This window comes from Mustela lutreola, chromosome 10 (genome assembly GCF_030435805.1).
Source record: "Mustela lutreola isolate mMusLut2 chromosome 10, mMusLut2.pri, whole genome shotgun sequence".
Taxonomy (NCBI): domain Eukaryota; kingdom Metazoa; phylum Chordata; class Mammalia; order Carnivora; family Mustelidae; genus Mustela; species Mustela lutreola.
This window is the reverse complement of record NC_081299.1, coordinates 98,684,654-98,756,051: the sequence shown is the minus strand read 5'-3', so window position 1 is coordinate 98,756,051 and position 71,398 is coordinate 98,684,654. Positions and strand designations below refer to the sequence as shown.

The 71,398-nt window shown below is 48.9% G+C and overlaps 1 protein-coding gene and 1 long non-coding RNA gene across 2 annotated transcripts in view; both read left to right on the top strand.

The window, feature by feature from the left end:
• The first annotated feature begins 16,750 nt into the window (after positions 1-16,750).
• Positions 16,751-66,670, top strand: NGF (nerve growth factor). Its single transcript, XM_059137597.1, has 3 exons — positions 16,751-16,817; positions 58,697-58,821; positions 65,502-66,670. The coding sequence occupies exon 3, from the start codon at positions 65,514-65,516 to the stop codon at positions 66,237-66,239; it is 726 nt and encodes a 241-aa protein (XP_058993580.1). The 5' UTR covers positions 16,751-16,817; positions 58,697-58,821; positions 65,502-65,513; the 3' UTR covers positions 66,240-66,670.
• A 3,579-nt stretch (positions 66,671-70,249) lies between these two features.
• Positions 70,250-71,398, top strand: part of LOC131809783 (uncharacterized) — a 14,354-nt gene continuing 13,205 nt past the window's right edge. Inside the window, exon 1 of the long non-coding RNA XR_009345294.1 lies at positions 70,250-70,540. This is a non-coding gene — a long non-coding RNA (uncharacterized LOC131809783). The remainder of the gene's footprint in view (positions 70,541-71,398) is intronic.

The window sequence follows — 71,398 nt, the reverse complement described above, 5'->3', positions numbered from 1 at the left end:
TTCCAAAATCCACAGACCCCAGAGCAGTGCCTATAGGAGAAGTTTAATTTTTTTTCCCCCAGCAGTCTTTCTGCATATGAGTCCATCCTTGTAGGACTAAATCTCTTTAAATGAACTTCCCCCAGACTATGTTCCTCCCAAGACAACAAATTCCATAAACAAATGGCCCTCCAGTGACTTGACAGCAGAAAGACTCCAGGAACCAATGCTCCCTGAGCCAAGAAACAAAATTCTGTTTCAATACTGTTTCCACTGGATCCAAGGTCAGGCCCCCATGCAGCTCGATGGCACCAATTTGCAGGGCACTCCAGCAAGTTCAACAGAGTTCACAGACAACATCCACCCCATGCTGCGGGGCCATAAGGACAGATGTGAAAGTAGGCATAGATTGTGTGGGGATTATTCTGATTTGTCATTTGGAAATTTTACTTGCCCTGTTGATAAAAGCTGATATTTAATCAGTACTAGAACATAAATTGTGTTTATTCGGAGTTTTCTCTTGAATAGGCTGGGAACTCAGAGACTTCCTTCGGCCAGAGGCATATGTGGCAATCTCTTAAGAACACTGTCTTCCAGCTGAAATGCTCCGGGATATATGAACATGATCTTGACATAAACATCTGAAAGTAGGGCAACAACGCAAGAGGGCATATTTTCGGCCACTGTATAATAAGTCTCCTTTTCAAGCATAAAAGGAAGAGAGCCACATTGCAAAGGACTTATTTCCATCATCTCTGCTGCTCTCCCAGGAGGGAGGCAAGAACACCTTTCCTGGAAGGATCAGGCAACTCTCTTCCTAGCAGGGTTTCAGGGGGTACCTCCCTCACCCCAAGGAACATCTCCCCCCAGGTGCTGGCTGAAGCGAAAGCTCATTCTGTAAAGGTCACATTACTTGGTTCCTCAAGTTCAAAGGCAACTTTTCTGGGAAATGCTGGCTTAAATCCACTACCATGGACCTTAGTGATGCAGAGGCTTTGCTGAGAAGCTGAGTTGATGGTATCTTTCATTCATTTTGGGAACTACTTCATTTAATCTTCCAAGCAACTTGATGGGCAGGCATATGCTCATCATGAGGAAACTCACATTTTAGAACAGTAAGGTGGGGCTCCAGGTGGCTCAGCTGTTTAGGCATCTGCCTTCAGCTTAGGTGGTAATCCCAGGGTCCTGGGATTGAGCCCCGCATTGGACTCCCTGCTCTGTGGGAAGCCTGCTACTCCCTCTCCCTCTGGCCGACCCAACCCTGGCTCATGCTCTTTCTTTCCCTCAAATAAATAAATAAAATCTTACAAAAACAAACAAACAAACAAACAAAAACACCAGTAAGGAACTTGCCTGGGTCACACAGGGTTTCAAGAAGCAAAGGGATTGGGAAGCAGATTAGAATAGTATGGGGATAGGTAGGTTTCACCTGCTTCTCAGTTGTTCCCAGGGCTGAGCCCCCAAATAAGCACAGCACTGTGTCCTGCCCCTGCCCCACCACCCCCCACACCCCAGAGAGAGAGCAGGGCCAGAACAGGCAGGGGTGGGGCGAGAGCAGGTACCCAGCCAAAGAGGAAGTAAGCTACAAGCCATGGGCCCATCTGAGCAAACACATCTGGCCTCATTTTCCCCTACCAGGTTCCCAGGTGGAAAAGAAAGGATCCAAGTGATTCTCCCTTCTTCTCTCCCATCAACCACGAACATGTTCCCATCTCACCAACCTTTTACATACCTGGGGCCTGAAGTTTGAGATTTGCAGACAGGAAAAACATTCCCCACAGGCCTTGCACAGAATCCGATGTGGAGGGGGGAGAGGCAAACAGAATCAAGACCAGGACTCAGCATTATGGCATGTGACCCCTGCGCACCCCCCCCCCCCCTTTGCAAACACTGTCTCTTGTAATGCATTTAACAACATGAACCATCCCGGCGGGTCCTCACTGCCAGGAATTTTCTCTCCGTATCTGCACTTTGCTCTGTAACCCTAGGCGTGTTCCATCATGGAAAGCTCTGGTGCTCCCTGTGTGGGGCGAATCAAGCAACTGCTGGCTGCCCTGAGCTCCCTCAGGCAGCCACCCACCTGGGAAAGCCCGATCTGCCGGCCTGGGATGTGCTACCCCAGCCCATGAATCCAGATGCTCCTTATTAAGACACTTCAGGTTTGTGATGTTAAATTAATTTGTCAAATTATAAATGAAAAAACAGGTTCTGATAGCTCTCTTTGCAATTTCCCACAGTTGAGGAGATCAAAATTCTTGCAGCTACTGAAGAGGGAAACCTGCCTTCCACCCAGTGGGTTTCCGAATCTGTTGGCTCATTCATTTGGCTAGCCAGTGTTGAGCCCCTCCTGTGTGCCTGGCCCAGGGACAGCTGCTGGGCTTTCAGAGATCCCCCCAAGGGACACCCTGGAAACAAATCATGACAGCGTTAAGAGGCTAATTTGCAATATGAACAGGCATACCTGACACCAGGGGAGCAGAGGGCAGAGTTCAAGGCCACAGCTGAGGCTGACCCAGTAAAGTGTTGGCCATTACAGAGCAGGCTCAGGTTTCCTCCACACTCTGGGATCCAGGTTTATACTGATTCCAAGTGTACCAGGACGCCTCCCAATATAGCGAATCCATCTAAGGACGTCCCAGGGAGCCTGTAGAGGCAGATGCTGCAGGGCCCATGAGCCTGTGTGGTCTGGTCTGATGGAGAAGACGGTCCCCCACAGTCGTCTTCATGCTGAGGCCCAGGAGCGCTGAGGGTATTGCAGGGGAAAGAGTAGACTGAGCGCTGGCCGGCTTGCCCAACGTGCCAGACGTTCAAGCAGTCGGTCACTCGTTAATGCAAAAAATATGCTGTGCCTATGGTTGCCAGATGCCGCTCTGGGGCCAGAGCTGAAAAAGGATACCACTCCCTGCCCTATGGAGCTGACAGCCTATGGCAGCGAATCAGACAAGAGATGGGAAGAGCAAGGACTATTTCTGTGTGCCAGTTCTTGGTGCTCTTACCCATTCCACCTTCACCACCACCCCGTAAGGTGGGCACTATTATTAGCCCTGACATACACAAAAGGAAACTGAGACACAGAGAGGTCAAGTATCCTCCCCAAGGTCACTAGCTGGGATATAGAGGCGTCATGGATTAGAACCTGAGTAATATAGAGATCATGCTCACAGTAATTACTCTCTGCCAGGAAACAAATGTCAGGTACATGTTGTATTAGGAGATGATAAATTCAGGAGAAAACGCTAGGAACAGGGAAGCAGGATAGGAAATGCTGGGGTGTATGTGTGGGAGAATGTGACTTGTGTTTTTAATTATAGTGGTCAGGAAAATCCTCAGTGTGAAGGAGCACCTGAGCCCTAAAGACTTGAATGAATTGAGGAAGTGAGCTCCACAAGCTTCTGGTGGGAGAGCATTCCAAGGAGCAGATAGCGAGTGCAAAGGCCCTGAGAGAGAGTGAAAGTTCTGCGCCCAATTTCAATGGGAGGGTAGGGAAGCTCCATACCACCAAGCAGTTCTGGCACCTGCTAGGTGTCCTACAAGTCAGCTCAATTTGCTATTGAGCTGGGACCCCACCGGCTAAGGGCTCAGTCCTTTAAGACTGCCTGTCCCCTCTCCCCTGACGTCAAATGCCCATTGCCAATCCAAGTTGTCACTTGTGGGTCTGACCCATCAGCTATAGATCAGAGGTTCCAACGACCCTCTCTTTGGGTTTGATTCTTTTGCTAGAATCTGTCAGAGACACATTTTACCTATGGGATTGCCAGTTTATGACAAAATCATCTAAGTCAGGAACAGCCAGATGGAAGAGGTCATAGGGCAAGATATGTGGAAAAGGGTTAGAGCTTCCAGACCCTCTCTGAGTGCCCCACTTTCCCCTGATCTCCATGTGCTTACCCACCCAGACGCTCTGAACCCACTCCTCTGGGAAGGCTTCCTAACACAGGTATGATAGATTAAATACTCAGCCACTGGTGATTGATTCAAGATTGATTCAACCTACAGCCCCTCTCCCTGCCCCTGAGGTCAGGGGGTGGAGCTGAAAGTTCCACCCCTCTACTCTGTTTGCTTCACCTGGCAGGCACCAATGAATCTAGGTGGGGTCCAAAAGGCACTCATTAACATAACAAGAGATACCTTTATAGATCTCCTCACAGGAAATTCCAAGGGTTTGAGGAGCTCTGTGCCAGGAGCTGGTCCAAGACCAAATATACATTTCTTCTTGTAACTCACAGTATCTCCAGGAGCCTGCCTGGAGTGTGAAGCCGCTGAAGTGGAGGGAGAGGGAAAGTAGGATAAGGTGAGACAGAGAAGTAATAGAGTCGGAAGTCACACCTGCAGGGGCCTGGATGGTGTGAGGAGGACTTGGGATATTTTCCAAGTGAGATGGGGAGCTGTGGCAGCCATTGTGCTGCTGACAAATTATTTATTTCCCTTCCGGTCACAGGAGAGGGACCTTTCCGCCCTTCGAGAATGGACGAGAGTGTGACTTGCTCCAACAAAATGGGGGAGTAGGGGTGATGTGGTCACTTTCAGGTAGAAGCTTTAGTGGAGAAGTAAGCTCGATTGGGTTAAGCCACTGAGGTTTTGGTGTTGTTTCTTACCTCCGTATCATCTGGCCCAAAGGGACTCACAGAGATTCCAAGAGAGGGTTTTGACTTTTGACAGGATCATTTTGGCAGCAGCTGGACTGAAGGGAGACAGCGCTTGGAAGCAGAGAAAACAGTTAAGAGAGAAATGCTACAATCTAGGGGAGAGATAAAGATGACCATGGTCCACTGACAATCAGACAAAGAAAAGTGGTCAGATTCTAGGTAGGTTAAGTCGAATGAACCACTAGGATTTGCTAACAAACTGGATGCTGGATGGAAGAGGAGGAAGTCAACAATGCCCCCAGTGTTTTTGGTGTGGGCAACTAGAAGGATGTCAAGCTCTTCACCATCTAAGCCACCCCTCCCATGCAAAACACACACACACACACACGTTTCAAAAAAAGAACTGTTTTTCATTTGGCAGAAGCCCGAAATTTCACCATTAAATAGTCATTCCTCTTGGATAAGCATTGCCCTTTTCAGGCAGCTTATTTCAAAATGAAAGTACCTACTAGAGAGGGTGCTTAATGTGGATTGACTTATTTTAGCAACTTGCAATTCAAAGACACTCTTGAAACCATTTAATCCAAGCCTCTTGTTTCATTTGAAGAAACCAAGGTCCAGAGAGGTAAACAATCTGTGCCCAAGGTCATGCAGGAAATTAGAGTCAAGCGGAGACCCAAAGAGAAGGACTCCTGACACCCTGCCTATTGTCCCACCTGGGCAGGGAGCTCCACTGTGCTTGGGTCCTGGAGGGATGCAGGGAGGAGAGGGGAAGCCATGTAAAAGGAGCAGTCCCTTTATCATTTTGCATGGACCAGTCCTGAGCTGGACTCGGAAGCATATTCCTTCAAGGCTGCAAATCCTTCCATCACGCTAACCTTGACTTTGCTGGTCCTGAGCCAAAGAGGAAGACTGAGAATAAAATTATTAAGAGGCACTGAAAAAAAAATGCATCACGTTCAACTTTGCGTGTGAGTGTGTTGGACACTTACACGTAGCCAAACACGGAGCACATTCAAGCCCCTTCTCCCTTCAGTCTTGTTTGGTATTTTCCTGCCCTGCCAGCTTTGTGCCATTCTTCTTGCAAAGCATTCTTTGAGCTGCACCCCATGGGTCGGGCACAGCTAAAAACAGACAGTGTCAACACGCCTCTTCATATCCTAGCACACTGTCTCCTAGCACGCCGACTGGAATCGTTTGTATTATGCATTTTTATGTCATGCATTATATTTGCAAAGCGCCTGACTACAATTTTTATTAGATTTTTATTATTAGTTATACCTTTTAAAACAGCTATTTGAAACCATTAACAGTGAAACCCGTCTCTGACTTTGGCAAGCCCTGGACGACGCCATTTTTAGTGACTTTTGTCTTAGACCCACCCTGAGGTCTAGGAAAGCCAAGCCACTGGCTTAGGTAGTGAATGATCGGAAATTTCCCCTGAGTGGCAAATTTCCCTAAGAGGCAGCAAGGAGGTAGTAGCAACTTTCAGAGCCACTGGAAGCCACGGACACTTACAATGTTTACCAGCCCCGGTATTAGAAAAATGTGTAGAATAAACTAAAATCATGCTAACTTAGTTTTGTTTCTGAAGTTTAAAGGAATATTTGTGATCTATGAAAGTGCTGAAAAGTATATCAAAGCCTATAAAAATGTTAACTAAGAGTATTTCCAAGGATTTTTGCTTTCATTGGAAAGGAAACGTCCCCATAAAAAGGTATATTCTGTGCCTCATTCCTCCGTTGAGAGAGCTGCAAATACTGTACTTGATGTCCTCGGTAAACCTCCCTTTCTTCCACTGCAAACCGATCCGTCTTTCCCTACACACATGCAAGGAGTTTGGAAGGATTGCTAAAGCCACTCTTGGAACAATGTGACTTTGTACACTGCTTCTGGACACACAGCCCGTTTCATATATTAACCGCACTCTAGATGCCGTTAATGACAATGCCATGTGTGCTGTCTTCGGTTTTTACCCCCATTTATACGTTTACTCCACCCTAACAGATCCCAGCTGCTCATACTGAAGTGGCTAAGTCTCCTTATGATGAAGTTTCTCTATAATGAAGGATCCCAGACAACGGCCCATTTCTTGGCATCGTTTCACTCAGTTCAGCTTAACGACTCTTACTGAAGGCAATTCTGCCAGGTACCGTATGTACTCAGATCTGCCGGCGCAGAGAAGAAAAAAAGCCAAATATCTGATCTCAGAGTGCCCAGTATTTGAAATGACAAAATTCCAACGCAACAAAAGAATTGTGGTTATCCCTTGAACTTTATTCCGATGGGACCTAATCGAGAATTCCAAGTAGGGAGGGCAGTTTTACTCTCTAGGAATTTAGTGGGGTTTTTTTGGTTAAGATTTTATTTATTTATTTGAGAGAAAGCGCATGAGCAGGAGGAGGGGCAGAGGCAGAGAGAGAAGCAGACTCCTCTTTGATCAAGGAGCCTGACATGGGACTCGATCCCAGGCCCCTGATATCATGCATGACCTGAGCCGAAGGCAGACACTTAACCGACTGAGCCACCCAGGCACCCCTTTTCTTCATTTCTGTAGCTCCTTGGTCAGGGCTTGGATGGCTTCTGGATTCCATCTAGGGATAGGCATACTTCAGCCACTGCTGTTCCTCTGTGACAACACAAACTCAGTTCCAAGTAGGGTCTGAAAAGGCCTCCTATCCCCTTAATCACACCCATCAGGACTGACTGGATGATGCTGGCGTTGACGCTGCACGGCTGAACCAGAATTGTCTGCATCAAGGCACACACATCAGATGCACGGTTTAAACCAGCTTGTCACCCATCCTGGGAACCTGGTAGCCAAGCAGCTCCTTTCTGTCACCTCAGGCCAGCGGGACGATGTCAAACACAGGAGCTTTGCTGCTCAGAACACTTGCGCAGGCATTCTTGCCCTCGCTGCAAAATGTTTTTCTTTTTCAAAAAAAAATGAACATGTTGCTCCAACTGGCTTGGTATCTGGCTCTGGGTCCAGAACTTGAGGGTAGATGGTGAAGTCGAAATGTGTTTTTGGATTCTGTGGTTTCAAGGCGGTTACTCTTTCCAACCCAGGGTGGGCCCTCCGCAAAACCGGCAGGTTGGTGAAGTCCGCCTCTCCCCCTCCTGTCACCCTTCGCTCGCTTGATCTGAGCACAAGGAAGTGCGTCTGTGGAATCGATAATGATCCCCCCAGCAAGCACTCATCATTGCCCAGAAATATCCCGAAGTGGCTTATCCTCAGTGTCTTGTTAAACTCTCCCGAAGTTTCCATAGGCATCCCTGATGAGGATTGTCCTCTTTTGAAGAATCCCATGCTCAGAGAGGTTAATTTACTTGCCCAAGGTCACAGAGGTGGCCAGTGGCTAGGACAGGCTGGATCCAAACTTTGGATGAAGAAACCATGAAGGCCACAGGCCCAATCTCTATGCCTGTGCAGCCTTCTATCAAAAGCCAGCCGCATTTAGGGCAGTGGTCTTTACGCTGCATAATACAAGCACATGTTACTTTTTTTAAAAGACCAAGAAGAAATCTTCTTGGAAAATATATAACTCCGCTTCAACCAAGGTATTCCCAGTCTTCCTATCACATCACAGGAGGCCGGGTCTCACTTCCTCCCCTGGCTCCTTGCTGGAGACGGTACCCTTGCAAGCAGCAGGGGCATACACCTGCTTGGGGGGGGGGGGGGGCAGAGAAGCCCGTCTGTCAGGAAAATGTCTTCCCCTAATGCGCTTCCTTCTTAATTAAAATAACATTTTGAAAGTAAAATGATACAGTGTGTAGAATAAACAGTAGAACAATAGCTGTGATTAATCTGTCAGAGATTGTATAATGTGATGCTAATGGGAAGAAATAAACTCCTGCTGAAGATCAAAGTCATCTCTGCACATGGAGAACTTTTAAAATTAGAATGACGATAAATGAATCTCCATTCCTGGGGAAGGAGAAAAAAACAAAAAAAAAAAAACAAAAAAAAAAACAAACCTCTGCAGGCTTGCAGAATGAAGGAGGAAAGGCAGCCCGAGGACATTCTACTGTCCGGAGGAGGCAGGAGCCTGGAGAAGAAGGGTTCTGGTCTGCAAGCTTGCCTCCTGCCGTCCCCGTGTTCGGCAGCCTCTCCTTCTCTGACCTTGCGGTGGGCACTCCAGCCTCCCTCCGTCGCTCTGTGCTGAGCACAGCTAAACACCAGTGCCTGATAGGGACCCATCACTTTAATTTACAGGCTCAATAAATGAAGGAAGTGGAATAAGGAACCCAGATCTTTCTGTTTCTAAACACCGGCGCCCCTGCCACTGCCTCCCAAGAAGTTTGTTGGGGGAGAGATAAGGGGAACAATCAAGCAGACAGGCCTTTACAATCAAGTGCGGAGACCATGGAGGCCAGGTCCCAGGGAGCGCTGGGGCCCCTGAGGAGGACCCTACCCCAGAGGTGAGCAGTCAGGCTGTCTCCAAAGTCCCCCCCGGTGTTGAGACCTCAGTGAGGAAGCAGGGTCAGCTTGGTGAAGGGAACGCAGAACAGAGGGAGGCAGTTTTGGCCAGACTCACAGTCTGGCAGCGAGGTCCCACTGGGATGTGGATTCTCGCCCCTGCACAGGTGACCCCTGCCTCACACCTGCTCCTTCTCCAGCCTGCGCTCCACGCTGAGGAAGTGCCCCTCTAGCCTGAAAGGGCTCCCAGCAACTTCCTGCGGGCTTCCTCAGCAGGACCACAGCCAGGGAGGGTGGGGCTAAAGGTTCCCCACGCCTTCTTGACATCCCCCCCAACCCATGGCCAAGGGTTGCAGTGGAATTAAGCCTGCCAGCATGCCTAAGTGGTATAGCCTTCTTAGCTTTTACTATGTTGGCAAAAAATGATTTTAGAGACCCAAGACTGGGTTCTTTAATACTTTTCCCAAATATCCCTCAATAAGGAGTAGTACCAGGGCTGCGGGCTTGATAGGCCAACAGACTAGGTTACTTTTTCCCTTGCTGTGTGACCCCATGCGGGTTATTCAAGCTCTCTGAGCTTCAACTTATTCAGTCATATAAAATGCATTTATTGAGGACCTACCATACTCCAGATGTTATGATGGCTACTAGGAATTGAGAGCTGGCAGGATTTGAGAGTTTAGTGGGGATAGGAGGCCCCCTCTTGGGCCTGTCCCTAAAGTGGAGGGGGCGCGCAGAGCGAGGGCTATTGAAACAGATAGGAAAGAAACAGAGATTGCTGGAAGGAGTGGCCTTTTCCCCTAGGCCCAGGCTTCTGGGAGATGCCCCACAGTTATCCTTGGACCAACAAGGTAGAGGAATGAGAAGGGCATCAATGGGGAGAGAAGTCAACAGTGGAGACTTTGAGATAATGCTGGTGGTTCCCTTCAGCCTGCATGCAGTGTGCAGAGACAGCTAGCCCGAACACCTTTCCTGACCTTCACGCTTTCATGTTGCATGTATGCCCTTGACTGTTCCACAGGTCCCACAGAATCCTCAACTGAAGACCTCTGTGTCCGCCCTCCCATCTCCACCGTTGGCAGTTGGCACCACCATCTACCAGGTCAGGCAAATCGGGAACCCAGGGTCCATGCAAGAGACCTCTTCCCCTCCCTTGTCCCACCATCCACCATACCCCACGTCCTGACAGATATCCCCCCGGACTTATTTTGAACACGTCTCCTCTGTCGGCTCCGCTCCCAGTGCCCCGCTCAGGCTGCCATCCTCATTGTTCACTGGGATCAAACTTCATGTTTCAATCCCAGGAGACTGGGAGAACAAACTGGGAGGCGAGGATGAAAGACGCTGGGGCATCAGGCTGAGGACGTGGCATAAAGTATTGGAGCCATCGCCCATTTCCTCCCACCCCACGATTGTGGCGCATGCTCATGGCCTTTTCCTGTAAGCACCTAGAGGTTTTCTCTGGAGGCAGGAGTGTGCTCAAGGCGCTCCGAAGGCAGAGAGAAGGACAGAAGATTATTCTTCCCTCCCCTGAAATCACCTTCAACTATTTTTGAGATGAGGCAGAGGGATGATCACTCTGCCTGGACTCCAAGTTGCTCTCTCTATACTCCACCCCACCCTCCATAATCCAGGCCTCCGTCCTCCGTGACTACTCTGGCTCCGTACCCTGCAAGGCTGAGCTCATTGCTTCTGAACTGGCTGTAGCTTCCCGCATGCACTGTGCTGTTTCACACTTGCACACCTTCATTCATGCTGTTCCCTCTGTCTGAAATGATGCCCTTCCCTGCACTGTTCCCTGGCTCTTCCTCATGCTTCACAGCTCAGCTCCAACAAAACCTCCTTTACAAAGATTTATTAAGCCTTTGCTCTGTACCATACAGAATGCTGCAGAAGTGCCTGGAAAGGGCACCAAATCTTTCTCTAGGGGACCAGAGAAAGCACACCATCCGAAGTGGCATTTGAGATCCTAAGAGACGAGCCTCAAAGGAAGAGGGATGGGTCAGATGAAGAAGGAAGTGGGGGGCTGACTGTTTCTGAGGCCCTGGAAATGGCATAAAGGACCCAGACGTGCCAGAGCAGCTTGTTAAATGAACTAAAACCAACACAACTGGACGCGGACGGAGTGACGGCAGAGAAAAGGACAGAGCAAGACGGGAGTGGAGGGGGCATGAGGGTGCGGGATGACCCAGGGCTTCATGTCATTTTCAGGACTATGGACTCGATGCTCGTGCCATGAGAAGATCATGAAGAGTCCCTGAAGCTCCAAGCTGGTCCTATGCTGCTCCCCCGAGCTTCCATATCTTACTAGGGTAGGTCTTACTAGTGTCTATGCCTGCTTCCCCAGGATAGGACACTCATACATGGCGGGAAGCATTTCTTGACCTTTTTCCTTATCCTGAACACAGACCCTGCCCCAGAACGAACACAGATCCAGCATTCAGCGGGACCATGGAGGGGCCATTGAGCCACACACGGTGAAGCAGAGCCCACCCACCCCAGGCTCCTCCCTGCTCCAGCACCACAGAACCTTCATTGTCAACACCACACCACGTAACACGGAAGTGTAACTGAGATGCTCTGCGGGCACGATTTGGCCACAGAGGGGTCCTGACCTGGGGACATCTCTGGGGTGGCCAGTCAGGAATGACCCACACCAGTACTGATGGGCAGCATGGGGAGGACCCAGATGAAGACTCTGGGGCAGTACAGGGGCTGAGGAGCCTCAGGGGGAAGCACAGAGGGCCGGCCTCTCTGACAACCACGGAGGTCTCCAAAGACAGCACCAATGAAGACCTGAGCTTGCTGTCCACGCGGTGGCCGTGGGGTCACTAGAGGCCCTGTGGGGACAGAAAGCAGTCAGAAGTTGGAGGATCACAGCTGTTTGGGTCACAAGAGCAGCGCGCAGACTCAGATCCATTGGGAGGCTCACTCCGCTCGCTTTGCACTAAGGAGATGGTCCTGTCTCTCTGTCTGTCTCACACGCCACCCCCGTTCCAAACTAAGCTCGCCAAGATCACAATTTTCTCTCTACGGGCCTAGTGCATCATGTACGTTACACAAATATTTATGAGATGGATGGAGTTCTTTATTGGAATTTAAGTGCTACAGGGCTAGAGGCTTGGTTTGTTCACTTGCTGAACCCCCAGCACCTAGACCAGGACTGGCATCCAGCAGGTGCTCAGAAGTGAGTTACTTGAGATATCTAGTTACATAATTACAGGGAGTTAGAGTTATCATGGCTCCAAAGGGATAGACCTTTCTCCCAAAGGTCACAGGACCTTAGAGAGTAGATAGGATAGATGAGCTAAATCTTCTAGGTTCCAAGCCGCTGGCTCTCCTGGACTGCGGTGCCCCTGCTGGAGAAGAGCCGAACTACCCCGAGCCCAGCTAGATTCTCTGACCTTCTCCTGTGATGGCACCTTCGGGGCTCTGGCAGCTAAGCAGAGACCAAGGACTTTGGATGGGGATGCAGAGGGTGGGAGGCGGGATGGCTGCATGGGCCTTGCCAGTGCCTGGGCAGGTGGCCTAAAACAAGAACCTAGGTAGTACTCTGCAAACAGGAATGCTCAAGATGTTAGTGACCCAAGGAGCAATGGCGAGAGGTCAGAGCTAGGGCTGGGTGTGGAATCCTAACGTGGGGAGGACCAAGCGGGGAAGAATGTCAAGCCCCAGGTTTGAGCCATGGAGGCACATGCATTCCAAGGACAGATGGAGAAATCAGAGAGGACAACAGTAAGCCAGGACAGCACAGTCGCAGTAGCCTAGAGAGGAAGCGTTTGGTGCAGGAAATCCTCAGGGGAGCAGAGGGAGGACTGGCAAAGTCCGCTCAGCTGGGCTGAATGAAGGAGGAGGCATGGAATTTAACAGCGAGAGCTTGTTCACATCTCTCTGTGGCCAGGCCACTGGCTACGAGGAACTTAGGATGAGTGAGATACTCACCTCCTAGTTTCAGCCTCCTTTTTCACAAAGGGATTGTACCTACTGATTGAGCCCAGAAGACGCCCTGCCCAGAGCCGGAAACACAGCTCGCACTCAAGAAACACTGCGATTATTATGTCGGTGGCCGTGCTGTTATTGCAACTGGTGACCTTTAAGGAGAAAACAGCAGTTCGGTACTGGGAAGGGGAGGGGAGGGGAAGAAGATGGGAACCAGATTGCAGGAAGTTAAGGGGAGCCAAAGAAACGGTGGGTGTAGATCACTCCGCTGAGGAATTTGATAGTGGAAGGAAGTTGAGAAATCCGGCGGCTGGGCGGCAGGAGGGCCAGCAGTTTCTTTGAGAGAGAAAAGGCAAGTGAACGTTCACTAGATCAGTACCCTGTAGAGACGAAGAAACTGAAGATCCCAGATACACTAGGGGCGGGCCCTGGAAGCGGGCAGGGACCTTCCCCCCTTCCCCCAAGGGAGAAGACAGAGTCCCTGACTGTTGTCCACACACTGGCCTGCCTCTGCTCTCAAACCAGCCTCCCCACTAGGGCAGGGCTGTCAGGGCGGGGCGGGGTGGGGGCAGAGGTCTCTCCCTCGGCCTCTTTCAGGGAGGGTGGTAGAAAGCCAGAGTCAAGTTCTGGCCATGACCCTGGCCATTTGAACTTGGCGGAGCCCTCGTCCCTCCCGGGGCCCCTGTCTCCCCGTGTCAGGGAGGCGGCAGGGTAATCATCTCTGATTCCGTGGCCATGTCGTCTCAGGAAGCATTATAAAATGTTTTCTCCCCTGAAGTTTTTCTCCACTCTGATTAGAAAGAAGAAAAAAAAAAAAACCTGACTTGGAGCTGGAGCTACCACGTCCCCCAGCAACTGGGACAATATTTCTGTTCCCCACGTATTGCGAGCAAATCCGGCAATTCCATCAGTGCTGGCAGATCGCTGCCGAGCCTACTGGTGTTTTAAATAGCATGTGCACTTTGTCCTGGCTTCTGGAACGAAGCAAGGGACGGGCAGGAGCTTTATGCTCAGCTGAGTGTCGCTGTTGATGAGGCACTCGGTGGCTGCAGGCTTCCCGAAGCCTCAGAAATAACAATTGCTGCACACGCCACAATCTGTCCTCCGAGGCAGCAAATGCATCAGCTGCTGGTTATTTTGATACCCTAGATAAAAAGCTCTTTCGAGAAAATCTAGTACAGGAAAACATTCTTATCTTCTGCTTGTCCGCACCATTCTTTCCGCCCGCTGTCTCTTGAGCTGTTTTGCCTTCTTATAGTGAGTTGGGGCCTTAAAGTCCTTGTCTCAGTGACCCAGGAGAAGGCCATTGCCTTCGGGGCCCTTCATGCAAGTGGAAGAGGCAAGAGAAGGCACACCTGGCTACAGCTTCTGGGCCAAGGCCCCGCCTGATCAGTAACCTGATAGAAACCACTGCAGTGAGAATGGGTTGTCTGACAGTCACAGATGGCTCTAAGCATTTACTGAGCACCTACTGTGTGCCAAGACCTGTACCAGGACCTGGGGAGACCGTGATAAACACAGGCAGGGCCTAACAATCCAGCTCACACAAGAGCACGTGCTCTCTGATTAGGGACAGTGGCCATCTCACAGAGCCATGCACACAGCAGGTGCTCAATGAGTACTCTTTGGAGCGTTTGTTTACTTGTTTGTCATTTACGTGTTCTGATTTACTTGAGATCCTTAAAGTTCAGGGACAGAAACTGAGCTAGTCAGGGATGGAAAGAGCTCTTATTAAACCAACATGTGCCATCAGAATATAATCAACAATTTGGGGGCTGGGGCATCTAGGCTTATATTCTGCTTACATCATTTTAAATTTCCCCCTTACACACCACATGAAAGAGAACCACAAGTGCCCCAAATCCTTTTGTCCTTCTGGGTGATGCCACAAGTTTGCATACAAAAGCTCTGCATTCAACAAGCAAATTCTCTGCTATTCTAAAATTTAGAACGTCATCCCTAAATTCTCAGGCAGCTGTTAGGTAAGACTTAGGGCTGGTGCTCTCAGACAAGTTTCTACATGGCACAATTGATGAATGAATTTGTCCTATTGTCTCGAAATCCCTTTGTTAACTTGACAATGTTGAAGTTCCTCATGCATCACCCAGACTCCAATGCTACCTCCACAGAAAGGCCGTTTATAGTGTCCCCCCAGTTGTTAGCCCCCTCCCCCAAAGTATGTTCAGCCCCCAGGGTGTATATGAACAACTCAGCAGTGAAAGAGCCTTTGCTGGGAAATAATGAGCTCAACCCAAAGCTAAGGCTGACTTTCAATTCTGGGACTTTCTTCCTATATCATCCTTCTCAGCCTGCATCCATGGAGTGGACTTAGGTATCCTGGCAAAGGTGCCAACAGAAAGAAGGGAAGAACTCAGGCCGATATGTCTTAAGGGCATTGCCAGGACCTAAGCAGAGCCTGACTTTGCTCAAGTGACCTGCCCTGGGCATAAAGGGCCGCTTTGGGGCTTAGAACAGGAAGCCCCCCCCCCCCCCCCCGCCCCGTGTCTCACTAAATCCCAGTACCTAAAGGTGACCTTTGCCTGAAAAGTGCAGGCATGGTTTCATTAGAAACCTCTCTTTCTCTCTCCCCACATCTGTTCCTCCAGTGGCATCAGAAACAGGGTAGGGGGTTCAGCGTACAATTTATGCAAGGAAGGAGTGAAGGCATCGGAAGCTCTCCCCCCAGCCCCGGAGGGAGTTGGGGTGTGAATTTTCAAAGACCTATGGATCCTCCGGAACATGACACTTAATGATGCGCACTTGGTGAGAAATCTGCCTTGCTAGTTTGGGGCTGCGGTGGGAAAGGCCAGGCGGGGGATCCAGAGGAGCTCCCCTGTGAGACTTTGAATCCAGGAGCCCAAGAAATCTTGGAAAGACAGCCCAGAGATCCAACTTCACTTGAAGTCCACACTGGGAGGATAAAAAGGAATTTGTTTAGGGCCTAAGGTAGGGCACCAGGCTCTTTCTGCCTAGATCAGCTTAGAGTGACAGAACCCTTGCAAAACTGAAGAAAGCAGCAGACCCTCTAGCCAGGAAAAAGGCACACACTCAACACAGACATACAAATTCGCCTACAATTTCAGAGGGGTCAGCAGCCCCAGCAAGGAAGCTTCTGGAACCCAGACCGGTAAGTTAAAGCCCTGAGTCTAGGTCCTGCCACATATCCTATAGCCTTGTCCCCATGCCAACTCGCTCCTGCTGGGGGAGGGGGGACGGCTTTAAAAAAAAAGCTGGTTCTTGTTCTCAAAGCCCCCATCTTCCCCTGAATTGGAGGAACCCTGGCACCTGCATCTGGCCAAACTCCCCTGGGTGCTCTTTTCTCCCGGGGCGATGGGTGGCGTCCCAGGCCACAAGCTCTCCGAACTCCTCTCCCGCTGCTGTGAGCAGAGGCAGCCAAACCCTTGGGCACGGAGCGTGACGTCGGGCAGACCCCCCGGAGCTCGGCCTCAGGCGACGCTAGAGGCAAGGGTGGGGAAGTGCGAGGAGGTCGGGACAACTCCGCCCACAACCGCCTGCTGGCCCTAGGATGTTCGAAGCCCGCACCCCCGCCTGGTGCTCCAGAAAATCCCTGTCCAGGCCTTGCCCGCGAGGCCCCTCCGACCCTCGTGTGTTTCCCTTTGACCTCTGGAGGTTTGAACCTTTCCCCGGCTGTGTCGAGCCAGCCCTCTTGGGAGCGATCGACCTCTAGCACCCAGGACCCACTACAGCCCGGCACCTCCGCCCACCAGAGCAGGTGCGGGGCCCGGGCTGGGGAGGGTTGCAGTGGGGGAAGGATTTGGAGTGAGTGACTCAGGAGTCCGGGAGGAGGGGCTAAGAATTCAAGAAGCTTGTGTTTGAGCAGCTCGGCGCTCATGCACAGCAGAGAGCGCTAGGAGCCGGAGGGGAGCGCAGCGGTGAGTCAGGCTGCCCCGAGCCGAGCCCCGAGAGGGACGCAGCGCGGGCAAGGGCGCGGGCTAGCGCGGCTGGGCTCCCTGGGAGACAGTGCATGGATCCCGGTCTGGCGAGATCTCTGGGCACCCCCGAGGCTCCCGCGGGCTGAAGTGCAGCCGTGAGAGGAGCGTCCCGAATGGGTGCGGGAGCGCGGGAGCCTGGGCAGGCGGGCGAATCGCGGTGGTGCTGCTGGTGGTGGTGGTGGGCAGCGCTCTCTTTCGTCCCGGAGTTCTCTGCCTCCCGATGGCCCGCAGTCCGGGGAGGCAATCCCGGAGGCTGCAGTAGCCGCATGGCGATGCTTGGGGCTGCTAGTTCGAGGGCTGGAAGGGGACAGCGCGCAACTGAGGAAGCGCGAAAGAGCTTCGAGAGAGGGATGCGCGGGCTGCGGGCGCGCCGGGGCGAGAGGAATGGTGGTCTGCACCGCGGAGGGCCAGTGCGCCCCGCGGAGGGCCAGTGCGCCCCGCGCTTCGGCTGCTGTGTGCGCCGAGTCCGAAAAGTGCCACGCCGCCCCCAGGTACCGGGACGACCCGGTCAGGGCGCGCTAGAAGTGTTGCAGGGAACCGAGTAAGGGTCTTCGGGCTCCTCCCCGCGTTGCTGGAGGGCTGGGAGACCCGAGTGAGGGGCTTGGGACCTCCAAGGAGCCGCGCTGGGCCCAGGTCGCCAAAGCTCAGCCCTGCTACCTGGGTCACACGCCTCACCTCCAGCTGTCTACTGCGAGGTGTAGGAGAAGCTGGCGTGGAGGGGTGGTGCGAGCAGCGCCTTGGGTCCAGGCGGCAAGAACCAAGGGGAGGCAGAGAGGACCCAGGGGTCAGGAAGCGGCATCTTTGAGGCAACATAAACAAGTGGCTTAACTCTGTTTGATACAACTCTCCTTTAAAAAAAAAAAAAAAAAATCTCCGAGATTCTCGTGGAAGGTGTTTTCTGCTTGAACTTTCTCTTCCCTTGTGACTTGAGAGATTAAAAAAGATCCTGCTTGCTAGGCTGGTTTTTCCAAGTTGTTCCAGGTTGGAAGTTGTAACAGTTTGAAGGATAATTTATGGGTGTTTCATGCATTAAAGTGTATTACAGCAAAGCCTTTTGGGTGCTGTGGATATTAAGGAAAACTTAGTGCACGTTCCCAGCTGGAAACCAAAATAGTGCTCTCCTGGGTGTCTCTGCCCCATCTGTCATCCAAGGCCAATGGAAATCCTGGAGAAAAGGCACTTGATTAATTGTCCTGGCTCCATCCTCTGGCCCCACCCACTGCCAGTGCCAGCCCCCTCCTCCCCTACACGTGCGTGGCCAGCTGCATTCTGGCCAATTCAGACATAGTGGTGGAAGGCCCACCAGTGACATCTTTGCAGGGTCTTCAGACTCTAGAAGCTGTCAATTCAGCCACGGGAGGGGAACACTTCTCCCTCCCAGAGCAGAGCAGAATGGGCAGCGGCACTTGGGTCCTGCCCATACTTGTTGAACAGTGTTTACAGGTTGTTTTGTTGTTGTTGTTGTTGTTGTTGTTTGTTGGTTTTTACTGAATATCTGAAACTTTCTCCCTGTGTAGAGGAAAGGCTTCATTGGATCTGGATGGGTGCCTTCTGTGGGTCTTGTTCTGGAATAAGTCATATGTAAGTCTGGGCAACCCAAATGTCAATCCACGATGGGCAATGTTCCCAGAGGTTCAGAGGGGACTGTGGGACTGGGCAGCAGTGGTAGGGAGGAGTGTTGTGGGGTCTGCCACCGGAGCTGCTGGCCTTGACTAACAGAAGAGAGGCATGTTCCTCCTACTTGGGTTGTTGAAGGGGGCCGGGTTAAGGCCACATGCTGCCAAACTCCTCCTCTTTTTCCCAACATCTTTAAGCAAGGGCTGAAAAGGGCAGGCTTGAAGGGGAAAGTGTTAGGAGGCGCCGCAAGTAGGAAACCGAGGTCTCTGGGGCATGGGGATACATGTCTTGAGGAACTGTAGGAGCACCTGGGAGGATTCATAACCTGCTGCTAGGGCCACGCCTTCCCCGGGCGGCCATCTTACCCCTGAAGCAGCCCAGGCCTGCTAGCCTGTCGGGAAAACTGGGTCCCAATCGGGATAGTCATCCTAGTCGTGGTGACTCTTTCTGTACTCTTAGTCTTTCTCCAAAGAGTGAGGTTCTTGCCTCGTTCTGTTGCCCACCCTACCCCTCCCCCAGCCGGGGGGCCAGAGGGAGGCTTGACGCTATTCTTCCATGGAGAGATCTGTGCCATGGCCAGGAAGGGGGCCCCAGCTGCCTACATCAGCAGGGAGGGTAGGGCATGGCAGGGCAGGGCTGGAGCCTGAGGGAAGTTTCTCATCATTACTGAGATTAAATTGATGAGAAAATCTCACCTCTTTGCTTTGAAACAAGTGCTGAGCACTACTGCAGCACATTCACTGCCCTATTGGGAGGGCAGCCACATTGGGGCTGCAGAGAACTTACCCGGAGACATGCTGCTGCTCTTCCCCACTGTGCCTGGAGCAGGGGTGAGGCCCAGGCCCCCAAGCAGCCATCAGCGCAAGACCCGGTCCGGAGCCCCAGCCATTAGTCTTCTCCCAGTTAAGAAAGGAGACTGGAGAGACTGAGGGGGTCCTGATCATGCCTTGGAGAACTTTACCTATAGCAAATACTCTGCTCTCAGGGCCCAGTGGAAGGTTTGCCGAGGATTCCCTTAAAATCTCTGGGTATCTCTGAGCAAACAACGTGGGTTCCCAGAGGGTTTCTCTTTCTTTGACTGGCCCCTCTGATCTTGCAAACCATCAGCCAAATCGTTAGCTCTCAAGTTTAGCCAGTTTTGAGAAATCAGCTCAGCGATGGGCCAGTTTCACAGAACAGCATATGGTGGCATCAGGCAAATAAATGTAGATGGAAGACCCTTCCCCAACCCATTCCCAAGGACCTTTCTACCTGGCAGTAGGCAAACAGTTCATGTCCTGACTCCAAAGAATAGTAACACGGGGATGGCCCTGAGCCAGAAATGCAGCTGGAGAAGCCCAGGCACTGATCTTTTGGTTGGGTGTGCACAGGGATGGAGTTGTCCCATCCTTGGAGCCAAGGAAGCTAGACCTTCAGCCACAGTGATTGGCCAAGACCAGAATAATGACGACATGTCATAAAGAAGAGTCTCTTGTGCTTCCTGATGTTTTCATTATTCTTCAATTGGCTGCTTCACGTGTTTTTGAGGAGCCTTTATAGACTGCTGGCTTTAGACCTTGACATAGTAGGAATTGGACTGAAACATGGAGATAATCTCTTGACATTTTTCTGCTGTACTTTGGGCAAATGGTCTGTGATAGTTTCCTGAGTTGAGAGACGGAAGAGAAAAAAATGTTTGCGACTTTGAGCAACTCAGTGAACTTGTCAGGCTTTACTTTTCCAATCTATAGGATTATTGTATTGAATTAATAGTGTTTCCCAATGCTGGGGGACAATTCTTGGTTAAGTGTGACCTACTTAATGCAGGAAGTTTAATGTCCTTAGCTTGCCTACTAAGTGCCAGAGGTCATGGTGACGACCAAAAAATGCACCCTCATACATGGCTAAATGCCTATTAAAAGGATAATACTGTTCCCAGTTAAAACCCTCCTTTGGAAATTACCAAAAAGGGCCCTTTTTCTAGGCCCTACTGTGAGGGCATCAATTATTTCATCATTGAAATGGGGCTTCAGAAGTCCAGCCCTGGGCTTCCTCTCCCAGAACCAGCGTGTCAGGCTCCAGGAGGCCATTGGCAGGAACCTCACTGCTGTGGTCCTGCCAGGCATCACTCTTTGCCTTTTGTCAGTGGAGCTTGACTACAAATGACCCACGTGAAAAGAAAACCAAAGAGAGTAGGGGGAAGGGACAGGTGGTGTTAGAGCATGGCTGCTTTTCTTCTCTGCCATATGCTCTTAAAAATACAGGCAGACTGCTTGCCCCGGGTGTCCACAGCTCTGGGAGGGAATCCTTCCCTCCTTTACTAAATGGATCACATTCTGGCTCTGGGAGGTCCTTTCCCTGAACAAGAGAACGAGGAAGCAGAACTCTCTCCAGCATGGCCAGCACTTACATCAACATGGGAACATGTTGATATCAAATTAATACAACTGTGCCCAAGCTGTGAGAATAAATGGGAATCAAAAATGGGACATTTGATGGAAAAAAGCCAGCGAGCAAGACGATGCGGGAGAGGTGGTTCTTGTGACCCTGGATTTATTCTCAAGGAGAACAGCTCACGTTGTGCCTAACCCCGCCCCAAGCTCTTACCCAGGACAAAAGATGGAAGCAGTTGTTATTCCTAGTGCCAAGGGCCAAGATGAATGCTATCTTTGGAGGGGATTTTGGAAACACCTGCTTGCTACGCATCCCCAAGTAGCAGGAGAGAAAACTACTGAAGCCATTGGGCAGCAGAGTTCAGAGTTGATTCCTAATGGGTTGGGAGAGGAGACATAAGAGACTTAAGGAGATTCTCTAATGAGACTGAGAAGGGTCTGATGACACAGTCTGTCAGGTGGGACTAGCAACAGTGCTTTTTAAATTGCCCCAAGAGTTGGACCAACTCTTCACGTGTGGAGGGCTTCTCATTAGTGGTACTCTTAGTGGCAGACAGTCAGGGTTTCCTGGAGAATCGACCATGAAGCTGAGCAGAGGGAGCCGTGTCGACAGTGCCTGTGGTGGCTTCGGCAGGTGGAGAGCCCGCCAAGTGTGAGGACCTGGCTCCCGAGTCAGTGGGAGTGAACGGCGCCAGCTTCCCACAGAAGCCATTCCATGTCGAAGGCTGTTACCATCCACGACTCCCAGCCTCGTTTCCCGATAACCACAAAGTAATTGCTCTTGGGGACCGATGGGCTGATTTCCCCATCCCATTTCCTTTGGCTGAGCCTTCCAGTAGCCAGGGTTGGTGACCTTATCATGTGTCTGCCTACTGCAGCCTGTTCCTCAGTGAGCCTGAGGAGGACCAACCATCCAGTAGAAGCCATGAGAGCTCAGCCTCTCTCTTAGGTCCTGTGTCGCCTCCTCATCACAGCAGATCTGAGGCATGGCTGGAGTGACTTGCATTTCAGTCTGGTGAATTGCCATCCTGTTTGGCCCGGCGCACATCCAGCTTTGCGGCTGATGCACTGAGCTACCCCCTCATCCTTGTCAATAACCAGAAGTGGATTCCCTGAGGTGTATGGGAGTGGCCAGGAGAGACAAGATCCCTTTTGGACGATGATTTTGAAGTTGGAGCCATGCTGGGCTCTCACTGCCTAACAGGTGCTGGAGTAGGTGACTGGGGGGTGATCACACAGCAGGAGGTAATCACACAGCAGGAGGGCATCTCCTCTGTGGGTTCCTCTTCCATGATACAGGAGTAACAACAGTACCTGCCCCATCAGGCTGTCAGAAAGGTGGGTGGGTGGACGTGTCGGACACGGGACACACACCAGCACAGGCCTGGCACATAGGAAGCCCTCTGCGGGTATGAGTTGCCCTTCTCCATGTTCTCGCTTAGTATGGGGCAGCCCTCCCTTCATGCTTTCCACTTCAGCTCACGCGATCTCATCGTTACACTTTTTATATCTCTGCATATATAAAACTTTGTCGCATTGGGAGAAGAAATCTCTTGGTAGCATTAAAGGCTTCTCTAGGAATTTACCCACCTATATTTGGACCTCCTGTAACTAACACTCTCATTTTGATAGAATTTTAGCCAAACGCTTCATTTCTCAATGATCTTTGCCTCCTCGTACCCGGGGTTAAAAAAAAAAAAAAAAAAAAAAAAAAAAAAAAGACGCATGGAGAGTCTCGTGTGATTTTCTTCCAGCGGCAAACTTCTCAGACTTTCAGCGTTGTTATGCAGTGCTCTCTAAATAAGGCATTTCTTGAGAATGGCCATTTGTACTGGCAGCTTGAAGAGTGTTTTGGTTTCTTACCCCACATACCAACGCCTCCTCCTCCAACCACTTGTGTCTTTAGGATTTTATGTATCCTATCAAGTTAACAAGAGAAGAGAGAAGGAGAAGGTGGGTTTCCTATGACAGCAGAGCAGCCGTACTCCCCATACCCAGGGTCTGTGGCTGAGCAGCTAGGGCTGAACCTGCGGTTAAAGGGTGGACAGTCCCCACCCCGCTGGGGAGGTAGGTCCCCTGGTTATCAGGCCACCAGATTGATTTTCCTTCTCCCAGATTAACGTCTTTATTACTGTGCTAGTCAGGGGACTGGGCACAGGGGTGGGAGGGGGTTGTCTGTGATAAATATGAGTCATGATCCCACCCAAGGGCTTGCTCAGGAGTCAGAAATAAAATGGCTTTACAGGCTCATCAGATAATGTAAGTGGGGTGAGTCCGGAGGCCAGTGGGGACCACAGTAAACTACAGAGAGTGTGCCCCCATTGAAAGGGGACAGGCCTTCTGTTGCTCTGCAGGGTGATGGGTCCAGGGTGGCCAGATCTTTCAACTTTTCAAGAAAAGTCAAAACTTGGAGCCCAAATGTGCAATTTCTTCACTTTCAAAACATCCATGCAGACCAAAAAGAATCTGTTTGCAGGCTTGTTTATCTTGTCGTTTAGATTAACATGCTTGGGGCAGTGGAGAGCAGCATCAGAAGGGGGACAAGTGGAAGAACCGCTGATGTGGCTGTTAAGAGCCACAGGAAGGGAGAGGTTTGAATAGTGTGGTGTATTCCGGGGAGGCTTCCTGGAGGTGGCATGTCCTGCAGGTGGGCAGGGTTGGTTGCAAGAAGCCCTGACACAAAATCAGACAGACACTCACTTCAGATCCATACTCCACCTCTTCTCGGTTCTCTGCCGCATTCCTTAATGCCTGTATGCCTCAGTTTCCTCATCTGTAAAAAGGAATCCTAATGTCGATCTCGGAGGGCAGTCATGAGGTGAGAGAGGAGAATGTTGGAAAGCGCAAACTTAGCCCAGAACCTGCAATGCAGTGAATGTCCCAGAAGCCTAATGCTGGGGCTTGGGAATGGGGGTGTGGGTCGGGGGTAGTCCAGCCCAGAGGGCTTTCAGAATGCAGGGCCACAAGCATGAAGGAGAAGGGTCCCTCGCTGAGCTCTGTGGATGATTGCTTTTCAAGGTCTTGGATCTCAGTCACTTTTTCTGCCCCAGGAAAGGGACAGAAGGTATCGGTTATCTTTCTCCTCTCCTGCCCGCCTCCTCCTTCTCCCCAAGGCCTGTGGCCACGTGCCCACTTGTTCTCTGTCAGGATCCCACCCTTTTAAAAACCCGACCCGGGCCACAGCAGAAAAACACAATGCTCCTCAGGAAGAAGGAAAAGTACTCTGGGAAGCTGTATAGACACGCACGGCAAATATTCAAGGAATTCTTAGGAATAAAAAAAAAAAAATTCGTAAATCTGGATTTTTGCATGAGGCCATCACAGGAACATGTTTTCTCAATTAGCGTGCACATTGCTTGAAGTGAAGTCACTGAGTCCGCATCTCATTGGGGCTGACTCGCGCTGAGCCATCTGATCTGGACTTCTCTTTCCATGACCTAAATCTCATTCAACCAACCCTGTCACTGTCCCTAGCTGTCGAAACAGAATTGTCCCCGAAATCCTAAACCGGGGTGGAGACATGCACACTCCCCTACAAAGCAGTCTGATTGCAGATCCTAGGTGTACTCAAGAAAAACTGAGAAAGGCAGCACCACTCTTGATGGTGGATGGACGGATTGCCACAACCCCTTACGTGTTGCTTTTCCTTTGGCATTATGGCGAGATGGTGAGCATGCATTTCCCCATGAGAGCAGAGGAGTCCTTTAGGTTCTAAAAGCAGAGAAAAGAGTTTCTTTTGCAAGCATGCATCAGCTGCTTTTAAAATATTGTATTAGTTGGTGCCTGAGATCAGCGGTTATGTTTCTGGATGGTTTCCTGGACTGACTCTTTTCCAAGCAAAGGGCTTTGTCAGATATTTGTAATTTCTGAAATATTTGATTAATGATGACCCCTCCACCAGAGGGATGGTCCAGAGTACATAATTAGCAGCATGCCTCAGAAGTAAAGATACTGCCCAGCATCCAGCAAGATCAAGCAGGAAGTTGAAAAACATTTCAAGCCAACTGCCATAGAGTAGAGAAAAGGAGAATGTTTTTCAAAGATGAAGACCCATTAGGGGGCTGTGAAACCAGTCTAGTGGTACAGCTCTCTCTCTTTTAATACAAGAGACTAGAATAAAATTTTTAAAAGCCAGAACGCATTGCATGTAGCAAAGGCAAAGTATACATGAGACTTCTGTTTTAGTTGTACATATGCTTAGGCATACATGTGTGCAAACTGGATCGTGATGGGAAATGAATTTTTTCACTGTGAGTCACTGAAAAAGGTTAAAAGCTACTGGTAGGGACGATAGCATGATTTAGGAAAGGGCGTAGCTCCAAAGCCAGACAGACTTGGAGTTCAGTCTCCGCTCTGCAAGTCCCACTTGTTTGATCGCGGGTGACCTAAGTTCGCACGGCCTCCCTGTCCTTCTCCGTGAGGTCACAAGGATTCCATTCTCATAGGGCCATTGTAGATTAAACAATGTAGATTAAACAATGAATTGATTAGATTAAACGACAGTGTAGATTAAACAATGAAGACGTGTGAGGTGCCTGCCACCAAATGGACCCTCTGGAAGTGAGAGCTGCTATCAGCATCTGTCTTCTCCTTCCTCCTCTAACTCCTCCTCCTCCTTCCTTATTACTCCTCAACCTCATCAGAATTATGACTTCCCTAAATGTGATTATTCCTGAGTTTTGCTGTTTCCCTGGCAAACTGAGCAAAGAGACAGCAACAGTCGTCTCCTGTCTTCGTTCCCACCTCCTGTATCACCTTTCTCCATCTCCGACTTGCAAAGCCCTCTTCCTGTGATTTTGTTCCCCACTGGGGACCATGACATCATTGTCCGAGGGGCACAAGGCGTCCTACTCTGTCACCAGGAACCGTCAGAGGGGTATCTCTGCCTTTCCTGGCCATGTGACCAGGATAAATGCTTTGGTCCTAGTGTGGGTGCAGTAATTCTGGAAGGAGCTTCTGTTCCCACAAATCACATCCTTCCCGTTTAGTATATTTTTATAAGGGCAGCAGAGCTAAGATGCCATTAAAATGTTGACATTGTCAAAATTCTAAAGACGTTCCTGCCCAGAGCAGAGAGCCTAACATTTTCTCATGAGCTAGGCTCCAGGCGGCCCCAACGCGTGGGGTTTAACTTTCTCTCCTGGATAAATAACTTAAAGGCTCCTCCTGTGGACACCAGAGCGGCCACCGTCAGGCAAACCAAACCCTAATCTTAACTCCAGCCCTCACCCCAGCCCACGATGTGTCACTGACCCTAGACCTTCCCTTCCCAGCGGAGGGGACATGAGTGACCCGTGCCAAGATTCTTCTTTGGGGCCACAAAGGTGACATGTCCCAATTTTCTTGAGAGCCTAGCTAATGCAGCCCCTGAGGACAGGTCAGTGGTGACAAACTGCCTGCCTCTTTGTTCCTGTGGAATTGTCACCTCCCCCCTCATCTGTGCTTCTTCACGCTCCCCTGGGGCTCATTCCAACTCTCTCCTCATAAAATGCCCTCCCACTGGGCCCCATTTTCACCACTAAGATTCAGAAAGGATTATTAGTGATTTCTCCTCAAATGCTGAGTTCCTGTCCAGACCAAAGATTTAATGCTCCTTTCTGGGGCACTTAAGACATCTCTATTTGAGGTTTCAGGGGAGTGGGGCAGAAGGGGAGAAAAAGGACCTGGTTCTCAGGGATAATTTTCATCTCCATTGGCGTATTATTCCCTCCTCTCCACCACCCATTCCGCCACTCCCTATAAAATTAATGTCACCAGGTCAGTTGCACATTGTAACTAACGTTTAGAACAGAGGAACGTCCGTGTGTCAAACCCAGCTCCCTTCCCGCAGGCAGGTGGGTTTTACTGAGCCAAGCACGGGAGTTGAGGGAGGCTACAAGGAAAGCAGCCAAGAGGCTGTTTAAGTACATCACCGTTGCACCTGATTTTGTTGTTGTTTTTATTTTCAAGGAAAAAACACACACACACTGACTGACTTTTCTGTACCCACAGCCGGGGGGAGAGGGGAAGAGCGTATTTCTCCCCTTTCTGAAACTTGCAATGACAGATGGACTCAATTGTCCCAGAACATGACACACCATCAGGAATGTTTCTTAGGCATGAAATGAATTACCTTTCTTTTCATCCGGGTTCAAGAGTGTTGTGTCTGTCCTTTCCTGGGGAAAGTGTGAACACCCAGAAATGTTTTCATTTTCTTTTTTGAGGAGGTCAGACACCAAAGCCTGACTCCATGCTTCATGCCCACGTGTCAGCATCTCTGTATCTTGGAAATGAAAGAAAATATTTGGGGGGAGGGAAGGGCTTTTAAGTGTTGTTGTTTTGAATTTTTCTTAAACAGAGCGGGACATGTCAGGAAGTACAGGGCTTAATAAAGCGAAACTACATTGCAAAGATTCTTTTAAAAGATCTTTATAGTTAAGCAAAATAAGGATTCAAATTGGCAGGGTACACAGAACGTCCATCTTCTAATCATTTCACCTCCTGAAATGATTATGGACCTATTACAGGATTCTGACTGGCAAACTCATGCTTGGGAAAATTCCACAAACCTGTCTGTAGTTCTTTCTTTCAGGGGTTGGGAGAGTTGTTATATAAGGAAGAAGAAGTGGTTAAGTCAGACAGGGAGTTCTTATTTCATCTCAGTAATACCGAGATTCGGGAGACCGGGGGTTTACCCTTGGCTCGGGCTTCTCCCAAGTTCTGTAACTTGGGCAAATCCCAGAACTTCTCTGAGCCTCTCTGAGTCTTAATCTGATAAAATGAGGGTAATGATATTGCCCCTGTGAATGGGTAGAGCTGGCTGAATAAGGTTGCCAGCTGCGGGAAGCACCTTGGCCGTGGGTATAAAAGTAAGACGTGAGACTTATAAAAGGAGTGTGAGACTCCTGGTACCAGCGCTGGCTCTGCCCTTGGTTGACTGGGGGTGGGGGGCAGGGTAGACCCCTAACAGTCACTTGCCCTGCGCAAGTGATCCTAGCTCCCTCCTGCCCATACTGACTGCAGCAGCAGATGGGAAAGCATTTCCTATAAGCCTGGGCAAAAATGAGCCATTCCTGCCACAATGGGAACAGAGCCGGTGCCAGGCATGGAGTGGGCCCCTAATGTAAGAGGCCAAGGGCACTGTGGAAAAAGTGTGAAAGTGGAATCAGACTCTCCAGGGTTCCAGGCCCAGGATTGGGGCTGAAAACACATGTGATTGACAGTGACTTACCATACCTCTCCAATTTTCAGTTTCGTCTGCTGAAAATGGGACTCATAGTACTTCTTAGGAAGGATTAAACACGGTGACTTTTGCTTAGTTGTTTGCGTGGCCCCAGCCTGGTTTTGTAGGGTTGTTGGCACTGAACGCAAGTGGATATGCCTAAGGAGCGGCCCGACTGTTTGGTGACCCGGCCGTGGACAGGAGGAGGCGCTGGAGTTACCAGGCCAGATGTAACTCGTGTGCCTTCTCCCTTCTCTTTCGCCTTGGCTGGCTTTGTCTTCTGATTCCAGATGTTGGAGTGCCCTGGAGCTCAGTCCAGGCTCCTTCCCTTTCTGTGTCACTCTCTTCCTAGATACCTTATCCTCCCTAGGTGTTAAATACCACTTCTGTATGTCTGTTTCCAATGCAGACCTCTCCCCAGGCTCCTGGCTCTTGGGCGTTACTGTCATGTCCTCTTGGATATTGTAAATTTAGGTCTTACTTTAGTCTTCTCCCTTTTAGATAATGACATCATTATCCCCACAGTTGTCCAGACCCCGAATCTAGAAATCATCCTTGATTCTATCTTCCTTGTCACCTTTCACTTCCCATCCACCAGCAAGTCTCGATTTAACATAAATTCTGGATCCAGTCACTGCTCACCATCCCGCCACTGTCCAGACCATTATCCCCTGTCCTCCATATTACTAGGGGCCCCCTCATGCAGCCCCCTACCTCCACTCTTCTCCCTCCCCAGCCTTTTCGCCCAGCTAAGGTCAGAGCACCCTTTTAAAGATGCCAGTCATGGGGTGCCTGGGTGGCTCAGTTTATTAAGGATCCCACTCTTAGCTTCAGCTCAGGTCATTGTCCCTGGGTCGTAGGATGAAGCCCCACATTGGGCTCTGCACTCAGTGGGGAGTCTGCTCGAGATTCTCTCCCTCTGCCCCTCCCCTTGCTCATGCTCACTTGCTCTCTCTATAAAACAAATAAATAACATATTTTAAAAATTAAGATGTCAATCTTTATTTTATTTACTTCCCAGGCCTCAACCTTCTAGTGGGTTCCCATTAAGGACTCAAATCTATAGTCTTGCCATGACCTTATTTCAGTGGTTCTTAGCTGGGAGTGATTTCCCCCTAGGGGATATTTGGCAACTTCTAGAGACAAATTTTAATGTCACAAGTGAGGGTGGGGTTAGTGACACTGGCATCTAGTGGGTAGAGTTCCGGGATGCAGCTGAACAGCCCACCATGCACAAGATGGTCCCCCACAACAAACAATTATCTGGCTCAAAATGTCAGTAGGTTTGCAGACCTGCTAGGAGAATCCCTGACTTCTTATGAACTGGATCCCTTCTCTCTCTCCAACATCCGGTTTTACTCCTTTCCTTGCCTGCTATGTGGTAGCCACACTGACTTTCTTGTAATATCTTCAGCATGCTAGTGCTGTGGTTATTGCCTCAGGGCCTTTGCACTGGCTATTTCCTCTATTTGGATAACTTCTGCCCACAGATCTTCTTTGCATGGTTCCCTTTTCATCAATTGGTCTGCTCAGATGTCCCCTCTTGATTGCCCTAATTTATTATTTTTTAAAAGACTTTATTTATTTATTTATTTGACAAAGACAGAGAGTGCCCAACCAGGAGGAACAGCAGGCAGAGAGAGAGAAGCAGACTCCCTACTGAGCAGGGAGCCCGACGCAGGGCTCCATCCCAAGACCCTGGGATCATGACCTGAGCTGAAGGCAGATGCTTAACAGACTGAGCCACCCAGGTGCCCCTTGATGGCCCTGATTTAAGATATCTATTTTACCCTCCCACCAAACCCTGCCACCAATAGGCTATAGTCCTTTACCATGCTTTATTTATTTCACAGTACTTAATTCTAGTATTTGTTTGTTTCAGTATTAATCTGCTTCCTCCACAGGAATGTAAGAATGAGGGCAGGAACTTTGTTGTGTTGGTGAAGTGTGCATCACGTAATAGAAGCTCAGTAGGTGTTGGTTGCATGAATGAAGTTGATAAGTATGGCGCAGACATGGATTATGACAGAAGGTTAGGAAGGACATCAGTGGGATCCTGCATTTCAGGGAAGGCTTCCTGGAGGAGGCATGACATGGGCTGCACTGCAAGTCTGTGGAGTCTCCTTCAGCTAAGGGGACCCAGAGAGAGCAGGGCTCAGGAGGCTTGGCCTATTCTGGTAGATGTACAGAGGAGCTGTTGTAGACAAGAGCTGGATGTGAACTTTAATATTCAATGGGACAGAGAGCAAGACTGGAGGGCTCTGAGATGTGTGACTGAAGAGAGGAGTCAGGGAAGGGAGGTGAGTGGGAGAAAAACAGGAGCAAGGGCGCAAAATCTAAGCTCAAGTTGGTTCTGGTCGGGAGCAGACCCCAGAAGAGGGGGAGGGAAGAGTAGTCAGCTCCAGGAGAAAATCTCTGGGTCAGCTCATCCTGAAGGGCCACTGGTCATTCCTGGCGAAGGGGGGTGGGGGCTTGCGCCATCATTTGCCAGGAGCCCGGTGAGGGCCTCAGTAGGACCTAGAGCACTGGGAAGGCCAGCGAGGGGCAAAGTCAGGCATCCCACACAGCCTGGCAGAGACTGGGTCCTGAACAGACACACTGACCTGTGTTAAGTTGGTACCACATGAAGTAATGATGCAAATCGTGGTTCAAAGATAGTCTTTGATATCAGACATTGGTCCTGTTCTTCAGTTAAGGAAAGTACTTCCTGTAATGTCACAAGTACTGATGTTTAGCCCAGGGCAGGTGAAAAGGAGATGCTCCCACGTCCCCAGATCAGCCCCCTGTGCCACCTCACAAAGGATGTGGATGTCCAGTTCTTGAGGCAGGGGTGGGGAGTCGCTTCAGACCAGGGATCATTTTCTAAGGTCTCAGGATTCCAAGGTGGTAGATAATGGAGTCTCCTGTGAGAGGGGAGTGCCTGGTCCCAAATACACAGCTCTGGTTGTCCCACCATCTCCTCCAAGTGACACAGTATGGTCAGGGTCTGTGCCCTCACAGCCACCTCAGGACACTTACTCATAACTCTGGTCCTTTTCACTGCGTGGCTACTTCTGAGGATATGACTACAGGGGATTAGCTGGCTAACACCTCATTTTATTAGTCTATTAAATGTAGCTTGAATGTAATACACCTCGGATGGAGACAGCCTACCAAAAATACCGTTATGAACATTTATAAGGTCTAAAAGATGATGTCATGGTGATGAAATTCAGATGTGTCGCATTACCCTAATGTCTAATTTAGCCCTGACTCAGTCCATAGAAATATGTATTTCCCCACAGACGTGGTCTCATAGTTGCCTCGGAGGGTGAAGGTGATGAGGTTTTCTGTCACACTGCCTCGGAAGTCATGAAACAGCCGAGGGACCATCCCTTCCCTGTTCCCTCAGAGAACCTGTCTGCCAACTTGTCACTGGGCACCCCCCTTCCCTCATTAGGTCCCCTTCCTGGTGTACAGAGGTTTGATGCTTTCAGACTTCTCCATCAAAAGTGACCTCTGACCCTTCATCTTACTAAGAAATATGGGGCTGATAAGTGCTGAGACCGATGCTTATCCTAGGTGCAGATGTTTTTAGCAGCCTTCATATTCTTTCCATCAGAAGGCAGCCAACCACTCACAGACAAAAGGGCAAGCAGAAGGTTGGCTTGGGTCCTTCCTTCCTACTGATTGTGTGACTTTATTTATTTTGCTTGTATGGTTTTAAATACATGATATTAACTCCCTTTGATTCTCAGTTTCCTCAACTATAAAATTGGAATAATAATAATAATGATAATAATACATCCTTTATAAAGTAGTGGTTAAATGAGAGAATGTGTGTAACCACACAGTATTTGGCACATAAAAGCTGTTCAGACAGAAGATATATTTTTTTAAGATTTTATTTATTTATTTGAGAGAGAGGGAGACAGAGTACAAGCAGGGGTGGGGGTGGGGGGAGGAGGGGCAGAGGGAGAGGGAGAAGCAACTCCCCACTGAGCAGGGAGCCTGATGCAGGACTCAATCCCAGGACCCTGGGATCATGACCTGAGCCGAAGGCAAACTCTTTTTTTTTTTTTTTTTAATTTTTTATTTTTTATAAACATATAATATATTTTTATCCCCAGGGGTACAGGTCTGTGAATCACCAGGTTTACACACTTCACAGCACTCACCAAAGCACATACCCTCCCCAATGTCCATAACCCCACCCCCTTCTCCCAACCCCCATCCCCCCAGCAACCCTCAGTTTGTTTTGTGAGATTGAGAGTCACTTATGGTTGTCTCCCTCCCAATCCCATCTTGTTTCATTGATTCTTCTCCTACCCACTTAAGCCCCCATGTTGCATCACCACTTCCTCATATCAAGGAGATCATATGATAGTTGTCTTTCTCCGCTTGACTTATTTCACTAAGCATGATATGCTCTAGTTCCATCCATGTTGTCGCAAATGGCAAGATTTCATTTCTTTTGATGGCTGCATAGTATTCCATTGTATATATACCACATCTTCTTTATCCATTCATCTGTTGATGGACATCTAGGTTCTTTCCATAGTTTGGCTATTGTGGACATTGCTGCTATAAACATTCGGGTGCACGTGCCCCTTCGGATCACTACGTTTGTATCTTTAGTGTAAATACCTAGTAGTGCAATTGCTGGGTCATAGGGCAGTTCTATTTTCAACATTTTGAGGAACCTCCATGCTGTTTTCCAGAGTGGTTGCACCAGCTTGCATTCCCATGAAGGCAAACTCTTAACCACTGAGCAACCCAGGTGCCCCTCAAACAGTAGATATTCTCACTAAAGTATTAAAAATTTGGAAAGTTAAATTTCAGATATCAGTGACTCATGGAAATATTTTAGAGTTTAAGGACTTCATACTGTGAGAGAGAAGGGGATTGGAGTTTAAATCCCTAGACAAGGAAGACACAAGTTCAATGTCATGGTGTTACTGTGATTTACTACTCATTTGTAGCGTGAGCCTCAGTAAAGCCATCTGTAAGATGGGGCTAGAAATCCTTACAAAATGACTAACAGAGCACCTGGCACATAAGCCTCAAAGAGTTTAGCACTGTTTCTATTGTAGTCACAACCCGTTTTCCCCATACTAGTTCTCCACCCACTCTTTTCTTAGGTCCAGCTTCTACATACATGGGACCACCCTGTTCCAGAACTCTCTCCCACCTCTCTGGGTCTGTTCCTACCATGGGGCATTTGCAGCCAGCTAAAAATCACTCCCACAGATTTCTGGGATCCACTACTCACTGCCTCCATGTGGCTTTGTTATGCTGGGCACAGATGGGGAACGGCCTCTTTCCATTCCTACCAGGAACCTGGAGGTGGTCCTACCTGGCTCTCACCTATCTTTCCTAGGATGGCCACAAAAGAAAGGGAACCTTGACCCCTGAAATGAAATGACCCCTGAAATGAATGTGTTTAGCAACCAGCAAGGGGGAAAAGTGGCCTTAACTTAGCTTTGGCTGTTGGCTCTGCCAGACAGGAAAGAAATCGCAGAGACAAGCGTCTTCTGTGTTTCTTAGACTCTGGAAAGAAGTAAATTGTAAGTTGTTTCATTTATGATAAAAACTAGTAAAATATTCTGAAGATGTTTCTATCCACATGACCCAAGCAGATAGGTCAATATGGAGGGACTTTTTGTTCCACCAAAATTGGTAATGAAGACTCATTCTTACTACCAAGGGGAGATCTGTCTCAAAGTTAAGTATTCAGCAGGCATCCTTGAGCTCTCAGCTGCACTGTTCTGGGCTTTTGTGGGCAGCAGGGATGCTTACGACTGCATCCTGCCCACAGACACTTCTCAGTTCCCTTTTAATTCCAAGGAAGTCTGTAGCCTTTTGGGAAAAGAATGACAGCAAGGAATCTAATGCCACAGGGCTGGCTGTCAGATGGATTCTCCTATGACCCAGTGGCCTTGGACAGGAAGAGGAAACAGAAACATTTCATTATAAGATTTTCTTCTTCCCTTCCTTTCTCTTTCTCTCTCTCACAGACACACACAGGCATGCACACATGTGAACACATAGAGACACAAACACACATACATCACACACACAGACACACACACAAAAGTGGACCCATTGCTGTAATTTGAAAATTACACTATCCTTCTGAAGTCTTGCCATCTTTGTTATACATATATATATATATAAAATATGTCATATCAATCAATATATCAACCATATAGATCAATATAAAATATCACATATGACCCATATCACATATGTTATATATCATACATGGCATATAGGACATATGTGTTATGCATGTCATATACGGCGTGTTTGTCATGTGTCCCATATGGTGTGTGTTCCATATAGCATACATGGTATATATGACATATATGTTACAGGTCATATGTGGCATGTATAATATATGATGTATATATGAATGGGAGAAAAAGAAGGAAAGAAAACCAAAAGACTGGGCGCCTGGGTGGCTCAGTCGTTAAGCATCTGCCTTCAGCTCAGGTCATGGTCCCAGGGTCCTGGGATTGAACCCCACATCGGGCTGCCTGCTTGGCGGGAAGCCTGCTTCTCCCTCTTCCACTCCCCCTGCTGGTGTTCTCTCTCTCGCTGTATCTCTCTGTCAAATAAATAAATAAAATCTTTAAAAAAAGAAAACCAAAAGGCTGGAGGATCAGACCTCTAGAGGATGATCGCAGTGCCTAGAGCAAAGCCAAGGTCAGGCCTCAGCTCACTTCTTTCTTTCACTTGCGCCCGGTTGTTTACTAAGCACTAACTTTGTGCCATGCACTGTGCTGGGCACCAGTCATCCAAGGGGGCACAACAACTTCACGCAGCTCCCTCACGGGGCTCGTAGACTAGCCAGGAAGACAACGGCCAATATTCACCTGAGGGAGTACGAGTTTCTACGTCGGTAAGAGACTGCCATTAGAGAGGGTGTCTTAGTAGGGCAGGGCAGATTCCTGCAGGAAGGCATTTGAGGTTCGTTTGAGATCTGCCAGGCAGGCAGGGGGAGAAGGGCAGATGCTCCCAAGGTAAAGGACAGCCCTGTTTCCCCGTTTGATCAGGGTGTGGCTGGGGCTGGCCCACGACAGGCTCACACCTACTCCCCAGTAAGCTTCTCTTCTCGGCCCACACGCAGTGAAGTGGCACTGGCAGTTTCCAGTGGGAGCATTCACACCATAGAAAGCAGCAGGTGCTACAGACCGGGACTCCCCTCCCCTCGGACAGCCGATTTCCCAACACACCCTGGGCTCCATGGATTCCACCTGTTCCTACTGTTGGTAGCACAGACCCTGCCCTTTGAGCCAAATGCCTGATCCCCTTCCTGAGAAACTCCACGAAGGACCAATTCCCGGAAAGGCACTGTCAACAAGCTACTTGGGCCTTAGGGCTGTTTACTTCAGCCCCTGGGCCATCTGGATTCTCCTGGGATCCAGGATGTCCCAGCAAATTAATAGCAAGCAAGTAGCAAGCAAGAAAGAGCCCATTCTTGTGGTCTTCGTCGCACCCCTGCCATCTAATGATATTTTGTCAACCACCCACACCGGCCCAGCACTGTATGAGACACTTGGCTGGGCAGACCTCAAGTCAGGCTTTGACCCCTCAGGAATTTGGAGCCTGGCTGAGGCTGCCGGACTGACATTGTTCTTCCTTAACATAACTTGGGCTGCTCAGGGCACGAGAACCAGCGGCTGATGGGGATTAGGGGTTAGCACCGCCACTCTTCCCCCAGTCTGTTTCTGGGCACAGGAAATGCCAAGGGAGTGGGGGGGTCAGAGTTCACCATATATATGACTGAGTCAGGTTTTGGAAACAACTGATGCTGCTTCCCTTGCAGCCTACCGTCAGTTCTCTGAGGAGAACTCGCCAGAAGAAAAAGTGAGTTCTGAGTCCTTGTGAAGACCAGCAGAAAGCAAGGCTGGACGGGCATCCAGGGCACAGGATTTGCAGGGGAAAAGCACCTTTGTTTCCTGGGCACATGAGCGCTCGTGTGTGTGTGTGTGTGTGCACGTGTGTGATGTCTGCTGTGTGTACAGAATATGGGGAACAAACAGTGGCTGTGGACGGCAGTGCAGGTGCATGTGAGGAAAGCAGGCAGGGCTCTGAGATGGAGAATCCCACAGGGAGAGACCAGCCATGGGTCTGGTTGGGAGGAGAAGCCAGGCACCAGAGATGGAGAGAATCCCTTTCTGGCTGCTCCCTTCCGGTTCCGGGGCAGGAGCCAGTGGCTCCCACAGTTGGCCCCTGCTGGGAAAGCACCCCTTGTGCTATGAAGTTCGGCGTTTATTTACTACCTGGACCTCCAATCTGACTTCAAAGCTGGGTGACACCAGGAAGCCTCCCAGCCAGGATATGCTGTGAAAGCCAGACGTGAACATGCATGATTCAGGGGGTCCCATGAAGCCACCCCCTTTATCTGCCCCTAGCCCCACTCCAGCGCCACCGCTTGGGTTGATAGTGAGTCTCCAGGAGGCTTCCGTTGACAGCAAAACCAACAGCGATCAGGGCCACATTCCCAGCTACTAACACCTAGTTTCGGATTCACTTCTGGGTCCCCAGGCTGAGCGCGGAGGGTGACAGGGGACACACCGAGGGAGAGAGGCATCCCAGAGCGGGTGTGGGTGGGGGCCCAGCAGGGGTTCTGCCGGGGTGTGGGGGAGGTGCTGCTGCCCAAGCCGTTGTGTTGGTCAGTGCTGTGTGTATGGAGTAGGAAGGAGACCATGAAGGAGACAGTGGCCGGAGATCACAGAAGCAGTGGGGAAGGAGGCTGGTGCCAGGTGAGCCGCCCTCAGGAATGCAGGAAAGGGGGGGTAGACCTGAACCCCTGCCAGTCCTGTCCCCTCCGTCCCCTCCTCGTGCCTTTCCTGACACTGCCTTGGGTCCCCAGGGTGTCTCCCGGCCCTTCTGGCAATGCGCAGTCAGTCATCTGAGGGTCCGGGCCTGGGGGCTGGGAGTCAGTGAGAGAGTCCACAGCGGACCCTGACGAGCCATCAGGGGAGGGGCAGTGGGTATCTCTGGTGTGGTTGTGCAGGTTGTGTCCTGGGAGGGTGGCTAGCCGCAGGGATGAGTGGGGCCTCTGCTTACGCCGCCGTCCCCCTGGCATGAGGCTGCGTCTGCTGGAGCAAAGGGCATCTTCTGCTAATTCACACAGAGGCTCCCTACAGCCCAGCTGCACCATGATCAGGGCCTCCAGAGAGGATGGAAAGCCCAGAGAAGAGGGAAGGCAGCTGCTGTGAGGTCCCGGGAGAGGCCCCGTCAGTAGGAGGGAAGGGTGAGGACTAAGTGTTGCCCACTTCATGAAAGCTGGGCGGGCACAGGTTTATCTGTTTACTCCACCGCAAGGCATGCCGCCTGGAGATGAAGGGAGGCTCTCCTCATTAACATGGAAGTAATTAGCCTGTTGATGTTACTATGCTCAGTGTCTAAATATTGTTAAATAAAACATCTTATTGCTGATAATTATCCAGAGATCACAGAGAACACAGGGCTCTTGCCAGCAGCAGGGACACACTTGCAGTCACACAGCGAGCTCCAAGTGTTGACTCTGCTGCCACAGTCCCCTGTCTGGGGTCTCCTGCTGGCCTCTGCTGGGCAGCAGCTCCCCGACAGTCCCAGGTGAAGAGTGCCCAGATAAAGCGCAAATTATTCTCCATGGTCAGACCCTAGAGTATGTGGGTGACAAACACAGTGACATTGTTTCCTTGAGTGAGTCTTGTTTTCCATATGTGGGCGGAATTCCAGACTTGAGAATTCTGCATCCAGACTTCATAGATTTTTTTTTTTTTGGTCTGATTGAGACAACACAACTAATGATAAAGAACAATACTCGCCTGGCTTCTCAGCTCCAAAAGGCTCTGGGTCAAAACCTGACCTCTAAGGGATTGGAGCAGATCCAACAGCAACTACCATCTTCTCTCGTCAAGCCGCACCACAGGCTCCACAAGACCAGCTTTCTTTTGGCTTCTGGAGTGTGGAAATAGAGCAGATGTGCCTGCCTACTAATGTGCTGTAGGATGGAACCACTCTCCAGGCTTATTGAAATCAGATGTCCAGCCCTCAGAGCTGCCCTGCGAACAGATGGTGCCTCCAGCAAGCGCCATCACGTTGGAAAATTACAAGAGCCATGACTCCCTCTCCTCACTGCCATGTGAAACTCCGTTTTTACCAACTGGGCAAGAGAGAAAGGCCTTCTCTTCTCTGTCACACTCGGAGGGCACAAGCCTGGGTCGAAAGAAAGTACCTCTAGATAGCTAAAGTAGGTATAAAAAATTTAGATACCACAGACAGTTCTAGAAGGATGTGCTCTACATGTTGATACTAGTTACCTCTGAGTAGGAGGGATTAGAACAGAAAACAGGATGGCAAACCTGGAATTGTGCATACTTGTTTGAGAAACTTCCACTCGATCCCCAAAGACATTTCCAAGGTTTCCTGAGGTTATAAGGAAATTTTTTTAATGCAATATCCTTCAAGATAAATTTATCTTAAAATTCTAGCTACTTATTAAACCAGTTCTGTTGCTCTAAGATTTAGAAGTTTAATCTAAGTGGCATTGACTTTCTTTGAGATTTTTGAGGTTAAAATTATGTGATCTGGGTAGAACATGAAGTTGGTGTAAGTTTGTTGGTTAGCTGGTTGAGTTTTGAGGTTTGCTTTAGCAAATACACAGCACATATGCAGCCTCGGTTTCCTCCTCTGTGTACAAAGCAGACCTGGAACTACTATGAGTATTAAGTGAGGTCATCTATGTCAAGTATTTACAATCCATAGCATAGACCAGATATTTGATAAATTTTAGCTATTGTTAGCCATATATATGTAAATGAACTATATTTGTTTGAATGAAATGAATACACATAAAGATGACACCAGAGGCGCCTGGGTGGCTCCGTCATTAAGTGTCTGCCTTCAGCTCAGGTCATGATCCCAGGGTCCTGGGATGGAGCCCCACCTCGGACTCCCCACTCAGCGGGAAGCCTGCTTCTCTTTCTCCCAACCACCCCCTACCCCACTTGCATTCCCTCTCTTGCTGTCAAATAAATAAATAAAATCTCTCTCTCTTTTTTTTAAAAGCTGACACCAAGAGCTACAGAAAATAAGTGGGCAAAAGAGCAGATATTGAGTGTCTTCTTTATGAATTGGACTCACTTGAAAGAGATGTGAGTGTGAAACAAATACCCAGGGCCAGCTCAAGCCCTCCAGCCTCCGTGTAATGCTTAATCTGGTGAGGCTGGAATTTAGCCCCACAAGGAATCTTAGAGATAAGTCAGTTCAGATCATTTTACAGGTGAGGAAACTGAGCCCAGAAGTGGGATGACTTACCTGATGTCACTGAGTGAACAGAGATAAGATTGGCCCCGGAGGGACTGACTGTTATTGGTGCATCCGTCACATTGGCAGATGATTTCTCAGATCCTCTACTGTCTGATCGTAGATGATACTGACTCTCCACACCAGTGGGCCTTATACCACTAGTAAAGCACACGGCAGGCGGCCCAGCCTGGGCGTATAGTAGGTACTTGGTACATGGTTTGCTAATCCAATTCAACAATGGTTTTGACCTCTGAAGTGTCGGGTACATGCTCCGCACTGGAAGGGACAGGAAACTAAAGAAGATGGTCTCTGCTGTCAGGAAGCTTCCAGAGACTTACCAGAGAAGGCACAGCAGGGAACGAGGGGGTAATCTCAGAGAGGGGAGACTTGTTTAGTTTCCTCTACAGAAGACTGAAGGTCAGAAGTCAAGTCACATAGTAAGCCTCCCTGCACTGCTTCTCCAGGCTCCTTATCGCCGACAAGTTCCAAAGCTAGATATTTCCAAAATGTATACTTACAGCACTTGACCTCTTCCTTTAACTCCAGATTTCTATGTCAGCTGCCTACTCAGACTTTCCACTTGTGTGTCCCATAGGGATCTCATATTTAACATGTCCAAACCTAAACTTGATTCTGCCCCCGAAACCTGCCCCTTCCACAATGTTCTCCACCCAGCTGGAAGCCGAGCCATCCTTGATTCTCCTCTACCTCATAGTCCAGTAGGGAATTGATTTGCCTCTTTCCTTCCATATACGTTGCTCATGGTGTCCGCTCATCTTCCCTGCCTTGCTGTCCTAGTCCTCACCACCACCACCTCTTGCCCGGATTATGACAGCCCGCCACCTGGGCAGTCTTCTTGCTTCTGTACTTGCTCCCCACGGCGCAGGCTCAGTCAGAGTGCTCCTTTAAAAATGTATCAGCTCATGTCACTTTCCTATTCAAACCCTTCTAATGGCTTCCTTTTCCTTTAGAATAAAGTCCAAAGCCCTACCGGTACCTGTAAAGTTCTAGGAAAGTTCTGGCCATGTTTGTGTCTCAGAGCTCATCCTCTGTACTCTCCTGGGCAAACACTCTGCCCCAGCACGTTCACTGTTTTCCACCAAGCACACTCCTGCTTCAGGACCTTTTACACTGGCCATCCTCTCTACTTAGAATGTTCTTCCCACATTTCTTCATAGCTCTCTCCCATACTTCATGCAGATCTCTTTGTAAGAGAGAGAACTCATCAGAAAGACCTTACTCCAACCGAATTAGCACTTCCCTGACTTAAAATTCCCAAACCTTGCCATGCCTTGTTTTTTTCCAGCACTTATCACTGACTGACATTTTCTTGGATATTTTTTTCTTAGTTCTCTGTCTAACCTACTAGAATTTAAGCTCCCTGAGAGCAGAGCACTTTTCCACTCTGTTCACTACCGTATTGGCATATCCAGAGCAGTGTCTTGCCACATAGTAGGTGTTCATTATATGTTTGCTGCATAAGTGAACCAACAATATACCTCCATTCTGTATCTCTGTGTAGTTGTTCGTGTACTTCTCTTACTACCCCGACTACACCAGCCTCATTCCCCTCTGTGATTCCAGTAGTTCCAACCGTGGTGCACCTGCACGGAACAGGTGCTTGCTATACATTTGTTGATTTAAGTCGAACAATTGCCAACCACTAGCCACAAATTATGTGACTTCTCTCCAGTTCATGTCATCTACAAGAGGCATTTTGCCCAAAGGCTTTGTTCGTTTCCTGAGAGATGGTCCCAGCGTTTCATTAGATCTTGGGCAGCAACTCTGGGGGGAAGGCACAGCACAAATGGGGCTTTGTGTGATGGAGAAAACAGGGGGGTGCAGACACAGCACCGCTCTCTGCAGCGACCTTTGGCCAGGCCTGTGCATTGAGAGCCAAGCTCTGGGGAAAGCAGCTGAAGCAAATGGAACCAAAGGAGCTGATTAGACCTGAGCCACGAGGGTACAGTGTCGGCGTTGGAGGGGAAGGGTAAACCACACAGCCGCCGTGGCACTGCGCAGATAAACCTGGGTGAGTCAGACACACCAGGATCTGTGTTCCTGTCTTCTTCTGCTACCCTTCCACAGAAACTGACAACTCGGTTCCTGGGCTTTGAAGTTGCATCTGTCCATTCCTTTGGGGGTAAGGAACTGGGCCTTTTGGCAATGCCACCCTCAGGCTCCCGTGTCGGTGAGGCTGGGCTGAGGCCCCTTCCCAATGACCAGCGCCTTTGGGAGGCATCCAGAAACAAAATTCAGGATTATAAATTGGGATAGAACATGACACAATGTACTAGGAATGATTTTACAAATTTATCTTAAAATCAAAGCTACTTGCGAAAATGGATTTAGCTCTGCCTCAACTGTATCCTCAGGCTCAAATGTTTAAATAGAAATAATTCACAAAATGTGTCACTGTCTGCTTGTGTTTTCTCCTGGTGGGAGCAGAATGTTACTCAGCCCTCCGGTTCACCGTCAATTATTTTTAAACTGCTTTGTCTTTTAATAAAAACCCTTTGGGATCTGGAAGGCTTGTTTCGAAAGTTGATGAGAAAAGGAAAAAACAACTATACATTTGAAAGGTATATGAAAGGGACAAAAGGGAAAGCTTTCAAAAAGGTAAAGAAACTTAATATGCTACGTACTTTTGCTTTTACCTTTTTAGTGGATTGGTGCCCGTAAGTGATCCTTATAATTGGAAGCTGTGCAAGGAAACCCACCGAAATCAAAGCAAGGGCAGATTTACAGAAAAACAAGCAGCAGCTGGTCCAGATCATCTAGGGCTCTGGGGCCAGCAATCTGCTGAGAATTTATCAAGCCCAATTGAGCAGTTCAGGGCAGAAGACATTTAAAAAATAAAAGTACAAGCCCACTGGGAATATTAAGAATAGATTCATCCAAATTTTTGAAAAATGTGCATCCAGGGCTCGAGCTGTTACAACAAGCCAGAGCGGGATTCGAGAAACCAGGACTACAGAGGCCACTCGGAAAAGCCACTTAAGGGCGACGTAAAAAATATCCTGGTCTGCCCTTCGTATAGGCCTGGCTTGGAGGGACAGGACTTCCTTTCTCCTCTCTCTAGAAAATCTCCCAATGTTCGTTTTTGAGGCTCCATTGTACTGGTTATCAAAGCACTGGTCAGTTCGAGAGGCCATTCTCTTTAGATGGTGTAGCTTATTCTCAAAGTGAATTTTTTGGTATATGGATCCAAATTCATGTTACTGAATCTTCAGCAAAAAGAATGTTTCCATGATCAAGTAAGATTGAGCTCACATAAGTGTATCATTTCAGAGATTTTCAGCGCATATTGGCACACGGAACACTGATAAAGATAGCTGTTTCCAACCCAGCAATTTTGACATGCATTTGATCATAGAACCCTTGTTTGACCAAATCTCTTTGTACATTCTGGGGTGGGAAACACTGGTTTAGATATCCCTGTGACTTTAAGGCCGAGATCAAAGTCGACTTCTTATTCAGATCGTTCATTTGCTTCTTAAGTGGATATTAATTTAATGGATTCTACAGTCAGGCTCTGTCGGGACATCGAGATAGGTACAAAGAAGAAAGTGTCTAGGTTCCTGCATTCTGTTAGCTATCCATGTAATGGCAAAGATAGATGTGAGACATCAACAATTTCTTGTGATACAGTCTTCTCTGAATCAGTGCTGCTGACAGTCTATACAACACAGTTTAGGAGCGAAGTTACCCCCTGAACATTTCCTGTGCACTGGTCTTATCTTCTCCTCTATGTTGTTTATATTTGAAGGCAACGCTCATACTTTATACTTGTCTAGTATTTATGGTACCGAGCATGGAATTGGATGCAGTAGACCTACGATTCAATGAATGCTAGTTGGTTGATTAAAGACTAAACCAAATGAAAACAAACAAAAAGACTAACACAGATGATTCCTTTTAAGTTTTGCAGAGTGCCTAAGAGTCTTTGTCAAATATTTGTACAACCCTATGTGTATAAAATTGTGGAGAGCCATAAGAATATTGAATAATTCATGCCTCTAATTTTCCAGAAGCCGTCTAAATGCCATAGAAGTAAGAACATTAGTCTGTGCTACTCCTCCAAAGAGGCAAGCCACAGCAAACTAAAGCAATTTACTCCCTGCTTTTAGGCATATCTTAAGTGTTAAAATTTAGTGATTTGACCTTGTAATCGGAAAACCGCCAAGCTTCTGACTTTACATATGGGAATCCCGAGACTCAAGTGAACATTTAGCTATTCATCGTAGAATTTAACACACATTAGGGTTAGCCACAATTGGTAACACTTGGGGAGTTGTTAATTTCTTGTTGGCAATTTCACTGTAAACTCCCTTCATAAATTTTAGATTTAAACTTGGCATTGTCATCTAGATTTTATGCACATTTATTTGATTTACATATGCTGAGTGGTTCCTAATTTTATGATCAGTCAACAGACAGCACCTCGGATGCTTTATGTATTTCAGAATTGTTCAGAACCACAGAAAGTTAATTTCCTAAGTGAGCTGGGAAGTGAATTTAATGGGGAGAAGTTGCAATGACTTCTATTATGATATGACACAGCTTCTCAACCCATTTGGCCCATTTGAGTGTTTGTTGTGGTAGGTGGTCTTGGGTGCTATAGGATGTGTAGCATCATTCATGTCCTCTGCCTGCAAAATTCCAGTAGCAACCTCCCTCCGCCCCGTTATGACTCCAGAAATATCTCCATGTGTTGCCAAATGCCGCCTGGTGTGGGGTTGTGGGGTCAAAACCATCCCAGCTTGAGGACCACGGATGATAAAAGGATCCCTGGTGGTTAAAGTCAGTTCCAGATTTATTTATTTATTTTTTTAATTCTGTGGATTATCTGTTAGTATGTACCCAGAGAACGGAAGCTACCGCTCCCTGTGCTTTGGAATGAGATCATTCCTTCTTCGAGCCTGTGTGACTTAGGACAAGTTACCTAACCTCTCCGAGTCTCTGTTCCCTTGCCTGTCCGATCATTGCAAGTGAGCAGTCACCGAAAAGTCTCCAGTATAATACCTAGCAAGGGGTATTAAGTGTGCTAAATGTTAGTAGCTCCCTTCCTTTTACGGCCACTCCCCCGACTCCTCTTTCCCCAAAGCCAGGGGTGAACCCAACCCAGTGATGTGCACAACAGATAGCTTGGTGGTTTGTTTCCAATGTTTTCCTTCCATAGAACAGATAATCGGGAGCTGACACTTTATCCAAACCTTATGTGAGCCTCAGAGGCTGGAACTGCCTGAGTCAACAATAACCGAAGGAGAATCTGAGTCCTCAGCCCTATGCTTTCATGCCCAGGAACTGCCAAATAGAGGGAGTGCATCCATACACATTGGAACATTCGTGTGCTTCTTATTCTCTGTTCAACGTGATAAAACTATAACTTGAGTAAAGAAAGAGGCTGCTCACAGATTGAGCGTGTCCCGGACGCCTACCTCCCCAAAGACATCGAATGAGCCTGACTGGGGTGCTGACTGGGCTGCTGCGGAGTGGAGAAGCCCAGACGAGGCACTACGGGGGTAACACTGACATGGGAGCATGTCTGGTATCGCCCAGCACCCGCGGGGTTTACAGAAAGAACAGATGGAAAGGTTTATGGACTTTATTTTCACTATAAAGGCATTATAACACTACAAACATTTGCAATATCGGGGGGAAGAGAAGGAAATCACCCAAAGTTCTCACACTCAGTACAACTGTTTTCATTTTGTGTATTTACTTCCAGGCCTGGTCTGTCCACACATGATTTCCCTTGGCTGCCGTGATTTCATGTATCGTCTTCTCTAATTTGTCTCCCAACCCGCCCTGCCACCCAGTTCAGACTAGATACCCAAGCGTCCCCTGCTCTGTTCTTATTGTCTTCACAGTTTTCCTATTTAATGACTACAGAGAAATTCTTCAAAAAGGTTTTCCATGATGTCACTAATTAACCAGTCCATTATTGAAGAACACTTGGCTTCTGATTTTGCGGTTATAAATCACTGAGGAAAAAAAAGTCACGAATATAGCTTTTTCCCTTTTAGAATCCCTTTCTTAGGATCAAGTCTCCAAAGTGGGGTTTCATAGGTAAAAATCCATGAACACTTCTGCAGTTTTAAATATAATATTGTCAAAGTTTTGCGATAACTTCGTTCTGATGATCAAAGCGATCAGCGACTCACTGCAAAATATTTAGAAAATATTGGAAAGTATCAAAAATAAAAATCATGCATAATCCCTTTAACCCAACCGCTGCTCACATGTGTTGGATTTCCTTCTAGTGGTTTTTCCCATGTCTGTCTTTAATATGTGCATCTATTTAAAATTAGTTTTATTATGACAACAAGAGTGGGATTTCTAAAGGAGCAGTTACACATGTTACTAGCCTCAACTAAGACAGATGAGTAATTCAAGTGTATATCAGAGGGGTCTTGTCTGAGTGTGAAGGTGGCTCTGGGGCTACCCTCATTGTTTCGGTATACCTGAAGCCTCCTCCCCATCGCCCACCTTCTGTTAAAGGCCATCTCTCTGCCCTCCCTGCCCAGGACCCTGCTCTAGCATTCGGCATTCTAATCAGAGCCTGGCTGCACTCATGCCAGGGCGTATTCTAAAATCAGCGTGCGAGAGGTCTGTGAAGTGTTGCCAGATAGACCTTCAAAAACCCCTAAGGAAGGTGCCTGGGTGGCTCGGTTGGTTGGGTGACTGCCTTTAGCTCAGGTCATGATCTCAGAGTCCTGGCATCCAGCCCCATGTTGGTCTCCCGGCTCAGTGGGAAGTCTGCTCCTTCCTCTCACCCCCCGGCTCATGCTCGCTCTCTCTCTCTCTCTCTCTCTCTCTCTCAGATAAATAAATGAAATCTTTTTTTTTTTTTAACCCTAAGGAAGACCCCACATTGGAGAATAACATAATGCCCCCAATAAGTCCAACCAGCTGGTTTTCCTCCAGGGTGAGAACAGATCTCTTTCTCTGGTTGGATCTCAAAGGGGCCATCCATTTAAACATGCAAATCCCTGAGAGTACATTCACACACGGGCTCCGAGAATGAGAGGTCAGTGGGAGCTAATGCTGAGGGAAGGACAGTCTCCATCACGTGTGCTCATCTGGTGGAGTGATGTAAAGAATCAGCCTCACTATTAAATCGTTATCCATTCTCTGTCTTTTCCTTCCTCCTCCTTGTTTTCAGTCGCACTGTAATAGCTGAATCAACACAGGTTTGTTGTAAGGAGAGGCCATTACAGTTATTCAGCCTGACTTGAATATGGCTTGTGTTGGGCTTCTAGCTCAGCGGGCCACGCATCCCTTTCTCTGGATGTCTGGAGCCACCTCGGGTGGAGGAGGGACCAGCTTCTCCCTCCAGTTCTGCCCATTCATCCCAACTGCGTCTCTGGGAGCCATGGAGAGCAGCTTTTCTCCCTCTCCCCCTGAAAGCCTTCCTGAGTTTGTAATTTCTCCAAGTCATCCAGTCATTTTTGTTCTGGAGTGGTTTCCAGATGCCTCACCTTTCTGGTCTGCCTTTAATGCTTGCCGTGCGGAGGAGAGGAGCGTCGCGGGTCCCCTCTGTTTGCAGACTGTCTGAGCCCAGTAACGGAAACGGCAGGGCACCAGCGGAATGGCGGAAGCCAGTCTCTCTGCAGCCCGAGCTCCCGAAGCCTGCATTCCAGATTTATGCATGGCACCTGGGGAAAGCAATGATGCAAGCCAATGTGAAGTCCAAGTACATCATCATTTATCTGTGTTTGGATTTGGTTTGGGGTTTTATTAATGACAGAGGATTTGATTAAGCAAAGTTTACACTATAACCAACTCCAGCTGGATCCAAGCATCCATGGGAAGCCCCAATTCCCTTGATATTGTCCTTCTGTCCTTTATCCTCACAATTTCTCTTCCAAGTCATTTTCTCTGAATCTGATAATGGTGAGGTCATTTAATCTCATTTATTTTAAGGGCCAGTCTGGCACTCCCAGCACGGCGACTCTGTGTTGAAGGATTTTGTGTTGAAGATGTTGTGTACCCTGGGATGTGGCCTTATCCTAACCTATGGAATGAAATCACTGTGTCATCCTGCCAAGGCAATGTTATCATTGGGTTTGGGCTCAAATTTGGAATCTTTCCAGCAAAACTCATATTCTAATGGACTGTTGATTGAAACGTTGTCAGGATTATCTTGTAAGGTTACCAGAAGCCAGTTCAGTGAAGTCTGGGTTCTTTCGGGTTGGGGGAGGGGGCTTGCTAATTATAAATGGCTCCGATTACCTGTTACTTGGGCTTTCCTGAAGGCTGAGGAGTGTGAGTCTGTGATTTGGGTGGGGATTCCTTCCACCTCCCTACAGCTGAGGCTGAGGCCATCTTCAGAGTGTTCCATCAGTCTCTCTCTTTCTTCCATTTCCTTCGCTCTCTGGTTCCTCGCCAGGCGTCTTTCCCTCTCCTTGCTATTGCTCCTTTACCCCGTGGGGTTCTTTCTTCACCCTCCTTCTGCTTTGCCCACTCCCTGCCTCTCTCGATTGCTTCCTATGATACCGTTGACTTTGGAACTGCACATGTCCACTTACATGTGGACTTTTCTTGATGAACACAGTACAGCACTCTAAAGTATTTTCTCTTCCCTCTGATTTTCTTAAGTACCTTCTCTTTTCTCTAGCTCACTTTATGGTTAAGAACACAGTATGTCATACAGGTAACATACAGGATATGGGTTAATCTTCTGTTCATGCTCTTGGCAAGGGTTGTGGTCAACAGGAGGCTATCAGTGGTTAGGTCGCAGGGGAGTCAAAATTTCGTGTGGATCTTCAAGGGCATGAGGGGTCAGCACCCTTAACCTCCACCTTTTTCAAAGGTGGGCTGTGGCTCTATCTTTCTCAGGCCGTTTCTTCAGTTTCGCTCGATAAATACATCAGGTTTCCTAAGGGTAGGGTGAATCCCGGCTCACTGCGTTGGTCCTGCAGGTGTTTGGCTGGTCGGATCCCATCTGTTCAGGACTCCTCTATTCATGCCACAAACACCCCTCAGACTCCAGCTGATGGGAAATGAGAAAGGCATTTTCTCCCTCTGCCCCTGACCTGGGCTCGGCCCCAGGCTGGCCTCTAATTGGAAACAGCAGGTCCAGCACCAGAGCCAGACCTGTCCTGGTGCCAGCATTATTCAGAGCCCCGATGGTGCCCCAAGGGGATTGGGCCAAGCCACTTAATTCATGGCCAGTGTGCCATTCTGATGTGTCTGCCAAAATGTCGCTGTCAGCCCGTAGGTGACAGCCGTTGCTCACTGGTGAAGAGCCTTCCTGTGCTTTGCACTCTCTTGCTCATGCTATTCTCGAGAAGTTAAAAGACGACAGAGACCCTGTGTCCTTTAAAGAGGGCTTCTGGAGGCAGCAGGCCTGTGGGCTAAAGAGACTGTCCGATTTTCACCCCAGAGTGTCAGATGGAAAACCCCGATCTGGTGTTTTTCATAGTGGGAGTTTCTCGTTCGTCTCAGAAAAAACCATTTCACCTTTTATCAGTGAAAACAACCATGTCTGCCTAAAACAAACAAGCAAACAACAAACAAACCAAAAGAAACACCAAAAAAAAAACAGGAAAAAAAAAAAACCAAAAACATTGTTGGTAACTCAACTCCTTTTTTTCTTTGCCTTTTGACTGACTTCTGTTGTATAAATAGTCTTTGCTGAGAGCTTGAAACCTGGACAGTTGGACCCTGATTGAGTAATTCACACAGTTCTGGGAAATAAAGTCAACAATTCACAGGCTGAATCCACTTTGGAACACTCGTGCACCAAGGACCCTTGATATTCGATCTCTTTGCATTTCTGTTCAGTGTTTATTGCTTTCTACCCATCCCTCAAACCAAAGTCAGAGCTTGGTAATTTCTTGTTTTAGAAAGTGACAAACAGAGCAGGCAGAGAAAACACTGTATATTTTGGACTAAAAATGAAATCATTAGGGTAAGTTTCTATTCTTAGTGACTGGAATTTTACTCTGGTTCTGATTAAGCTCAACAATGATATTATATTCGATGTTTTCCTGTAAATGTATGAGATGGTTTTCTATTGCATGTCCATGAATGGAAATATTAACAGACTCCACTTGGCCCCATCAGCCTCTGGCTTGGTCTTCACACCCAAAAAGCCAATCAGCAGAGAATCATATCCCAGCCCAGAGAGAGGAGTTCCTGTCTTGCCTGTGGCTATTGTTCATGGTCTCACAATTAAGAGTAAAATCATATCCAGAAAAAGTATGAAAGTAAGTGGAATAGCTACATTCCAATGTCTATAAATTACTCAGGAAGAAACAACTGTACATTCTAAGCATCCATCTTCTGTGCCTCCATTTTTTTTTTTTTTTTTTTTTTTTTTAGGGATTTATCTTATTTGGCAGGGGTGGGGAGGGGGAGAGAGAGAGAGACTCTGGAGCAGACGCTGCACTCAGCAAAGAGCCCAACGGGGGACACAGTCTCATGACCCTGAGATCCTCACCTGAGCCAAAACCAAGAGTTGGAGCCACTGTGCTGACATTTCTGTCAGAAGAGTTGGTCTTTCCAGAGTCCACTTCATGGTGGTTAGAGTATGTCAGCGAGGAGGGAAGAATGGTTTATGGGTTCCCTAGAGGGTGTGAACAATGAGAGTCTTCTGACAGACAAGTGGAGAAGTCTGGGTTTTTATAAATAGAAAATTATAGATGTCAGCATTAGATTTTTAAAAGCAGGTAGTAAATTTGGGAGTAAAAAGTATGTGAGAAGTAATGGAATGGCTACCTCCACTTATCCATCACCCATAGCACAGGAGCAGAAATCGACACTCAGTGCAAAACCCAGAGGATGAAGCTCTTGCTCCTTTGAATGGTCAGGTTTGTGAGCAATCTAGGGCAGGTGTGGAGGAGGGTACCACAGAGCAAGAAGTCCTGGGTTCTTGGGCGTCACACCACCCACTAAGCCGTGTCACCTTGCACTTGTTCACTTCATGCTGAGCTGAAGTTACCTTATCTGTAAAATGGGGATAATACTGAGCTCAGAGATTTCTAACAAGTATTTTTAAAGATAATATATGGAAAGCCCTCAGCAGCGTGTCTGGCACATAAGACACCATAAATGTTCCACATTATTAGTGATGGTAGGTGTATTCACTTCCAACCCATACTTTATGTGAAGTACTTAACATATTTTAATACATATTTTAATATTACATTACATTTAAATATTACATATATTTATTATATAATTTATTATATAATATAATAAATATATTTAAATATAAATATAAATATATTTAAATATAAATATATTTTCTATATATTTAAATAAATATATTTATAAATAAATATATAAATAAATAAATATATTTAAATATAAAGATATATAACAATATATGTATTATATAATTTATTACATATAATATGTAATACATTACATATAAATATTACATTTAATCGTATACCTAGCATAGAGGTAATTCTGTCTTTATGAATGCCTCTCAGACAGCCTAAGGAAGAGGCCTAAGGGAAATCTTGGGGTACTTCTGTGCCACTCCTGCCTTTTTCCCTCCCCACCCCAAGCCCAGACTCAACTTTCCAATGTTGGTGTACTCACCCTTGTGGCTGAGGAAGAAGCATGCCAGGGAGTTGGCCAAGCCTCCTCCTAGGACAACTGGCAGGTCCCTTCTCCTGCTGGCACAGAAGGTGGGGAGAGAGCCATCCTTGGACTCTGAGGGAACTCCTCTCTAACCAGTGGGACCAGTCACTACTATGGAATGGGACTAGTCAGAGGAGTACCTCCTTCCAGAGATTGATGGGAGGGGTCTGGGAGAGGGTTCTATCCCTGCAAGGGCCTAAATACAAAGTCCACTTGTCTTCAGATGTGAGGAAACAGACACCCTCAAAGATGTTGGCGAAAACTGTACACTCATCCTTACTACAGTGCATTAGGCAAATGGAAGAACCTGCCTCATTTTGGAGAACCAAGATACATAATTCCTTATTTACCTTTGTGAATTTGTGTGCGTGTCTAGAATGTTCTTGGGACCATCATGGATATTCCACTTTTGAGGTGATTTTATCAAGGTCAAAACTGAACAATGTTGTCATCTACATTTTTGGTTGTACAAAGATAAAAGCAACAACAAGACAACAAAATCTCAGGAGAAAGAAGGGGCGGGGGGGGGAAGCAGCTTCCAAAATAGGTACTGGGAAACATATAATGGAACAGACAGGAAAGCAGGAATACTAATTTCTAGACCCAGCTCTATTCACCACTCCATCAGAAGTTCTATGGACCTGAACAATTCATTTAACTACTCTGGAGAGAATAGATGACCCCCAGGCATGCCTCTTTTCTGGTTCTGCTGATTCAACTGACAGCCTCAGAGGAGGTCGCGGGGAACATTGGCCAGACTTCCCTGACTCCAGAAAGTTCTTTAAGCCTTTCATGGTGGGTGGTGGTCATGACGATGGAGGAGGCAGTAGTCATGATGGTGGTGTAGGTTGGAGAGAACGCTGCCATGCTCCATGGGTCTGAATGAGAGACATGACTGGGACAGATGCTGTGATGGGTTGAGAAGTGGGCAGAGTGGTGGGCAGTGAGGCACTAGGACTTAATGGGCCCAAGTGCACAGGGGTCCAAGCCTGTAACTCCCTGTGCCTTTCAAGATGATTCCTCTACCTGGGATGGCGCAAGCAAAACAGACACGCTGAGGGAGATAGATACGCACTATTTCCTGGTTGTGACTTTGCGGGGCTGGGGGGGGGGGTTGTTTGTTGAAATCTTTAAGTTTGTTTTAGTTTTACATTTTTATTTATTTTCTTTTTTATGCTACAAAGTAGTTCAAATCTGTATTTTGGGAATATGGAAATTCTTTGGAGAGAAGGAAAAGTTGAAGCAGTTAAATCGAGAGCCGGGTCTACACGTGGACGGAGTGTAGGCACAGAGGAGAGCCCTTCTTGCACGGAACAGACCACGGTCTGGCTCAGACCGAGTTTAAAAACAGCTGAGGTTAATGCATAATTCCACAGGCTAGAGAGGCGCCCTGGGACAGAGGTGAGAGCCGGAGCCAGGCCTGGTGGCTGGGGCCCAGAAGGAGCCGGGACAGTCAAGTGTCCTCTTTCCTGAGGACAAAAGGCGACACACTCTAGACTAGACTATACTAGACATCCGCCATGATGGCGGATGAGTCCCTGGAAGGCCTGAGAGGTGCAGCTCCCCGCACAGACAGAGGCCTGGCGCCAGGAACCCAGTGGATTCACAGAGAAAGGAGTGAAGTACTAACAAATGGTTTTCATGATCATCACACAGCCTCCACCCTCGGTCTGTATGTGTGCGCTTTGTTTTTTTCTCTTTTTTTCATCTTTTCCTGGGTTATAACTAAACAATGAGGTGATTGCCATCCCACTGAATTGCACAATAGAACCAATGGCTGGGTTGGAGCATAGCTTTCCCCAAATAAATTCTGGACAAGAGACCTGAGCAAGCTGGAAAGGAGTCGATTCAATACCTGTATATACTTATTAGCGCTGGTGGTGGAGGTGGGGTGAGGGTCCGGGGAGAGCTAAGACTCTTAGTTCCTCAGCAGTGCACCTGTCAGCCCACCAGTGGGACATTCTCCTTCAATGAAGCTTCACCAAAATGAAAGGGGGGCTGACCCAGTGATCCAGGAATATACATTGGGACCACTTGCTCTTTCCCAATATAATAGGAAATAATGATTTACTTTGAGTAAGCTGGTACAGCTGTGGGAAGAGTTTTCAGTTCTGTTCAATAAACATTCCCTAAGAGCCTACTCCGGGACAGCTCGCGGTTCGAAAAACACCGAAGACCTCAAGAAGTCAACACTCAAGCAGATGCCACCATTTGTCCCCAGCCCCTTGGAAACCTGAGCATCAACTAAACCGCGAGGATACCTCCGTTTTGTAATCTCCTTGTGATTCACCCTCCCAGTGAGGCAGCGATGACCCTAATTAAAGATGCTATCAGGTCTATGGGGCCTGGGCCTGTTTTCCTGATGGCCCAAGAGCACTGTGCTCCCCAAACTGTACTCAGGGCCAGAGCGGCTTCCTCCCTCTGCCACGTGGCTGGAGAAAATGGATCATTCCAAAAACAAATGTTTCAGTTTGTTACTCAGCAGTTTTGTTGAGAAATGATTGCAGATAATCATCTTGTAGCTGCAGACGGAGCGTTTTACGCTTGCTCAGACGGGGCCACTGAGCGTGAGCGTGGCCAGCCCTTCCAACCAAGACTGGAGCAAACAGCAGGATCCATCCTGCAGGAGATGGCCCGACGGGGACATGAGATGGACGCAAGGCATTGCTTTCACTTCCTCGCCCAGCCTGCTGATAACTCACTACCTAGTACTGGCTGGATGTCTTTAATGATAGTTATTAAAATGCCTGATCTTTATGTAGGACGAACTAGGTGCCGGGCTCTGGGCAAAATGCTCCTTCTGTTTAATCCTTTCAATAACCCTATGTGGAAGATAGGATTATTATTTGGAGGGGCGACACCAAGTGAGAGGTTAAAACACTTGCTAAAGGTCACACAGCCGATGAGGGGTAGGACTGAAATGCACCTAGCCCCGGGCCAAGGGAAGGATCTGGACTGTAGAATCACTGGTGGCCCTTTCTTTACAGCTCTTGCGGTCTGTCATTATGTAAAATCACAACTGAGATTCTAAATTAGTTTATAGTTCTTTGGATCTTAAACATCCAAATTTACTTTTAGAAATAGCAGGATGCATGGCTGGTGTGTGTGTATACGCAGGCACATGCGTGTGTGGTAGTCGAGTGGGTGAAACTGTCTGCCCTCATCTGTGGAATTTCTAATTACCCACAGTGTCCCCAGAGATGGATGCATGCTGTGAGTCTCTTGTTAGCTCTGGACTAAATTGCAGCAGGGCAGACTTTTCCTTTTGTTCATGATGTCATGAGCAAATAACACCTAAAAGAAGAAACATTGGATTGGGGATGTTCTGAAATACCATTACATGAGAAGCAAGGGACTTTTGAAGGGACAGCAGGTTTTCATCTCTTCTGACCTTTTCCCTAAGGTAATGAAAGAGCTAGATGAAACTCCTTCAAATAAGCTGAAAAAATGCACATCAAACAGCCTCATTATAGTTAACCACCCCAGTGACATTCCAGCATCCCCCATCAAGGATATACATTACCGTGCGATAGGAACCCGCTCGGGACTGGGATAGTTAAAGCCGTACACAGGAAGTAGCTAGAACAGCATAAAGCCCCCTGACAAACACATACATGGAAGTAAATTCTTTGTTTCCAGCTCTTATCTTAGCCTCAGGTTCCCTAGGATTTGCCTGTGCTGCATGCCTGGGCAAAACAGGGCTGAGTTATCTCTTTCGTGCCTTGAGTCAGATTTTCTGGGTGTGAAGTCAGCAGACAAGCCAGGAAATGTCAGTGCGAAAGAGTGAGGGAGCTGGAGACACAGTGGCAGCTGTCACTCCAGAGTGGTGCGTTATGGGTAAGTGTCCAACTCATCTTTGGGACTCAGTTTCCCCTTGTGATGTGTTCCGTGCTGGCTGGTGTGATCCAGATGTTCATGGATGCAGGGTGGCCGAGGTGCGGCAGTGTTTGCAGAGACGGGAGTCCAGCTGCTCAAGCAGAAATGGCCCTGACTCGTGGACAAGTGTGGGTTTCCCAAGGACAAGGGAGTATGCCTCACAGACGAGTGAGTGTATCTCCTGGGCAAGCATGGGCATCTCATGGATGGGTGAGTGTGTCTCACAGGCACATGTGTCTCATGGACAAGCATGCCTCACAAACAAGTATGGATGTCTCACGACAGGTGTGGGTGTCTCATGGACCAGTGAGGGTGACATTTTACTGGGATTCTTACATTCAAGTCCTACAGCTCGTACCTTATCCCTCACCAATTGAACGATGGCCTGCCTGCCTTTAAAAGCCCTAGAACACTGTGCAAGGCCAGGATTTTTCTTGGTCTGTCTCAGAACTGTAGATCATTAGCTTGTCTTTATTTCTGAAGTTACATCTGAATTGCATTATAGACTTATGTGCTGTAACGTTGCTTGACCTAGTGCTTGGAAAACATACCACACACTGAGAGGAAAAGGCTAGCTCAAGAGGAGCTGAGGACATTTAATCCTATAAAGCTAGTAGAAGGAAGAACTTGGATCCGGGTTAGCATTCACCGGCGAGGTTTTGTTTGCATTCATGCGTTCCTTCCCAGGTGGTCACCCGAGGTCTGCTGTGGATCAGAAACCTCGCTAGGTGCTGGTGTTATCGAAAACTCCCTTAGACCCCAACCAACCCGAGAGCCCTTTCCCCCCAGTACTTCTGTCTGCTCTTAGTCCCAAGGATGGGAACGGCAGGCAGGGAAAGGCCAAAAGGAAGGCTGAAAGAAATGGATCTTTTTCTTGTGGCTTAAGCATCAGCCAGTTGGAACCAAGGAGATGTTTTCTTAGGGTTGCAGAGAAGTTTGAAAAGCGATTGGATTGGTTTTGGCAACGAAATGTAGATTATAGATATAGCGTTAGTATTACTAAGCCGACGGGCTATAATGCGAGGACTGTTACTTAGCTAGCTGTATGTTCTTGCAATAGTGTGCTGCCCTCAGCTCTGTAGTGGAAGGCTGCTGTGTGTTTGCATGTCTTATCTCCCACCACCACATCAATGTTCTAACTGCCCACGCTTTGGAAACCTCCCTGCGGTGCTGGCCTTGCACAGCTAATGACTCCAGTCAGGTAAATACCATGCAGATTGTGGCCAGCCACACACACCAACAGGCCATGGACACCCGTAGCAACTGCTCCTTGATTCTGAAGCTCGAGGTCAGCCAGTCTCGGTGGTTTCCCCCTTAAGCTGCCCGACTCTCTGGAGAAATGCCAGGGTTTTATAATTTACCTCAGAGTCTTCCAAAGAGCCAGAGGACCATTTATCTTTTAGAGAAATGTGGCAGGGCACTCTAGAATTGTTAGCATTGAACCTTTCAGTCAAAAAGAATAGCAGTTTTGCTGAACCTTAATGTCTTCCTAAGTCCTTGGTGCCAGATGTGCTATTTTCCTATTGGACTTGCCAAAACCACTAAATAGTTAAAACACATCAAATCATCTCTAAGTGGCCAAAATTGAATGCCCTCCCTACCACACCCCCCACAAAAGAGCTCCTAGTCAGCAAACCTCACGGTCATGTTCCATACTAGAAAATTTCTGATTAGGCTAAAAATTAGGAAAACAGACCTAACACGAAAGACTTTAAATTTCTTTTTTGCCTACAGGCTCAGAGTAAGAACTACCAGAGAAAGGAGAGAATCGGGGTGGGGGGGAATGGTCACAGCGAGAGCACCAACTATGATTACTGTTACACCCTCCACTACATGCTCTTAATGCCCGACATCCCCAGTGAGTTTTCCCAGCACAGAGCTCTGGCAGGTGGAAGTGAGGAGAAAGGAGGCTGCAGTTCGCGCCAGATGTTCTGGCAACTTTGATGTGGCTTAAGCTGCTCTTGGAACTAAGCATCGCGTCTGAGCACGTGCAAGGAATGGTCCAAGAGGTCTTTCTGGTCAAGCATCCCCAAATCCTTGCCAGCAAATAATCCTTGGGCTTAATATAAGCTACCATAGCTCCAGCCACCAAACAACATTTTAAGTGGCATGCAAGGAGTAAAAAGAAAACCTTCCAATTCACGAACATCAATTATATCTAGATGCTTGGCCAGGCAGAGGGTGGAGAGTCTGGAAGCTGGATTCTTGTTGCCTAAATGTGACCACGTCTGCACTTTACATTTTCTGAGATATATAATTTCTTGATAGTTTTTCTTAATTGCTAGCTCATCAAAGCTGATGTCAAGCGTCCTGTTCATCCTGTATGGCAGTAGTTCTCAGCCTTGGCTTTTTCCCTGCGAACTCCTCAGGAATCTTTACAAAATACTGATCCCCAGGCAGCGCTCTGGCACAGTTAAGCTGGAACCTCTGGAGATGGGATGGGTATCAGGGTTGTGGAAAGCTCCTTGCCTGATTTCAGTGGTCAGCCAGGGTGGCGAGCCACCAGGGTAGGAGAGCAGTGGAAAGGGGAAGCGAGGAGATTAGATGAGATCTTCCACAAAGTTCAAGGTTGGAGGACTTTGCAGGATGCTGACCAACAGTCAGCGGGTTGTTAGCTGATGCCCGTTTACTCCCCGATAACTCTCCAGAGGCTTAGTTTCCTCCAACTGTATATTAAGTTGAATTTTCAACTATTGGCCATTGTCTAAGCTTCTTAGCTGAAATTGACCAAAAGGTCTCATTGAGACCTTAAGAAAGTGAAGGGGACACTGAGGCAGGAAACAACACAGAGATATTCAAGTAGGCTTTATCTCAGGGGGCCCCAGAAGAACCTCTAATTCTAGCTGTCTTTCATTCTTTAGATCTCATCCTGAAGACCACTTCCTCCAAGAACTCTTCACTGAGCAATCTGTCTACAGGATCTCCTCTCTACACCCCGCAATCTGTTCACCATACCTTGTGTATTTCCTTCATGACATGCAAAGAATCAGAAGATATGTTTTTTATTTATGTAAGACTGTAAGCTCCATAAGAGAGGAGATCCTGTCTATCTTATTCACTGCTGGGTCTCCAGCACCCAGATCAGTGCTTAACAAATAGCAGGTGCTCAGGAAATATTGCTGAATGAATGAAGGAAACACTTAACATATATACAAGGTTTATAGAAGTGAGAGGGGAACAGAAAACTTCCATTGCTTCTAGGAACTACAATCTAAACTCGAATAGTATTTTTTTTTTCTCATTGTATCACCTATATATTTTCTGATTGATAAAATTTGACTTTGGGCATGATTCTCTGAGAGGCACAACCCAATTCTGTAAGAGTTTTCTGTTCTCTATCCAGTGGTCAGGTCATACTATTTGCCACCATTACTGATTTGGATTTTTATCAGAGTACCAACTTGGTCTCGATTGTCAGGACTTTTTCTTCCATATACTTTATCTTAAGTCGGGCCATCCCAAGTTGGGTCTACTACATGTGCATGTGTGTAATGTACACAATAATTTCTGGTTTGGTGCTGAGTCAGGGTCTGCTGGAGCAGGGCACTGGGGCTGGACAGGAAGCTCCTCACTGGGACCCATGGGCTGCATCCAGGCAGAAACCAAGCACTCTGGCACAAGAATGGGAGGCAGGGACCACCGCAGGTGCAAGGTCAGCCCCTGGCAATTTTGGTAGCTAGACTCTAGGTCCTTCCCAGGTGCTGATGCCAGTAAAGACCCAAAACTCAGGGAATGGGATTTGTCCTATTGGCATGCCCCTGCCTAGGACGTGTACACTATTATACCCTTCTGCCTAGGGTACAGCTATCCACCTGCTAGGGAATATGGTAAAGCGCCCATCTAATGCCAGCTCTCTCATCCCACAGAGTCCTGGCCCGTGGTCGTGCAGTCCAGGGGGCTTGGATGGCATGCTGGACCCAAGCTCAGCTCAGCGTCCGGGCCTAATAACGGCTTTTCCAAGGCAGCAACTTTCTGTCCTGGCCCCACCGAGGTAAGCACTTGAGGGGTGCCTGCCTCACTGAGGCTGCTGGCTCTGGAGCATCTGAGACAGCTGGATATGAGCTCCGGGCTGAAGAAGGGGAGTCACATCTGTTAATCAGCTGGGCTCTGGGATGGGCCTGGTGATCCAGCACATGTGGCCTTCATGTTCTCAGCTGGTCCCATACCTTCAGGGACAGGTTAAGAGTCTGAGCTGTCCACCTCTGTAGTAACAGAACCCGGGACTTCCAATAGACAGCAGCAGTCAGACCCTCCACACAGCGCCTGGTCTGTCTGAGTAGGCAGCCTTGTGAGATGAAGTATCCTTGATCACTTTCACGTCCCTGGCCATGGAGTAGAAGGTGAGGGAAGCTCCAGATCAGGGGGCAGAGGCCAGTGCTGAGTTCCACTGTGGCTGGGTGTATGCCCGCTTCTGGGTACTTACTCTTACACCTGTCTGCTTCCTCCTCTGTACAACAGGCATCGTGATAAGGCCTCCTCCCAGGTTTGTTGCAAAGGTTGATGAGGTACTTATGCCCAATAAAGGATAATGATGATAATTCTGATCTCCCCTCATTCATTTTAAATGTGTGCCTAAGACTTCAGGCCAGTAGATCCTGGTCCCAGGAAAGCCGCAGGTGCCTGTACTCACTAGTGCCTTCTGGCTGCATATTTCTATCATGGGCACTCTGAGTGCTTTTGGACAAAATCAACCTGATGCCTAGAAACCTGATCAACCAAACAGGAAAATAATCTAATATTCAGGTGTTCCCCAGTGTACGGATCTGTGGCACAAGGAAGGTAAAACTTACAGCCTGTTGAATGGAATTCTCATTTTGATGTTGGTGACCAACTCAGTGTAGCCATGGGTTTCAGTGCATATGTGGCCTCAGGGCTCTCTCCTCAGGAAGGTGCTGAGGCTGAGCAATGGGAAGCTCCCATACTTGGAGCCCGCCACTCACTAGCTGCAGAACCCCTAGGTCACTCAGACTCCCCAACACCCATGTGTCCCCTCTGTCAAATTCAAGGATTGGACCAGATCGCTGATTCTCAAAACATAGTCCCCGGCCCAGCGGCGTCAGTATCACCTGGGAGCCTGTGAGAAGCGTCGAGTCTCGGGCCCCCCCCCAGGCCTACTTGTTCAGAAACTCTGGGAGTGGGGTCCAGCAATCTGCAGTTTGGCAGACCTTCCAGGTAATTCTGACACCCTGAACCTCTGGACTTGATCATCTCTGATGTCCCTTCCGGTCCAAGCTTCCTCCCCAGGGAGAGGCCAGCAGAGGCGCTCACTGGGTTCTGTCCTGGCAATGCTATTCTCTGCTGAGGCCTCTGGGGGACCTCCCTGGGGAGCTGAGGAGCGGCAGAAGGCCTCTCACATTCCACGCAGGCGCTGACAACTGGGGGTGTCCCCATCTTTACACTGAAGACCGCAGCATGTTTACATGAGAGCAAGGCCAAGTGTACGTGGAAAAGGACCCTTGACCCACTCTCATAACATGGCGAGTAGGATGGAAGGGGAGGCTGGCTTTCCTCAGCCACAGGCACTTGGCCTCACTAGCACGAATGATCTCGGTTCACTGACTCAGTCTCTGGCCGAGAATCACTACTAGCTCTACGCACCACCCCTCTGAGGCAGGAATCTTCATACTCCCTGGACAGTGAGCCACAACGGGTTCGGTCCCCAGGTGCTGTCAATTCTCCGAGCTGCAAGGATGTGGGCCACCTGCTCAGCTGCATCCAGCAGCTTCTTCACCTCCCCACGTGCAGCCTGAGTCAGTATGCAGATCACTCACCAGGTGCAGGAAATTTCTGTCATCACTGGAGCATGGGAACCAGGGAAACCCCCAGAATGTACCCCTGGTCTGAGAGGGCACAAAAGTCGGGGAGCCCTGAATAAAAGGCACCCCCCCAACACACATACACATACACACTGTCTTAATCCTATGTCCTCCATTCAGGCTAGGAGCAGGACAAATACAGAACATTCAGTCCTGACACAAAACACATTCCCCCGTGTGAGCCCCTAATGGCATCATCCCCAGCTGATCATTCAGCTGATAGGGCTCTGCTTTGAGAAGCCTCAATGAGGACCGCCTGTCGTGTCACCAGGAGAAAGGCTTCGAGGGTTGTTCTTTTTTTTTTTTTTTTTTTAAGATTTTATTTATTTATTTGACAGACAGAGATCACAAGTAGGCAGAGAGGCAGAGAGAGAGGAGGAAGCAGGCTCCCCGCTGCGCAGAGAGCCCGATGCGGGACTCAATCCCAGAACCCTGAGACCATGACCTGAGCCAAAGGCAGAGGCTTAACCCACTGAGCCACCCAGGTGCCCCTCGAGGGTGGTTCTTAAAAAGAAAGAAAGAAAAGTCACTCCATGGCTTTATGTCAGCCAAGGAGAGAATGTTCTTTTGTAAACTGCGCTTTGTTCATCGTTATCACTGGACTAGAAATCACACTCGTTTTTTTTTTCTTTTCTTTAGTTCTCCGCTGATGATTTTTAAAAAGAAACACTTACTTAATTTAAAAAGAAATAGTCGAAGGGGATTAAATAGGACACTTACCATGATGAGCCCTCAGTAATGGTTAGAGTTGTCGAATCACTGTGTTATACACCTGAAATTCCTATAACACTATTAACTTTACTGGAACTAAAATAAAAAGCTTAATGAAAATGAATAAGTAAAAATATTTGATACTGTCCCTGTCTTATGAGAAAATGTCAGATATGGCAATATTCTCACTTGGAAAAAAAAAAAAACACGCCAAGAAGTATATTTTAAATATAAAAACTAAAGTTTTAAAAAAGATTATGGGGTATGCTATTAGGGGTGAGTCGATTAAAAACTTGAATGAGAAACATTTCCAACATTTTCAAAAATTTTAACGAAGCAGTCTGTGCCTGATGCAACCCTCCCCCGTGATGAAATGCCGTCCATTACCATGTGTTATTGTGACAGTGAACTGGAAGTCACCGTCGACGTTAAGAATTCAGTAGCACCTGCAGTGCTGGGCAGAGCAGTAACCTGTATGGCTGCTGAAACTCGAAGCATGTCCGAGCTGGAAGATTCCTCAAGAGTCCGCGGTCGCGTGGAGAAGTGAAGGAGCACAGAAGCAGGGGCGCGTCCACCCCTCCCTGACTCTTAGAGCCGGAGTCACCTGTGAACACTAGGTCACCTGGACACAACGAAGAGGGGCAGGGTGCTTTTCTGGCTCCAGGGAGTTTGCCTGGGGGTGGGAGGAGATGAGAACACAAGGGTCCTCAGGCAGGACTAAGGAAATGCTCTGCAGAAGTGGAGAAGGGAGAGAGTTGGTCTCTGTGGAAATAGAAAAAGGCCCCCCCAGTGGAGGTGATGTGTGAGTTGGGTGCTAAAAGGTGATGTGAATGACTCCAACCAACAGAGGAGGGGAGCAGAAAAGGCACAGGGAGGGCGGGGGGGGGGCATTCCTGGCCAAGAAGATGCTGAACCGAGAGGACAGCTGCTCACCACTGGACCCTCTGGACAGGGCCAGGTGATCAGAGCGGAGCTTCAAGAGGTTAAATGGGGTGGCTAGGGACAATAGGCACTGAAAGAAGAGAGATGAGGGCCCAGGATATCAGTGGGGAGGTGGCTCTGTGACCTGAACCAGGAACAGGAGGTGAGAATGGAAACTACAGTTTCAAGAGGTGCTACTGGAATGGAATGCAAAGGGCTGGGGGGAGGGCCAGGAGGAAGGAGTAGAGGCCAGCGTTGAGCTGAGGTTTGGAGCTGGTGGACAAAGGGATGGTGGTTCCAGAGCCAGCATAAAGGGAAATGTTGAAGAAACACGTTTAGGAGGGGAGTGTGGGGAGATGGTCACAAGAGATAGCTGCTGGGGAACGACACCATAAACCATCAAGTGGTCCAAAACAGGGCTGCTGCTGTTGAGAGGGAAGGCGGGACTGATCATCCTGAAGCGGAGTAGCAGTGTGAAGATTTTTGCTTGGGATGCCTTGCGTTTCAAATGTCAGTATCCGGGGAGAGTCCCTGGAGGTTCAGAACCGGCTTTTGAAAGAGCAGTGGGGCTAGAGATCCCAGTCCAGGCATCAATCCCACAGAAGTCTCAGCCGCCTCCTTAGAAGAGGATGGGCTTACCAAGGGGGAGACCGGAGGAGGAGGTGGGAACCCCTGGTCATGGGAAATAGGGAGCAGTACGTCCCTTATTACCATCAAAACCCTAAAGTTTTGTGGTTTTCTTTTTCCATTTCCCCATCCAAATTCTAAGCGTTACTAATTTGGATATAAATGGATGAATTTTCGGTTTCATTTCTTCTCCCTTCTTCTATCTGATGAGAGATACCATGTATTGAGAAGAAAGAAAAGGAGCAAACCAAGGGGCTTGACTTAGCTGCCAGCCAACTGAATGCTCAGTTCTGTGGCAGTCGGCTGGACAGTTGATGTGCCACACCATTAGCCAGCAGAACCAGCAGTGGGCAGAAGCCCAGATGTGCATAGCCGGCTGGAGGACTGGAGTAAACACCAGTGTTTTTTCAAAGTAACCCAAGAGAAAAGAATGTGGTGGTTTTATTCTTGGTATTTCACCAAAGAGCTGCCTATTTCCAGTGGGGATGGAAGGGGGAAACACAGTATTGAAGAGAAGAATGCATCGCTTTGAAACAGATTAGAAAGGCACCCTGCAGCCACAGCCACAAAATCCAAGAGAAGGCACCTACCACAGTGAGAAGAAGGCAGGCAGTGAGCTTCTTGGGCCTTCCCCGTTCACTCCTTCATTCGTTTGCCTTACATTATTTGAGGACCTGCTATGTGCCAGCACTGCGCATGGCTCCAGAAATATTTAACTCTAAATGGCACAGCTTCTAAAGTGCTCTCGGGAGACAGACAATGTACGTGATTATCCATGGCACTGGGAAAGGTGATAGGGTTGTGGGCAAGCCGCCATGGAAGACAGGAGAGGGGCTCACCGAGGAAGGAGTGGCTAGGGCAGGTGGATGAGACACGACTCTGCGCTCCGGGACCTTGCAGCCAGCGGGAGACAGGCTGAAATCTTACAGGAGTAAGCTCAGAGAGCAAACAAGCAGCGGTACGACTGAAGAAGATGAAGTCCTTGGCCACAGGACACTGGAATGACTCAGAAGTAAGGAGATGTGTGCGCACCTTTCAATCCCAGCAGCATCCCTGTGAAATAGTTGTTATTGCCTGCTTTTTCCCAATGAGGAAACTAAGGCTCAGAAAGATTAAGTGACTTCCCTCTGCTTGGAAGTAGCCAAGATGGAAATCTGAACAAGGTTTTCTAACTCCAAATCCAATGCAGAAGGGCTTGTGGGGGTGGGGATGGGAAAGGGGAAGGGTTGGAATAGGAAGTCTGGGCCCCTTCTCTAGGGGATGCCACTAAGCCTACCAAGATTTAGAGACACTTCACAGAGGAGGTGACATTTGATATCCATCCACAGGTGTGACTGGGACCTCCACAGTCAGCTGCCCTGGGGGGTGGTCACAGGTGGGCAACTCTGGTACAGTGTTGGAACCCTGTCTGGGCTTGCTCGAGCTGCCTCTTGGGGACAGATGGATTTCTGCCATTTGCTGTATACTCACATTGGAGTAAATAATAAAAGGAAAAGGCATGTTTAGGAATGAAAGACAAAGGCACCTGGCTCAGTCAGTTGGGCGTCAGCCCTCTGCTCAGGTCATGATCCTCAAGTCATGAGATCGAGTCCCAAGTCAGGCTCTCTGTCCCTCCCCCTACTCGTGTGCTCACTCTTTCTCTCTCTCTCTCTCTCTCTCTCTCTTTCTCTCTCTCTCTCCCTCAAATGAATAAATAAAATATTTTCCAAAGAAAAAGGATGACAGACAAAGTAGGGCGGAAGGAAGGGTGGACTGATTTCAGAAGGGGTCAGCTTTGGATTCTGTTCCTCGTAGTGCTGATGACTTTAGGACTGTTGGTTAATTTTCTGTGGATCACTTTCCTTGTATATGAAAGAAAGATGATAAATCCTAAGTCAAGACTAATGAGAAATTAGAAATGAATGCAGTTGAAAAGTTTTAAAATGTCGCACGACAAGGAGCTATATCAGCGTCGGTATTTCTACGTCCTGGCTGGTGGCTGACTAGGCAGGCAATGCTGGTCCCAGAGCTCTGTACTTTTTTGCTAGACATGATGTTTCATGGATTTGCAACAAGGGTTCCCCATCACCAGATCTCAGAGCTGACCAGTGCTGCTGTGTGAAGAGGGTGGATTCAGGGCTGGGGCTTCAAGACAAGTCCTGGGAAACCCTTCCCACTGCCTTCCCAGGAGAGTCAAGGCATTGGGCTCAACACAGTGCTAAGGACAGGAGTCAGACACACACGGACACCTGCAGCTGGCAGACACAGCACTCAGAGGACCCTGTACATGGTGCTGCCAAGTTCACACGGTGCCTCAGGCTGGAATTTGGGGGCTCTATCCCTTCCTGAAAAAGCCCAGCCCCTTGATGGCATGACCGTATCTCCAGGTCACCTGAGCCAGCCCTATTTATACCTGTCGTCCTCTGTCATTGTGGCCAGCAGCCCCTCTCACCCTCAAAGTCTCTCGGTTTGAACGGTAAATTCCAGAGTCACCTTGTCCTTGGACTCCCAGGTGAGACAGCTCTTTGGGATCCTCTCGGGAGGTCAAGACCCAGAAACTGCCTTTGTACAGAACTCCGTGCCCCGTGGACTAATCCCCGTTTCTGTCTCCTTCCAGGTGCACAGCGTAATGTCCATGTTGTTCTACACTCTGATCACAGCTCTTTTGATCGGCACCCAGGCAGAAGCCCACCCCGAGAGCCATGTCCCAGCAGGACACGCCATCCCCCAAGCCCACTGGACTAAGCTTCAGCATTCCCTTGACACAGCCCTCCGCCGAGCCCGCAGCACCCCGGCAGGGGCAATAGCAGCCAGGGTGGCCGGGCAGACCCGCAACATCACTGTGGACCCCAAACTCTTTAAAAAGCGGCGACTGCGCTCACCCCGCGTGCTGTTCAGCACGCACCCCCCACCTGTGGCCGCAGATACTCAGGATCTGGACTTGGAGGCGGGCGGAGCCGCCTTGGCCAACAGGACTCGCAGGAGCAAGCGGTCGTCGTCCCACCCGGTCTTCCACCGGGGCGAGTTCTCGGTGTGCGACAGCGTCAGCGTGTGGGTGGGCGACAAGACCACCGCCACGGACATCAAGGGCAAGGAGGTGATGGTCTTGGGGGAGGTGAACATTAATAACAGTGTGTTCAAACAGTACTTTTTTGAGACCAAGTGCCGGGACCCCACGCCTGTGGACAGCGGGTGCAGGGGCATCGACTCCAAGCACTGGAACTCGTATTGTACCACGACCCACACCTTCGTCAAGGCGCTGACCATGGACGGCAAGCAGGCTGCCTGGCGGTTTATCCGGATCGACACGGCCTGCGTGTGCGTTCTCAGCAGGAAGACTGGGAGAAGAGCCTGACCTGCAGGACGGCCCCCACCCTCCCCGAGCTCCCCCTCCACACCCTCCTGGGCCCCTCCCTACCTCAGCCTGTAAATTATTTTAAATTATAAGGACTGCATGGTAATTTATAGTTTATACAGTTTTAAAAAATCATTATTTATTAAATTTTTGGAAGCATCCCATGTGCCGGCACTCCAGTCATTGTCCCCAAGTGTGACCCTCTGCAAGTCTGGGGACATTGTGGGGTGAATTTACCCATGGCACTGCTGGCTGTCATCCTCCCCACACCCCAGCCAGCTCTGCAAACTTCAGGGCAAAGCTGACTGGGTTCACAGATTCCCCTAAGCCGGACATAATTAGAAAGGGACGTCTGCTGGATTGCAACTCTGCTCAGCATTCCAGAGCCAAAGCTACCTAATCCTTGGATTACCTGGCCCACTGCCCCAGTGCATGAGCCTCGGGGAGGTTTGGGGAGCCTCAGCAGAAGCAGGTCCACTGCTTCAGAGTCCTGGAGGGACTCGCCTTACAGTAGGAAGAGTCTTGCACCAAAGACCTATGAGGCTGGCTTGCTTCGGGGTCGGGGGAGAGATTTGCTTTTGGCTGAAATGCTGTCTGGAAGAATGGTAATGAAATAATCTCATGAGAGCTGTCATGGTAGATCTGATTTCACGTTAAGATTGCCTTAGGACGAATGGCGGGCCCTCCACATATCCTCCAGAGGCTTCCTGCAGAAAGAGATCATTACCCGAGAACACATGAGGGCCTCCAGCACTCTTGCCACCCACTGTCGGCCCCACAGCAGCTTCCAATGGCCCCAGTGTTGGGCCATGATCGCGGGGCCAAGAACTTCCCAGACAGAACTAATTGGATGACTTCTGTCAGTGACTGAAGGTGGGGAGGGGTCAGGAAACTGGGAGAGTAGATGGTGGTAGAGGGGAAAGAGGTCAACACAGTGAGAACCCACACAAAACTCGGGGAGGTGCAGAGGAAAGGTGGGCCAAGCCAGAAGGGAACAAAGACTTCCTGCTGCTCCCTGACAGGGCACAGTGAACAGGAGAGGGGAGAGGAGAGGCTAGTGAGGAGGGGGCCCCAGGGCAGAAAGAGATGAAAAGGGTGTCGTGTTGACTAGCCTCAGTATCCTGGGCCTCCAAAAACTCCAACACCCTGAGCAATTGTGTTTTGGGGGGGTTATGCTCATCAACACTGACTACTTCAAGAGGTCTTGGCCAGGGGTAGGGGTGACAGAGTTCCACCCAGCCCCCAGCTGCCACCTTCCCCTTAACTTCCTTATTTTCCCTGAAGGTGCATTTTTTCCCCGAAGGTGCATTTTTTCCCCCAGAGGAACACGTACACTGAAATGGAATTTCTGCTTTCCTAGCATCGCTTCCTGGCCAGGGTGTAAGGCCTACTCTAGTTTTTAGACCCAAATGGTCCCTCTGATTTGAAAAAAAAAAAGAAAAAAAAGCTCCTATCCATTCCTCTATAACACGGTCTGTCCCTCCCGCCCCCAACCCAATCCAAATAGGGCCAAATTAGAAATGTAGAGAGCTCTGGCAAGAGAGACATTTGATTAGGGGGAAAGCATGATGAAAATGCACCCTATTTTTCCTGTCAAAGCTACTGCAATTGGAATAAAGATTTATGCTCAAGAAACACCAACCAGAACATTGCGTGCCGAGATATTGGTCAGATAAAGGCTGGGGAGAGGGAGCCCTCCCACTGGCCTGTGTCTGTGGCTTTTTCCCTGGGCTCCAGGGCCCGAGGCTTCGGCCCTCCTGGCTCTGCCTGCAGACCATTCCTGGGGGCCTTCCTCCTCGGGCTGGCAGGCTTGCGGGGTCCTGACCGTGGCGAGGGCAGGCAGTGAGGGAGGCATTTCGCCAGCTCCCAGCCCCAAAACTCCATTTATGAGCGGCTCCACCAGCATGAAGAGTCTGGGGAGCTTGTCCCGGCGCTGTACGCCGCTGGGACGCCAACAATGTGTATTCCGGATGCTCCTGGCCTGCCGGAGGGAAGGCAGCCTCCAAGCCTCTGAGGAAGGACGGAGGCCGAGGCTCAGGTAAGAGGGGGTCCCTTTCACCCCACCCGTGCCAAGGCCTTCCCCAAAGGCAGCAAAGCTCGAGGCCCAGCTCCCGAGTCGCCGCGTGGGGGGCAGTGTTTTCACACCCCGCATCGGGATATCGGTTTGGCCCAGGAGAGTCGGGGCAGTCCAAAAACAACCCCAAACCCGGTGGTTGTGCAGCTTGGACTCTGCGCCCACACCCAGGGCAGCTCTGGCTTCCAGACCCACCCCAGCTGCCTCTGAGAGGCGGGCCCAGGTCATCGGGGCGCCAGACACATGAACCCGTTGAAACAATAGCTCGTAACCACCCATTATGCCCCACAGAGGGGCAGCTGCTGAGGATCCCACTGGCCCTTCCTTTGCTCGCCACGCGAGATTTCCTGCCCAGTTCCCCCGAAGGCCGGAGAGTCGAGCTGATACCCTCTCCTCTGCAGCTTCCTCGGCCAGAAGGCCTCCCTCCAACATGCCAAAGAAAACTAAAGTGAGCCCCAGGCTTGTCCTCAGCCGGACACAGCCCAGCCCTCCTAGCAAAGCAAAACTCCTGGTTCTGGGAGATGAGAGCAGTACGGTGCCTGACTCTGGTTTCTATTCCCAGTCTGTCCCTCTGACCTCCTGTCCCCCAGCCAGGGCACTAGCGGCCCCTAGATCTGCTTCTACCACTAGCAAAACACCTACCACAGAGAGAAGGGTTTTCAGCAGCCAACGAAACAGCTTGTTTCATCCCCATGAGACTTCTTCGAAGTCTCACCACTTTCTCTTCTGTCTAATCTGCATTCTGGGAGAAGAGCCCCAGACCTGGTGGACAGAGGACACAGGTGCAGCCCCTCATGGACCACGTGTTCTCTGCTCCTTAGACAAAAGGGGACATTAGGAATGGGGGTGCAGAAATGAGTGCAAGTGTAGGCTATGAAGATCATAGGGGCCCAACTCGGACGTGACCTCAGGCTTTCTTCCACGGGCCTGAATTGAAGAGTGAGCGCCCCCAGGCCCCTGGTGATGAGGAAACAGCTGGGTGTGATGCCACAGACAAAGGGCTCGGTGTCAGCAGAGCTACATTCTAGGCCCCATTCCTATCTGTGAGCCTCGGCAAGCCACAGCCCCTCTTTGGCCTCAGATCCTGCAGCCGTGAGATGAAAATAATCATTCCTATCTCCCAGACTTGTGACCGTGAAGGCAAACCACATATCTGAAAGTAAACAGCCACATCCTATGCAAGTGTAAGGCAGAGTAACTTATCCTCAATGGAACAATTCCTGCGCTGATTGTAGGGCAGTGACCACTGTGCTGGTGATCGGGAACCATTGGTTTATGGGCTGAGATATCAATCCAGTAAAGGAAACCTTCTGATCAGTGGGCGTCATGGAATATGAATGTGCGTATGGCATAGTCAGGCCCAGAAGGTCAAAAGCAAGGGTGTGGGCTCTGGGGTCAGACAAGCCAGGTACTTCTCCTTAGGCTGTGTGACCTCAGGCAAGTTGCTTCACTTCCCTGGGTTTCCATTTCTTCAACATGAAATGGAGAAAATAGCAGCAGTCTTCTCAGAGGGCCTCGAGATGATTCTAGGAGACAACGTATAAATATACATAAGCTGGCGCTTCGAAGCACGTAATAAATGTGAGTTTTGAAAAGCCGAGTTGGCCGCGAAACCCTAAAAGGATGTTAGGACGGGGTGGAACCGCTTTCAGCAAGGCAAGGAGGCTCGTGAACAGACAGCTTCGTGGATGCCTCGGAGGTTCATTCTGTGACACGCAGTAATGATAGGGACTGTTAGCTTGCATGGGACTAAGAGCTTGCCAGGCCCAGGCTCGTGCATGTGGCTAAGCTCGGAGCAAGCCCCCGGCTTCTAAAACCGAGGCCACCTTAAGGCGAGCGCCGGAAGTCCAGGCTCTCTGTTTGCATGCATCACTGCCAGACGACGCCTCCACGGACAGATGTGTTTACTCCTCCAGTGTTTGGCAAGTTTATAAACCATTGGCTCTGACCATTTCCACGTGTCAAGCACGTGGGATCTGTTTTGTTCCAGTTCACTTGGGTCTGCAACAACAACAACAAAAAAGCCGTGACCTTGCCAGCATTCACCTGGGTTTGTGGAGGTGGTTCGGGAGGGCCAGGGCCAAGATTAAATTCCTGCAGCAGAAGTCAGAAGAGAATCCCTCCAAACCGGGGCTGCTCCTTAAAATCCAGGATGCATTCCATCTGTGTTCCCTTTGGCATCCGGCCCGATGCCTGCGACAGGCGCTCAATCAGTGCCTTAGGGCAGGTAAGTCAGAATTCAACTCCCGTCTTCTTCTCCACCCTCCCAGCCACCCCCCTGCCCTGTATGTGCCTATTCTGTGTCAGCAATAAACTGGTTAACGTGTTAAAGACAAAGTCCTTCCTAAGGGTACTGTAGGAAAGTCATCTGAGAAGCTTTCTGAGGATGGTGTCATGGTGACAAGTGTATTCAGACTGCCACGGTCGAATCCTGGCCTCACTGCCAGCTTGGCTGAGTGGTATCAGACAAATTACCTTATTTCTCTGCACTTTAGTTTTCTTATATGGAAAATGTGGATGATAATAATAGAACCTATCTTGTTGAGTAGTAAGGCACTCAGTCCAGTGCTTGGCACATTGTAGATTATTGTATATAAAACATATGTAAATATGCACACACACACACACACATATATATATACACACACATACATATATATATGTATATAAGTCCACATAGAGACACAACACACACACACACACACACACACACAGCCCCCGCGAGCTATGAAGCAGCCAGGAAATGTACCTCCTACACCCACATGCACCCACACACTGACTTAAAAACACAGTCGGTTGAGCATCTGCCTCTGGTTCGGGTCATGAGCCCAGAATCCCAGGATCGGGTCCCACATTGGGCTCCCTGCTAGGTGGAGAGTCTGCTTCACCCTCTACTCTTCCCCCCTGCTCTTGATCTCTCTCTCTCTCTCGTAGATAAATAAAAACCTTTAAAAATAGAACACAGAGAGACATACAAATCAGTGCAGATAAAACATCCCAAACGACAGCGACAGTGAAAAGAAGTAGTCAGTGCAAAGAGTAAATCAGGGAAGACTTCCTGAAGGAGACAATTTCAAAAACTATG

Bases quoted from the DNA above. Each gene is read 5' to 3' on its own strand.
- NGF (XM_059137597.1), top strand. From the start codon at position 65,514: ATGTCCATGTTGTTCTACACTCTGATCACAGCTCTTTTGATCGGCACC.